The following is a 72,089-nucleotide window of genomic DNA, read 5'->3' as shown; positions in this document are numbered from 1 at the left end:
AGGACTAGTAACTTGCAGAAATGAAAGCTGAGATTCTCATGCAATCTCCCAATGACAGCAACCGAGGCTTGAAAAAAACAAGTCTCATCTCAAGAGTTAGCAACACCGCGTAGTGATTGCTGGGCTGGGGCTTGGCTAACTGGTCACTTAACATAGGGTTAAAATACAATGTAGACGCACAAGCCCAGGGTTCTCCAAGCTTCTTGAGTCTCACTAACCCTAGGCTTCCATTGCAGTGTAGACATAATGTTACATGCACACTTCAGGGTCTGACCCTCTTTGTAAAGGGTCTGCCTGTCAGAAAAAAGCACTGACAATCATGCCAAATGGAGGCTCAGAGTGGGCCCTGACTGAGTGCTTTGGAGAATTCCTTCTTACAATCACTGGTGCTTTCTATATAGGACTGGATGTGAGGGGGATCTAGGATTTGGCCCTGAGTATACCAAACAGTGGAGATCCAACTTGATAATGCATATGTTCTTATGACGTAAAACAATGTGCAAACCCATTTTAATAGTTTGTATGGAGAAATGTTTTGCTAAAACGTAGCCATTTTTCTCTTTCTGCTTTGCTTTCTACACAGAGATGAACTCCAGGCAATGAAATGTGTTTGAACTTCACAGCTCTTCTATCCAATACAGTGCTGTTTTTATCACATGTGCTCGATATTGCAGATTTCTACTGCATTCCTGGAAAAATACGGATGACCTTTGATGTCCAAACGAAGAGCCTCAAATTCCCAAGGATGTTATGCAAACACTGCGTGCTCTGGTGGACAGAAGGTGTGTCTGCTTTGTATTTCAAAGGTAACACACTCAAACCCCATCGGAATTGAATTTTTATTGAAAATTCTTCATATCAAAGAGCCGTTAGCCAAAACGCTAAGCTGTCTTCACTTCAATATATCTAATTGCTCTAATTTGCATGTTGATCAGATCAAACGCGTGAGATCCTCACAACGCTCTTTGAAATTGAAAATGCAGTTTTTGGAGAGGCTCTCTTGAAAAAGGTGCCTTGGATGAACTCTAAAAGGCACTCACTAAAATTTACCTCCCCTGCAAAATGCTGGGTGCCCTCTGCAAGATGTCTGGCACCATCCAGGCTTGGTACCTTAAAAGATCAGGCCCTAAAGTTATCAATGTTCAAGGGAAAGGTTATAGAGAGAGGAGGTCTTGAAGGAGGACTGGCATTTCTGCATATGGAAATTCACACAGAAATGCTCAGTTCTGCAGTCTCAGGGAAACCCACGTGCAGATGTTCTATGGGGTCTGCTTAGTGCAGTTTTTAACAACCCAATCTATCTTTTATTGCTAGAGATGTGATAATGGCAAGAATACATTCATGCATGCCTGGCTTTCATGCCCTGTAATAGAAAATGTCTAGTCCTCAGTGGCTGTTTATATTCAGTTATGGATGAAACTGTTACAAGGACTCCTGGTAGGTTTCTGCTACGTGACCAAGTAATTCATATTCTGAGGAGTTAGGTGAACTGATTAACCCCATTCAGAAGGCAGCGAGACAGGTGGTTACCACATGCTGGGGAAGAAATAGTGCTCAGCTCCTCAAAAGGTGTGTAGGGGCTTGACTTCCATTGATGTCAACAGGAGTGCGGTGCCTAAATACCGTTGAGGATTTGGGCCAGTGTTCTTATAGCCCAGGCATGGTTATGGGAATTGGGGAGGTCAGACTGATGGCTAGAACCAAACTGATCACATATATCAAAGTGAGCGAGACACAGTCTGTTTCTTTGTTTTTCTTATTTTACGGAAGCCATAAAAAGCACTGGTGGGAAAACAGCCAACGTCTCCCGTCAAAAAATGTCATCAATATTTTGAAAAATTGAAAAATTTTGACCCACTCAAACTAAAAATGTGGTTATCCTTTGGTTGTGTTTGATTGTACAGAACAGCTGATGTCTGAAAGGTGGTGTAAAGTCGTGGAGCTCTGTTGACTTTACTGGAGCTGTGTTAATTCATATCAGCAGAAAGCAGGGCCCCTGGTGTTCGCCAGAGATGGCTGTGACGCTGGCAGACCAGGAGCCATTCCAGACAGGAGGATTTTCAATAATAGGGAAACAGAAAAAATTCTCCACATATTTCTTGTCTCAGCAGCAAATGGATCAAGCAGCTTGGACCCAATTATCACTGGGTGAAATTTTTCATCCATTTTTGTTGTGGAATGGTGGCATGTGCATGAGCAACTAGACTTCTTCTTCAGCCCTTGTAGCTTGTGGTTGTTGTCAGTGTTATGTGATCACAAAGCATGCCATGAAGACAAAACGCAGCTACCCCTCTGCCTCCATCCAGTCCGTTTGAAGGGGGGATTTTTCCATTCAACAGCTGGAGTGCAGAATTCAGCATCATGCCAACATCTCAGCTGTCCCGACTGCAGCTCCAGATGTCTCATCAACTGTCGTGGACACTGGCATCTTCTTTAATCTCAGCGGCTCAGCTGCCAACCTTTCAGGTGGGTATTTCTCAGATATATGGCAAGATTATGGCACTCTACCTGCAGCAGCACCACAGTCTGTGTGGTGTGCTTGTGTGGAATCGAACCTGGGATCTTGGGAGCTAAATGCACGAGCCTCTACTGCATGAGCTAAAAGCCACGTGAGTCTTAGCTCTGGCTGTAGCAGACTCATTAATCCCTAAGTGGTCTTGGTGCCACTAGAGGGGACAGACACCACACCCAGGAGGTGTGTGGGTTACACTTCCAGGGCTATATACCTGCTTCTCTATCTTGCAGTAATTTTTCTGTTTGTGCAGAAATACGTCTCCAAGGCCCTGTAAAACAATTGTTCTTCACTTTAAGCCTTGAGCAATCCCAGTGACTTCCATCTGGCTGCTCATGTACTGATTGTGAAGCATTTGCGGAGGTGTGCTGAATGCAGGATCAAACCCTAATTGTCCAAAGTGAACCTTTCTTTGATTATGTTCCAATCAGTGCAGGTGATTGCACAGACCCTGCAGGCTACTTGCGATCCTATTTGCACCCGCAGGCTTTTTCTAGGCTGGGGAGAGAGCTAGAGCATTAATTTGCAGAGGTCCAGGAGATCTGAGTTTTTAGGCACTGAGCATTGACGACTTCAGTCAGAAGCAATGGGAGCCCAGGGTGCAAATCAGGCTAGTTATTCTTGTCTTTCTTTGTGGTTTGTTTTCATAATAACGATACATGCACCCAGGGCACTGGATGGCTGCATTATTTTTGTAAATAACAATACCCCCCTCCCCGGTGTCTATCAAGGATGGGGTTAATAAAAGTCCTTGCACTCTGTGAAGGAGGATGATTGGCTTAGCAGATGCGTCTTGGAGGGGTGTTAATGAGCTGCATTGGCAGAAGGCACTGGATTCTATGAAGGGTGGGAGCAGGGGGAGGGCTATAAAACACCAGAGGTGGCAGTGGGTGGGGGCTCTTTAGGTTTCTGCAATGGTTGATTGCTTTGGGATGACAGGGAGAGTTCTATGGCCTCTATATTTGGGCCTTATACAGGCAGGAAGTCGCATGCTGGGTTAGGGGCCTGAGTTTCTTTAGTCTATCACTGGCATGGCACATAGGCATGCAGGTGTCTGCTCAGCCCTGGGTGCATTTGAGCTTTAACATCCCTCCTGGCTTTACACAAAGGGGCACTTCCAGGGTTAAAATTACTTCATGTTTGTCGGAGTTCAAGCTGTTCCTTGGATCCGACTGCGGCTCTAAGATGCATCCGGCTTGAATTGAATTGCATTGATTTGAACTTGGCTGTGGTGGGAACGCTGAGCTCATCTTCAGTAATTAAAAAACAGAAAGTTAAGCTGAAATGTGCTAGGGTTATGATAGATCTGCTGGGTGCATGTGAGAGACGCTTCTCGCTGCTGCAGGTATCTCTAGGTGGTCCAAGCCAGTGCTGGTGGAGAGTTAGTTCATATTAGCCTTTACTGCTGAAATAAGGGCCATTTTGTAAGAGAAGAGCAGTTTTTCAGCAGCCACACATGGTACACTGATCTGAACTAAAATGCTGTTTTCCTATGTTTTTTACCCCTCTATGACTTATAAGCCTGTTGAGAATCCATTAGACACAGAGCTAAGAAGATAAAAACAGCGAAGGACATGAAATCTTTCCCCACTGCATATAAATGCATCAAGAATCACAGCTCCATTCAGCTAGCTTCACTTAAAGCAGAACTGCCTACTCCGGCTTGAGCCAAGGGAAAAGTAACACTTCACTGCTCCTTTTTATGGCTTCCATGTGTGGTGGTGCTTTGGCCTTTTATTCATTTCGTGCTAATGGAACAAAAGAGACCATGGAAGCGGCTCTGATGTCTTTCCTAGGTGGATGTGCATCTGGTGCGGTCACCAGCTACAGAAATAGCTAGTCAGCAAAAACAACGAGGAGTCCTTGTGGCACCTTAGAGACTGACACATTTATTTGGGCATAAGCTTTTGTGGGCTAAAACCCACTTCATCAGCTGCGGAGTGAAAAATACAATAGGCAGGGATATATATTAGAGCACATGAAAAGATGGGAGTTGCCTTACCAAGTGTGTGTGTGGGGGGGGTCACTGCTAACGAGGCCAATTCAATCAAGGTGGATGTGGGCTATTCCCAGCAGTTGACAAGAAGGGGTGAATATCAACAGAGGGAAAATTGCTGGGAATAGGCCACATCCACCTTGATTGAATTGGCTTCGTTAGCACTGACCCTCCGCCCCCCACACTTGGTAAGGTAACTCCCATCTTTTCATGTGCTCTAATATATATACCCGCTACTGTATTTTCCACTCCATGCATCTGATGAAGTGGGTTATATCCCACAAAAGCCTATGCCCAAATAAATGTGTTCGTCTCTAAGGTGCTACAAGGAGACCTCGTTGTTTTTGCTGATACAGACTAACACGGCTATGCCTTTTGAAGCTAGTAGTCAGGCATTTTCAGCCACAAAATATTGCTGGCAGGAATTAAGAGGGCAAAATTTCACCCAGCATTGACTGTTTCACACAATATTTTTCTGAATCTGCTAGGGTTTGAGTAACTAACTGTGAGCAGGAAACAAAGCCACTCATCAAAGCACTATAATGACATTAGTATCTAGGATGTGCAAAGCTGAAGTTACTCTGACAATTTGCTCCACAAATTAGGCAAAATAAATAATGCAATTAAAAGAAAAAAATGGCCACAAACCTCTCTCCTCCTCCTCCCCTCCCATTTCCCCAATATTTTCTTTTGCCCTGAGACAGAAACTAGTGATATAGAAATGCCGGGTTCTGTTTTTAATGAAGTTAGATTACCATCATATCTCTAAGCAGGCATAGGAGATTCTCCAAAGAACAGCTCTGGCAAGTGAGCCAAAAACTCCAGGCCAGGGCTACTGTAAAGTTAGGGCAATGCCAGTGTCGCTGATCAGACTGCAGGAGAAATAGAAAGGATGGAAGTGAAACAGGGTTGCATTATTATCTGTATTGCATTTGCAGTAGAACCCACACGATCGGGGCCTCGTTGCTAGCTGCTGTACACCCACCATGAAAAGCCCGCCTCTGCCCCAGAAGACTGCAATCTATTATAGGATAAGAGGGGAGCAGATGGTAACGGGGAGACAGTTATGATCATTGTATTTAGCAGCAGTCTGGGTAAGTTGTTTTAATGGCAGGAATAGGCTGACCGCTGCCATTTTAGACTAAAATAAAAGGAACTGGGGAAGATGACTAATGTACCTTCCTGTAGGAAAATAGGTGGAATTCAAGGGCTTTCATTCCCCCACTTAGTTCCTCCCTGATGGTTTCATATCTCTGACAACGTAAGAGGCTGCCATGCATCCTTATGGCACTTCTACAGCAAGTGGTGGGGAATGTATCATGCTTTGCTGGTCAAGGAAACGTGAGCCAATCACCAGCGACATTAAGCCCTTCTTGCCGGTGATAGTGCTTTCAAGTGGTTAGAATGGAGGAGGGCGAGCCAGAACTTCTTCTTCCAGCCTGCGTCATGCGCCTTTAACCTCTTTGCACGGGGTCTGTTCAATAGCCCCCATGCAGGGGAGCTGTGAGGCTAACTTTATTAGAACAGGAGTACTTGTGGCACCGTAGAGACTGACAAATTTAACAAAAGCTTATGCTCAAATAAATTTGTTAGTCTCTAAGGTGCCACAAGTCCTCCTGTTCTTTTTGCGGATACAGACTAACACGGCTGCTACTCTGAAAGCTAACTTTATTGTTGACTGCAGAAAACTTCAGAGCCAAAGGTGCAAGAGAGGTGTGGAGTGTGAAGTGTGATGCTGCTGCATGCTGATCTGGATGAGGGGGCAGTTTGTGTGTCCATTAAAGCATGCCCAGTTAATTGGGGGTGGGGGGGGGAAGAGATGTCTGAGCCTCTCAAACACCCTAGCCAGGAAGGTTATCTGGCATAGGTCCATTGACTACAGTGATTCCCATCAGCCGAGAACCGGGCCCCTGTTGTGCAGCAATGATGTGATCAAGGTGGCAGATGGAGTGGCAAAGAATTTTTTTACTGTGAGTGAACCGGGAACATCACCGATCGCTGCCCTCTGCCAGCAGCCGCAGCAGCGGTTTGTAACGGAGAGCACTTAAAAATGACGGGATTTGTTGAATGCCATTAATATTTTATCACCTGAGTTATTGCTGCGTATAAACACTTGCCAACGTGTCCCAGGGAGTTATTTGCTGAGGAAGATGAGGCCAGCTGCTCTTGGAACAACCCTTGACCAAGACAACAGGGCCCCTTGTCAGCTTGCCTGGGTATGGAGTTATCGCTGATTTCTTTAGGAAGCTCCACCCTGAACTAGGGTCTATGAACCACTTAAGTCCCACCGAAGCCAGTTGGAAAAAAGCTTAAGTGGGCTTAAACAATGCACAGGTCTTGTGCTGGGTCTGTGCAAAGGGGTCCGTTGCACTCACAAACAACAGAACTTTCTATTTAAGGACCTGATGCTGCAAACATCTAACCTAATATCTATAGCAGGATTGGGTCCTTGTTTTAATGTTAATCTGTGAACAAAACTATGGCGATAGATCTAGAAACTTCCCCCAAAACAGCATATTGCCTTCTCCAATCTGCATGTTTTTGCTCTTTTGAAAACTGTCCCTCAAGTCTTGCCTGCCAGGGATCATCACTGTGTGCGACCTGCAGCTCTTGTGGTTATTGCTTTGAAAATAGTGTCTCAGCAGCTGGCAGGGGTGAACGAAACACAGCAGGACCGTGCTTCTGGACACCTAAAAACTATAAACTATCTCTGATGCATCCCCTGCCAAGATGCCTTCTTTCTCCCCTTTCGGTATCTCTCTAAATTGTGCACATCCATATGCCCAGAGCCGCTACAACAATCTGCTCTGCATTCTAGGGGGATGGAAATTCACAGAATAGATAAAGATAGAAAATCCGAATTTTGATTCTGTGTCCTGAATTCCTGCATCCTGTCCATTATTAACAATATACTTTATATGTCAAATTATCATCCCTAAAGTATCTCCTCCTGAGATGCTTGGGTACTGCATACCTATAATACTCTATATGGGCCACCATTTACAGCATAATAAACACACATGCGTGATATATATAAATAAAAGAGGATGCCATTGTGACCGAACTGGCAGTGGACATAAGGGATCCATAAGGCTAGCAGGTTATAGGAATCCCCCGGCTCTGGAATTTACATTCTAGTTCACCAAAGACAGTCATGCAAAGTCTCTAATAAAAGCTTGTGTCACACTGGGCAACAGCATCATTGCAAAACACATAGACAGATGTTGTGTAAGGAGTTATGTATAAGCACTTAACTATGTTCTTAAGGTTTGTGTATGGGGGCTGGTCACCAGCAAAGGTGAAAAACAGGTTTTCGCGGGGGGAGGGATAGCTCAGTGGTTTGAGCATAGGCCTGCTAAACCCAGGGTTGTGAGTTCAATCATTGAGGGGGGCACTTAAGGATCAGGGGCAAAATCAGTACTTGGTCCTGCTAGTGAAGGCAGGGGTTGGACTTGATGACCTTTCAGGGTCCCTTCCAGTTCTATGAGATAGGTATATGTCCATATATTTCAGGCAAGAAATCCTTAACTATCAGTCTGTTTACATGTAAATAAAGTCTTGTCTGGTTCACAATGGACCCCACTTGCCAATCTGAACTGAATGCTTATGAAGGATTCCGAAATCTTCAGAGAGAGGAAAATAAGAAGAAGATGTAAACACTGGAAGAGGGGAGAGATGGGTTTGGGCCCCTATCTTGAGGTGTACATCAAAAGTCTGTGTTGCTATATTTAGGGTTTCAAATAGACACCCTAACATCCTTCTGCTAGGAAGTAAATGGACAGTGAGGTTTGCCTCATGAAAAAGGGATCTCAACCAGGCTTGGTTGAAAACACAAGAGAACTTTGGATGGGCTACGCTTCTCTAGATAGAAGGATAACTTGCTAGATAAGGTTAGTCTCTAGAAAGAGTGGTGTGATTTTGTTTGGTATGTAACCCTTTGTTTCCAGTAGTTTAGCTCACTATCACTGGAATGTCTGTTCTCTGATACTAAACTGAATCTGATTTTCACTATAAATATATCTCAGAGCTGTGTTCAGCAAAGCAGAGTGCCAAGGTGTACTGTGACGAGCTGTTCCTTTGGGAGCCACAGGCCTGGAGACTTGGTGAGTCTTCAGCGGATAAAGGGCTGGACACTATGGAGACTGCTCGGAGGGCTCGGGGCATGGGGTGTGCCCATTGCTAACTTGCAGAGAGAAAGCAAGGCCTGTGGTGGCCTGGAGAGGGGGTGCTTGTGTTGCTAGAGGCTGGTAAAGTCGGGGAATTCACACACAGACGAGATTTCCTTGTGCTGAGGGCCGGTGATAGCCAGGTGCCTCACAATCCTGGATGTCACCAGGAAGCATCATAGTCATAAAATACATAATGGACAAACTAAGATAAAAAGAGGGGTGGGGAGAGGGGCTTCAGGCACAGGGTCTGGAAGCATTTAGAACAGGAAACACCTTGGGAGAAGAAACCCACTTAGCTCTTTTGTTTAAGGATTGAAGCAGATGTCCAAGGGGAAGTGAGTTTCAACCCCTCCTAGTCCCTCCAGGAAAAGCGTAATTCCCTAGGAGCTAAGACACCAAGGTGGGACTCCAAGCAAGGATTTTACACTAGGTGATGAGACCTGCTAAGACGGCAGCATTGCATTTGGTATTGACTCGGCACTAGCTCTAGATGGATCCATGCAGAAGTCCTGAAGATGTTAACCGTTGGCCACCACCTTTGCATAAAGTATTTGACTCCCCACACCTTCCCCTATGAACTAGGTCCTTCCTGCACTGCATTGACCATGTAGCCTCTTGATTATACCCATCTCTGGCTGGGGGAGAGAGCTGGGTTTGCCTGGACCAGGCCTTGTCATTCTCATGGGGGTGTTAGGTTTTGACTTCTTTGCTCTTGAATATTCCTCTTCTTCTGGCTTGGCTCAGTGTTCAGTAAAGCTCCTGCTTTTATGATGAGCAAACACTCAGATGATGGAAAATATTGGGCTGGATCCTGAACTGATATAAATCGCTGTCGCTCCCTAGACTTCACTGGCCAAGTGTCCCAACATAATTAAGGCTTTCACTTAAAGAAAGGAAAAATAAGCGGGGCTTTCAAGGGGAAACACCGAAGCAGAGACTACATATGTTCTTTGTTTCATTCTTTGCCATGTGGATGGAGTCTGAGTATAACAGTTAAGTGGAAAACTCGCTCACTCGTGCTTTCTGTGAGCCATGGGATTCTTCCTGGATCCCTTAGGGGAATAGTTCTGCAGCTGTTAAACACCTATTTCTACATTCCGGGGTGTGTGTGAGTATGTGCGTGTGTGTGTGCAGTATCAGGGCAAAACAGTTTAGGACAGGAAGAGAAGTAGTCAACCATATCCAATTGAAACCAGGAGGGATTTTAATAATTACTGAGGTCAGAACCCCTTCTTTGGCAAAAAGTGAAGCAGGAGCTTCTATGAGCACAGGAGATCAGGACCTTGGTTTTATATCTCATCTGAAACAATGGCATTTGCAACTATGCTGAAATCTTTCCCTCCATACTAGGTGACTCAGAGGGAATAGGTACAAATACCTCTTCCTGCAGCACTTAGGAGCCCCATGGTTGTCTCCTGTCCATGTACTGAATTAAATAAATCCCCATGGAAGGATCAAGCCTATAATGTTTATTTAATAGCTATTTATTTCCCACTGCTTGGTTCCACAGCACTGGGATCAACAAATCCAGCAAATACTGAGTCACCCAAAATAAGTGAGTGGGTAAAATCACATTCAGCCCAGGCCATGCTAGGGTGTGTTGAATTAACAAGATTAACTAATCAGCTGTGCTCTCAACTGTACCCTGAAGATCATCAAGTGCAGGCACTGGGCAATGGGAAGAGTCTACAGCAGGGGTAGGCAACCTATGGCACGCGTGCCGAAAGCAGCACACGAGCTGATTTTCAGTGGCACTCACACTGCCCGGGTCCTGGCCACTGGTCCGGGGGGCTCTGCATTTTAATTTAATTTTAAATGAACCTTCTTAAAAACCTTATTTACTTTACATACAACAATAGTTGAGTTATATATTATAATCTTATAGAAAAAGACCTTCTAAAAACGTTAAAATGTATGACTGGCACGTGGCACCTTACATTAGAGTGAATAAATGAAGACTCGGCACCCCACTTCTGAAAGGTTGCAGACCCCTGGTCTACAGAGAACATTCTGCTGCTTGTCATGAAGGTCAATGCAGCAAAAAACAAACCAAACCCATGGCAGTGAGCATCAGAGCCCGTCGACCGACTCAGGTTCATGGTGCTCATGCTACAGGGCTCAAAACAGTCATGTATATATTCTAGCTTGACTGGAGCTCAAGCTCTGAGACCCTCCCCCCTCGCTGGTTTCAGAGCCTATATTCCAACCTAAGCTGAAATATCTACATGGCTATTTTTGGCCTTGTAGTGTAAGTCCTGCGAGCTCAAGTCAGTTGAGCCAGGCTCGGAGACTCACCGCCTCAGTGTGTGTCTTTGGTGTGTAGTCACACGCAAAGAGTTCTAGGAGCGATAACGCGTTCACAGACGTTAACTGCATGGATGGGGCATGAAGAGCTCTAATTTTCCAAAAGGCAGGTGTGCATGGAAAAGCAGACGTGCAGTTGTGCACACTCATTTGTGCGTGCAGTTACTGCAGCTACGTACACAGACCAGGGGTTTGTAAGTACTCACGGCCAGTTTGCTGTAGCATACAGACCAGCTGCAAACACCAGAGTAATTATAAAATCGAATATCATTTATATATATGCTCTAGGCTGACTATAAGTTATTGAGCTTAATGCAAGAATCACTGAAATTCTTTGGCCTGTGTTAATGCAGCCGTTCAGACTAGATAGTTGTAATAGACTCTTCTGGCCTCTACAATCTATGATACTTCGGCTAATCAGGCCCAAAGTGTGTCTTTTCCATGCAGGAAAAGGGAATGTGATTTCGTGCTCAGACAAAGGGACTGGTAGATGTGTGATGGGTTCTGTTCCTGGCTCATTCACTCTGTGACCTTGGATCAGTCATTTTAGCTCTTGCTTCTTCAGTTCCTCACCTTTATAAAGACAGATAATACCTACCTCACAGAGCACGGCTGGGCTGAATGAATGTTTGTAAAGTGCTTTGAGATCCCTGGGGAAAGGCCCTGAGAGAAGGGCAAGAGATGATTGCTGTTACATTGTTTGTATGAGCCAAATCTTATACAGCAATACAATAAAGCCCTCTGCAATGGAGACTCAAATAACAAGGCCCATTTCTCACTACGCTTCACCTCCGGCATGCCAAAAGCTAAAAGCAATTGGAAATTGCCTTCTTAAATTCATACATTTCCCCTGAATTTAGCCTAAGTGGGAGCCAAATGCCACTGAAGCTAAGCCCTGTTAAAAACAGACAGACAAACAAACAAACACTTTGGCAGAAATACATTTTAGGGCAATTATCTTTTTAGTAGGCAGCTTCTATTGTAGCACAGTCTGCCAGTATCCAGGCAGAGGAATTTGCAGAGGGAAGGGGACTGGGCTGAGTAGAATACAGACCATTAGGGAGGGGACAGGGTTTTCCTTCATGGGAGCTGCTTTTTTAAAACTACCTGCTGGATTTGGTGCAGCCTGGTCCATTCGAGAGTATCCTCCTCCCGTCCCATCTATGCTTTCCCCAAGTGTGAACTGAGGATGGGGGTTGGGCTAGTGGCAGGGAAATCCCCAGAACAGCCACCCCCTTTGCCTCCAACACTTCATTCTGGGTGCTGGGGATTTTTCAGCTATGACGGAAAACATGACACATGGAGTAAACTTGCTCCTGTCTCAGGGCATGAGCCAATTTCTACTATTGAGAGATAGGAGGAAACTTCCCCTGGGAGAAAGTTATCACATCCCTGCCCATTGGAAGGTGTCTTTCAGCATCCTCTGAAGCAACTGGTATCAGCCCCTGTCAGAGACAGGACTCCGCATTTGCTTGGGTTGTGGTCTGGTCTAGGCTAGCATGTTCTGTGTTCTAAGTATAGTGCCTGAGTCTTGCATGGTTCTCTGTCTCCCCTCATCGACCGTTCAGGATTCCATCTACTGCTTTGGACTAGGGCTTATTGAAGTCAATGGCCAAACTTCCACTGAGTTCACTGGAGCAAGACCACGTCCTTAGCTTGTAATGAGAGATGGGCTTGACCCAGCCCCCTCCCCCTTCTGTCTGAACATTAGTGAGCTTCAGCTCTGGATCTGACGTTGTGCAGTGTAGGCCCATCTGTAAAGCCACTGAGACATTTTGGGAGAAGGCGCATGACTAATAGTGAGACAGGCCTCATGCCAAACGGATTGATGACTGTATAGTTGGGAGTAGAGGCTGTGGTATACCTATCTCAGAACTGGAAGGGACCCTGAAAGGTCATTGAGTCCAGCCCCCTGCCTTCAGTAGCAGGACCAAGTACTGATTTTTGCCTCAGATCCCTAAGTGGCCCCCTCAAGGATTGAACTCACACCCCTGGGTTTAGCAGGCCAATGCTCAAACCACTGAGTATCCCCCGTGGCTATAGCAAGAGACACTTAGAACCAGCGGCGGCTCCAGGCACCAGCGCATGCCTGGGGCGGCAAGCTGCAGGGGGCGCCTTGCCGGTCCCTGCGAGGGTGGCAGTCAGGCAGCCTTCGGCGGCGCGCCTGCGGGAGGTCCGCCGGTCCCGCGGATTTGGCAGCAATTCGGCGGCGCGTTTGCCGAAGGCAGCCTGCCTGCCATGCTTGGGGCGGCAAAAAAGCTAGAGCCGCCCCTGCTTAGAACTGTCCCTGCTGGTGGGCTCATTTCCCATAAGCTAAGCTGGGGATGAGGCTGGCTTGAAGTAAGTTTTGTGTCTTGACGTTGTTGTAACAATTCGCTCTCCACCCTGCCACATGCTGCTGGCTGCTGCCATGATGTCATTTACTCCAGCACAGTTCTGTCTCAGCAGCTCCCAGTGGGCGCAGGGTCTCCGGGGCTGTGTATAAGCCAATTAGGAGTCCTTCATAGAAAGTAGTTCCCCTGTCAAGCTCTCTGGGGAATCATTTCACCGTGTCGGCATTTCTGTGAAGGGCTGGAATGAGGTTGTTCTTGAAATGCTGCAAGGCATTTCTGCCGGAGTTGTACATTTGGGCCCACTGGCTGATGGAACAACCCTGAAGCCTGGACAGGCTCAGTGTGGGTACATGTGTAACCTGCAGCCTGTGTCACAGCTGAGACTGGACCCTGGACATACATGATGTACAGGTGGGGCCTCTGGCGGGCAGGTGAGTGACTAAAACTTCTGGCCATGCCCCAAAAAGAGATGCAAAGTTTAGAAGTCACTTTTGGATCCCTGATGTCTCTTCCTTGGGTTTTTCAATATGAAGGCAGAAGGCCTGCTCAGTGGAGACCCCTCGGGCTTGATCCAAAGCTTAACGAAGTCAAGGGGATTCTTTCCATGGACCCTGGATCAGGAACTATGTCAATACAGTAACTATTATTATTTATTATTGGTCAAGATCAGGCACTAGGCTTGATATTGTATGAGACACAGGAGATGGCACCAAGGAGCTGACAATATGGGTGGAGGAAATCAGGGAAGAGCCAGAATAATGGATGATGTTTGTCTTAATTTGTAGATTGCAATGGGGGCTGAGGTGGGGGACTGCTATGCTCAGGACTAATGCAGCCAGCAGATGATCTAGTGGACTGGGGGTGAGATGGGGGAAGGGACGACATTTGAAATGGCTGTCAGATGCAGCTTGTGCAAAGAAACCCAGCTGGCAGGAGGACAATGCAGTCTCTAGAGCCAATGTCTGTCCTCATATCTGGGCATGCAATTTCCCTAGAAACTGAGAGTTGTGTGTATGTAGAAGCAGGATGTGCCCAAGAGGGTTAGAGTAATTGCTAGAGCTGAGTTGAGTTTCAGATGACAAGTTCAGACTTGGGTGGAATTTGGCAAGGATGGATCTGAATGATGAGCACTCATGAATACAAAAGAAAAAATTCGAACCCATTCGTCTTTTCATTTCATTTCCATTGCATTTCCCTTGAAAGCCACCTATTTATAGCACTCAGAACACAGTTGCATAGATGGTGTGTTGGTCATGCCTAGGGTGACCAGATAGCAACTGTGAAAAAACAGGACAGGAGGTGGGGGGTAACAGGCGCCTATATAAGAAAAAATCCCCCCAAATGGGACTGTCCCTATAAAAAATGGGACATCTGGTCACCCTAGTCATGCCTCATCTCCAGTTCGTGTATGTATCATTTTTTGCTGAGAGACTGGTATGAAAGTGAAAGTAGGACTATTTTTTTTATAAACAGTTTTGGTTTTAGCTGAGGAAAAGATTTGTAGCTGAGTAGCATATGTGCCAATAAAATACCCTGGGATGGGCATTGTAACATGATTTATCTTAGGTCTGTGGAATCTTTCTTCAGACTCTTCCCAGCGGGGAAAAGTTAATTGGGTTTAAAACACTGTCACTGAGAAACATTCTACATTTGCACAGTCTCTGTACAAGTCACCTTCTCTTCAGGTGGGAAACTGCCCTCCGAGAAGGAAAAATGTGCTACTAATTCACTTTCAAAGCCCGAAGAGCCATCGACTGTATTGGGTGGCTAAGATTTCCAGAACATGGTTAAAAACAATGAGAATCAGATATAGCTATATAATGAAAAAGGTCTGTAAATGAGGTTTAGGAAGCCAATTTATTTTTACAAGAGAATCTTCCTTTGGAATATTTTATATTCAATACGGACAAAGGTTCCACAGGATGTGACGTTTGCATTTCTATCTGTAGTTACATTTGTGCCGAGCAGTTAATGGCCATAAGTTTGAAAACTGACCTTTCAGAGTGTAATATATACCGAGCAAGTACAGGGGATAAAAAGTCACAGATGGTGTTAGAGCAGCAGCAGTGTCAGCAATCTTGTCTGTCCAGTAAAAGATATGGGCCTTTTCAAATCATAGGTATTTGTTCTTCTTCCTGATCACATATTCCTTCTTATACGTATTTCCATACACAGAAAGCAAAAGTTTCAGTCTAAAATGACTTTTTATTTCAGACTGAAGAATAAAAAAACACTAAGAAGAACAGAAGTCTGGTCTCCAGGCGAGAGCACAGTGTGTGCATCTCCTTTTTTACACGCTTTTGTTCTCCTCTGAGAACAAAATGGTAGCTCAGTTCTGTGTTCAGGTAGGGCACAGAGAAACTTAAGAGGCCATGTTTCTAGCTACACAGTCCTCTTTCACAGGCATTTTCTCAATGTCATTTTAGCCACGCTGGCTTTGCATCCAATCAGAGACTCTCCTACCCTATCTCTATTGGTGGCCTGTCCTGAACTGTAGAATGTATATGTCTTGATAGTCTCAGAAATTTCTCTTGGTTTAAGGTTTTGCGATCAACCAATATGGTTGTTTTTTGTGGGTGCTTAAATTGTTACTGATTTTTTTATAAAAAAGAGAAACAATGAAAAGTAGAAAAAAGCGAATGACTTGCAGCGTGTATATGTTTCTAAATACTGCACACTTCGCGGGATCGCCAATAGAATGATGCAGTTAGGCGATTTTACAGTTCGTCAAAATGCAATACCAGACAATACAATAGGCAGTACTACATAGACATACAATTTTAGGGTGGGGATTACAGTAATCAAATAGGAATAGATTACATAAATGGGAGAAGAAGGGGAGGAAGAGTCCAGGAAGGGGAGGAAAAAGGAGATGGAATTATGTGGAATGGAGTCTAGCATTCTTTGAGCCATCTTAAAGATTTTTATCCAACGCCACCTAGAAATGGGCCAAATTTCTCTGGGGGCATATAATTGTTCGGCTACTAACTGAGACAAGTCTGAATACCATTGCTCTGCTCTGGGCATAAGCCTCCCCTTCCATTGTATTGTATAGTGTAATTTCTACCTGTGTCTTCTTGGATAGTGTCACAATAGCATGTTCTCAGACAGGGTGCCAGAACCTATTGGAAGGGGACATTGGCTGTGAGGCTCCGTTCCAAAGCCCAGTAGAGTCCATGGAAAGATCGCCATTGACCTCAGTGGGATTTAGATCAGGCTCTCAAACGTCTTCCATCTTCCAGCGGGCATTTCAATCCAGCCTTATTTCTTCCCTGCAGTTGCACTGCACTGAGCCGTGGGTGCTGTCCAAGGTACTGAGTGTGTTTGAGAGGCTGGGAGGCTGGCTGGGACCGCCTCACTTCCCATTTCATTATTTAAGTATAGGAAGTGATTATTTATTACCTGAAACATAATTATCATGATGTGAACAGATGTTTTATTGTAAAAAATTGACTAAAACAAATGAAACAAACAAACAAAAAATACCACACTGAGGCTTATTCTCCATTGATGTGAGCAGAATTTCACTGGTGTACAGGAGAGTAGTGCTTATTATGGGAAACCTCCTTTAGCTCTTGGGCACATAGATACAGAGAACCTGCTACTACATCTGCGTGGCTCTCCCACTCATCCAAATAGCTTCACTGGCTGATGCCCTGGGGTTGGTCGGAGCCATGAGTCTGACATCACTTCCTGTCTACTCCTGGGGAATAGGGCCAAGAATACCCTATACGACAACTGCTTTTATTCTTGTATTTGCTGCAAAGAGCTGGCCTATGATGGTGAATCAAAAATCAGGCACCAGCATTGCAGTGAATCAATGAGTCAACCAGTTCTTCTGGCCTACTAGTGTGTTATGTCTCCTTTTTCACGAGATCTATTGAAACCATTAATAGGGATGTAACCAATAGGGTTATTGAGACATGATTCTAAAACCAGTAAAATTTGGTAGAGAACGTGATCTTTTGTGTAGCTTGTGTTTGAACCCTGCCAGGTGTATCATTCTCTGTTACATTCTGTAGGGTGGCTTAAGAATCCTACAGATAATTTTTTATTCATTTCTATAAGACTTTCCCATAAAGTATGAAGAGATCCTTTTAGCTATACCACTGGGATTCCTCAACTCAGGCTACATTATTTCCCAGGAGAGAGGTTAATTGTCCTTAAAGTCAAATGACATAATAGTGGAATTTGTCAATCTGCTCCTCCTCTTCCTGCTCCAAAGGGCTGTATTAGAGATCTGTTCATTTCCTTCTTGTTCTTTGCAGCATTAAAGTCTCCCATAAAATTTCTGTGATTGCGTTCTCCCATGTGTCAGTGGTCTGTCCGGAATTTATTTCCTTATTTAGACAGCTAGTCGCCATGGCCCATAAATCTGAGTGATCCTAAATGGAGGGAAGAGAAGATAAATTCTAGAAGCGTAGCTATTTTATTGTGGTGCATTTGGGGGAGGGATCACCCCAACTGCCCGGGACTGCTGGGGAAATGAGGCATTAATCATTTTCTATGGCCATACTAGTGAGTATTCTACCCAAATGAGCTGCAAATTTAGATATTGCTTTAAAGTCCTGGGGGAAACAATAATCCTGGTATTAGAAGAGAGAAGCCATCCATTGGCATGCAACTGCTTCTAATTCATTTAATTACTTCTGCTGCTTTCTCCTTGACGATGAAGATGAGGGGAGGAAATATCATTTGATCACCTTACCACCTGATAGAAAGAGTAACTGAAAACGCTGAGCCTAGAGGTATTTTCCTGTAAGGTCCCATCTTTACAAAGCAAATTCAGCTCCATGAAAATTGTATGAGCTCTGCATTCCAAGGGTGACACGCGACCTTTCACTACACCAAGAAACACAGATATATTGATTGTTTGTGCAATCATCCCCAGACTTCTATTCCTGTCATCTCTTAGGATATTAACTGCCCTGGTTTCTTCTCCCCCTTATCAGCAAAGGAAAAACAGCAACAAAAAATTAAGTTGGCAAAACTCCAGTGGAATGAGATTTTCCTCATTAACAACAGGCAGGGAATGAATTCTCCTCGCTTACTGTTCTGCCCGCACATCACAATACAAAAGAGACAGGTGAGCAGGAGTCAGAGGTTTGAATATATGCATATATTCTCCACGCTAGGTCATCTGCATCGATTAAAATGAGCATTAGCCTCTATGCAGATGCATATCTAAGTCATATGTATCTGATTGGAAGCTAGAACAGGGGCAAGAGCTCGCCCAGATACAGACAACTCCGGGATATAGGATTTTCTCTGATATTGTGGGAATTGGTCCAAACTGATGTGTGTTTAGGGGGGACCATAGAAACCCTCCATTGCCCTCTTTGAGCCTGATCTGGGATATCATCGGGATGTGCCAGGGGATTTGACAGAGGAGAAAAAGCGATATTAATACAGATCAGTTAAAATGTATTCCATGCTGAATGTCACCTACAACATGGGAGGTGTTATTCATATTGAATATTTCTGGGCTTTAACTCCATTTCCAGCTGAAATTTACCGTTCCCCTGCAAGCGAGCTGAGGCATCCAGGGGCAGTGTCTAAATATTGAAGGAATTGTAATGAAATTATGAAAGCCTTTAGCCATAGTAAGAAGTAATTGTATTGGCTTTGAATGCACTGAAGTTAAATTTTGAGAACTGTGTTTTCATTTTCCTAAAAGGGCTACGTAACACAATGCTTTGCTTGCTCAATGCCGTCTGCTGTAACTAAATGACATATAATACACAGCCAAGGAAATTTATAAGGACATTTTTCAGTGGAGTGACTTTTTTTCTTCATTATCCCTCATATTCCTGTCTCTGACTGCAGGCAAGTCATTCATCAGCTGGAAATTCTTGAATCTTTAATGCTGCCATAAGAGGTCCCAAGACATGGGTTGCTGAGAGGGGCATACGTTTCTTGAGTTCTCACTGTCATGAAAGGTGAAAATTGTAAACTCCACTTTGTAAATAGCTGTGGAGTCCTCACATGGAAATATGCTATGGATTGGAGGATCTGGGGAAATCTCAATGCTTTTATTCCTCAACACATTAAAAATATAATTGAGACGTTTTGGCCTAATTATTCCACAAAATGCATGCACAATTGTTCATGCACTCTTGCAACAATTGCAGGCAAAAATGAACAGCCCAGTGGAAGGGATTCTTAGCAGCCATTTACAAACCCATTCTGTATTAATATTATTATAAACTGTATTATGATAGTGCTATTATGCTAGCCATTGTACAGGCACATAGAGACCATCCCTGCCCTAAAGAGGTTATAGACTTGGGCCCTCAGAATATCTGGGCTTTTGTGAACATATCCCCTCAAGCAACACTAGTGTTTTCGGTTTCTTCCCCACCTCCAAGTGGAGAAAGGAAGAGAAAGTAAACACAGTATCCAAAGAACAGGTTCAACATGGACAAGGCTTTCTGGGTGTAATTCTATGGCCTGTGTTGTGAAGCAGGTCAGATTAGATGATCACAATGGTTCCTTCTAGCCTTAACATCTACAGGGTGCTGGAACAATTTTTAAAGTGGGGGTACTGAGAGTGATTGAACCAAACTGTAAACTCTGTATATGATGGAAACCACTTCAAGCCAGGGGGTGCAGCAGCGCCCCCAGCACCCCTAGTTCCAGCACTTATGGACATCTATAAATCTATAAATACTTTAATGAACAGAGAGGTACATGAAGGTGAATACTCACCATTGCTCCAAAGAGTGACACTTCTCTGCCATAAGGAGACAGATGCTGAGAGGAGATGCACGCCAGAGAGGGACAAAACAAGGAAAAGGAAGAAGCAGATGAATTATGGGATCTCTCATAAGGCCACCACCATAGGATACTTCTGGCACTTCTGATCTACACAAGAGGGGTGAAATCCTGGCTCCACTGAAGTCAGTGAGAGTTTTGCCATTAACTTCAATGGGGTCAAGGTTTCACCCCACATCTCTGTTCTAGTCTTCCCCTGATCTGGATGTATAGCACCTCCTGTTGGGCAACAAGAGTTCCACCTGCAAAATATGGAGTGGGTATAAGATCAGAGCAGTGCAAAGATGCAAGAGGAAGACTTTGTCCATAGCTCAGATATCTCCTAGGAGAATTTGGAAGATAATGAAATTATTGTTAAATGGTTGTAAGGCTTGAATTTCAGCAGGATTTGGGTATTAAAGCCCACCCTAAGCCTCTGCAAAGAGAGGTGTCCTGTGAGCCAACGAACAAACTAAATTGCTTTAATACTTGATTCAGTTCTTTGAAAACATTCAACTCAATAGCTTTTCGTGCCTGACCGGGAAAGAGTAAGATGAAGTTGTCACAATGGCACCTGGAAACCCAAGTGTATTCCCATTAATACAACAGTGTAAATCTACATCTCTCCTTGGCAGGTCTGTACTGCTTCTGTCAAGGGCCTGAAAAATAATTTAGCATCCAAGCTGGCTTAGTCCTGGCCTGGATTCTCCTGAGGCAGAGCTAGGAAGGAAAGGAAGCTGAAGTAGGTCTGCGCAGAATAGAGGGAAAAAACTGCATTCAAATTGTGATAAAGTGTGGAAAGGGAAGGCCAGGAGGATATTTTATGTCTTGTATCCCACAAAGACACCTTATTATCATAATCCTCCTTCACTCTGCCAGGCAAGGCTTTCTCAGATCTCACTTCCCAGGTTGAATTTGGAAATGATTAAGTTGAAAGCAAAGTGAGGTTGATTAGGAAGAAAATTGAGCATTCTCAAGAATTTGTAACTAAATTAACTTGGAGTCTTTTATTTTTTTCTTGCCCAAGAACTTTTCCTTTCTCTCTGCAGCATGTGCTAGCTTCTTCAGTTCTCTTTCGTTCCCCAGAAATAGGAATTTGTTCTTTTTCAATGTGATTTTCCTTGTAAATTTCTGGCAGCTTTTGATATGTTTATTCATACTGATCCTACTGTTTCAAAACAAAGATGGTCAGAGCTGGGAAGGAAATGGTTTTCTTGTTCTGTGAACATTTTTGAGATTTCAGACATTTTCCCTGTCCAAATTGGGCCAGAGTCAACATATCAAATATTTTTATGGAAAAAAAATCGGTTCAGATCAATTGAAATGTTTCATTTCAATCATCCTGAAACATTTTGATTTTGACCATTTAAAACAAAGTGCAATGATTAGTTTGTTTCTAAATGAAACGTCATTTTGAACCTGAAACCCAACATTTTTCATTTAGAAAATGGTGAAACTGGATGTTTTGAAACTTTTTTCCAAATATATTTGAGTCAAGAAATTTGTCAAAACCGACCCTTTCCCACAAAAAGTTTAGGTTTTGACAAATTGGCATTTTTCAATTTAAAAAATGTTTCATCGATAAACTCCTGACCAGTTCTACTGGATGAGGCTGGGTATGGGTTTGGATTTGGAAGAGACAAGACACTAGGAATAATTTCCAACTTTGGAGTATCCTCGACTACCCTCAAGCCAGCCTCCAGCTTTGTACCCTTTGCAACTGAGTGCATCTAAAGAAGCACGCAAGCACCTCTTTTGAGTGAGCAAAACACACCTTTGACCTTGCCCATTTGTTCCTGGTTTGATCATTCCTATCCCTGGCCTCATCAGCATGCTGCTATGTGTCTTCATGATTAGTCAATATCGGTCTATCTAATCTGATACTTGGCTGCCGTACTATGCTCTTGTTGGCTCATATCCACTTTGGTTTGGTTTAAAATATGAGAAAATGAAATGGAATTTTCAGGGTAATGCATTTTTTAAACCTAGGGCTGGAGCCTAGCCTTCAATACAACCACTTTGTGTCAATCCAATTGAGCGAAAAGTCCAGGAAGCTACCGTAAAGAGGCAGAAGAGGATTCCTCCAGCATGGGAATTGAACCCACAAAAACCAAGGCCAGTTTGAGGTCCTCTTAAAAATCAAGACCATTTGGTACAAAACGGAATGCACTCACATATTGCAGGGACTGAGTGCTGGGCCGCAAACTTGACTGCTTACGTCTGAAATGCCTGCAAAATTGCTCCTCTCCTCCCCATGATATGGCAACATTGTACAGAAGATTTAGGTCATCCTAGGACTGGACCTGAAGGAATTGCAGCTAAGCCCCAAAAACCTTTTAGGATAAGAATCAGACCTTGCGGGGTGGTCATTCCCCCTTTCCCACTACCCAGGCCTACCCCTTAACTCCCGGCTGGTTGATTCTCTGGTAATCTATATCCCTTTATTTCTCCATCCGCTCTCACAGTGTCTCTGTTTTAAATGCACATCACATAAGGCTCTGACGTGCTGCCTCAAAAAAAAGAAAAGCTAATTTTGTTGGCTGCATGGAAGCATAACGGGTGACTAAGGAGGAGGGCAGGAAGGCTTCTGATGCTGTTGACCTTCTTCTTGCTGACTTTCCAGTTAAAATACAAATATATTCTCAATTCTTAAGATTGGGACTAAAGGAGGGTCAGACCAGTAGATAAAAGTATGAAAGGGACTCATGCTCATGAAGTGAAATTCAAGAGGATCACAGAAAGACACAAACAAAACCCACAAGCCTGTAAACATTCATTATGAAAACACTCATATATTCTTCCTCTGTTCATTTGATTCCTTTTCATTTCTGGCCTGAGACAAGCAATTGAAAGGACTAGATGCTTGATTTCTCTCAGTTTATGGCTGAGTTGTTGCAGCAATCAGATACCAACATGCAAGTGTGGGCCAACAGATATTTTCATAAATCGATTTCTTTTTGCAAATCTCTTCCAAAATAATCTTTGCTGTGCTGATTGTGGGTGAACAGTATGTTGCAAATATTAGTAATCCATGCTGCGTTGGTTAGTTGTGTTGCCTGCCCTAAAGGGCTCGAGGGGACAACAATGGTCCGTCGCCCGGTGTGCTTGGCACCAATAAAGACACCGAGGGGAGAAAGCAAGCCAAGTTTATTTCAGAGCTCTGAAATGGCACTAGGAGACCAGCATGTCTCAAATCCAGTGCAACAAATACAAACAACTTTTACCTTTTATACTCCAAACTGTTTACATACATCTCTTTGTTTGGCTGTTCCCCCTTACCCCTCCCTTCCAGACAACCGTTACAATAAGCTCTACATAAGCTTGTGAGAGAACTTTCTCAATCTTTGCGACCTTGAGTTAGACGCCTGCAAACTAACTACCCCGCTTCTTATCTCTATTATTTCTGCTAGTGTGAGTGAAACTGCAGCCATCTGCTAAAAACGCTGACATTACATTTCTGCTTCAACCTACTTCAGAGCATGTAAACAGTTAGCATAGAAGTAGGTGAGAGTTCCCAAGATGGAGTTTGGGGGTTCAGATAGGCCCAGAACAAAAGAGCTTCATCGGCACTTGTGGCCTTCCACTCTCCCGAGTTACCTGGTAGCTATGCCTATTGGACCCCAACAGTTGCATAAGTCTCATGCTGCTGTTTCAGATCCCTGCTGACAGTATGGGTTGTAAATTTTACCATCAAACTTTGCTCTGGCAAAGAGTCAAACATTCAACCTGAATATTCGCTGTCTGTGAGCATTCCCAGTATTAAAACTTGGGCACTTGAAAGATAATGGAAAGTCAGCCCCCCCAAATTGTTGCAAAAATGACCCAATCAGAATGTACTTTAGAATTTTAACAAATATTTCCAAACAATCTCTCCCTACTGTGTTCACAGCCGTGCCCACTACTATCTACTCTACAAAGCAATTTGCAAAAATCAAAATCCCTACCCTGCACATGCAAGTGTTTATATTACAGTAGCACCTAACGGTCCCAAATGAGGCCAAGGCTCCCTTGTGCTAAGGGCTGTCCATACACACAAGGGATGTCTACACATTGAGCTGGGGGGCATAATTCCCAGCTCACGGAGACATACTTGTGCTAGCTCTGATCAAATTAGCATGCTAAATATAGCTGCAGCAGCACAAGATGCTAGGCACGTACACAGGACAGCTAACCCTTGGTGCCATCTTCACCACCATGGCGACCCTCTATTTTAAGCATGCTAGGTCAGAGCTAGCGTGGGTACATCGCCTTGAGCTGGGTATCACACCCCCAGCTCAAAATGTAAACATATCCTGCATGAGAGACGGCCCCTGCCTCGATAAGCTTACCCTATAAAGAAACTACAGAGACAAAGAGCAGGTGGGGAAACAGAAGGGTAGAGAGGATAGAAATCATAGAATATGAGGGTTAGAAGGGACCTCAAGAGGTCATCTAGTCTAACCCCTTGCTCAAAGCAGGACCCATCCCCAGACAGATTTTTGCCTGAGTTCCCTAAATGGCCCCCTCAAGGATTAAACTCACAACCCTGGGTTTAGCAGGCCAATGCGCAAACCAATTGTCCAAACTCATGCAGAGCTGGGATTATAACCCAGGTCTTTATCCTCATTCAGTGCCCTATCCCCTGGCCCATGCTGCCTAGCCAACTAGTTGCTAGTGCTGCAGGGTAACTCTCATTGAAGGCAAAACTGGTGACCTGTCAGTGCAGCGAGTGAGTCTCATCTAGTAGGTGAACTAGAAAATATTTATTGGTAAGAGCTGCTCAGGGAAGGCTGGGGTGGGGAAGTTCATTTTGGAATTCACGTCATCTTCTTGCCCGCGCAGTCGGAAAAGAATCGTGCAGCTTCCCACCTAGCTACAGAAATCACTGGTGCCTCCTCGGAATCCCAGGTCTCTTTCCACAAGACACTGAACGCGTTGCCACAGGCACATAGTAAAAAGCAGTAAATCGCTCCTCTGCTTGATGCTGAGGCATTGAGGGAAGTAGGTATGTCTCTGTCCTCAAACCCTGGGGATGAAATGGTGCAATTCTTAGTGCTGTGTGCTTCCTCTGGGATTTTACATCCAGGAGCTGGGCTGAGTTAGAATCAGGCCAATTACTGAGAGAGGAATGAAGAACCGAGGAAAAACTCAGCTCTTACTCAGTGCCTCGGCCATGACGGGTGCAGGTTTTGGTGTGCGGTGCGTGTTTATTTGGAGTATTCACATGTGCAACACTTACAATGATGGGCAGCTGGAAAAGATGCAGTCATTGCTTCGGGGTCAGTCAGGAACTGTAATGTTTCCCTTTGTTCCTCCATGGCAGCAGAGGTGAGAACACACACTGTTCTCAGAGCACGTGTGGGCAAATGTGATCGTTCCCTCACAGATGAAGCTGTCACAACATGTATGCCCAGTTTGGGGAGAGAGACTGTGAGCTTCATTTGCTGCTCCTGCATTGGAGAATCGAGACAGAAGGACATTAATGTGATGCACGGATGCAGATTTCTTTATTAGTGGAAACCTTTAGGTGTTAATATTGTCTGTGAAAAGAAACCTTGTGGCACCGGCTGTGGCATATCCACTTAAAATATATCCCAGAAAGCAGTGCACACATTACAGGAATTTCCTGTGAACCAGAACCCAAGTGAATCCGGAAGCACAGAATGCCTTTGGTGATTGCCTGACAAAACTACAGTTGTTTGAAAGACTGAGTTTCTAATGAGCAACAGAGTAACAAAGGCCTCTTCAACGGATCCTATGTACAGACCCCAAATATATCTCCCATAAGAGCTAAGATCCTCTCTACAAATTCTTCCACAAGAATGAACCCTGAAAAAAAGATACTTGCGTTAGGATCTCAGGTCACTAGCACTATATAAGGTGAATTCATCCTCCCCAAACAATAGCCCATAATGAGGCTTGTCGGCAGCCTAGTTAGCGTTTGGCCCATCCAGCTCTCTTAGTCAGGAGAAGGGCAGTTCTCATTGGCCACTGGTTTCTATGCTGCTTCCTGGGAACATTCCCTGCCCTGAAATTTGGGCTGGCTGTGAGGTGCCACTCCTTCCTTGATATAAAGGGTGACAATCCTGTGAGCCACTGGCTCTTTGCCACTGCAGTATCAGAAGATTCTGCTAGATGTCACAAAATTCCCTAATGGTACAGAGACATTCACAACACTGACCTGGCTGGATTGGATTGAACTGAGAGGAAGGTGATGTCAAACTGTCTGAGAAATCACCAGAGAATTCCTTCTAGTGCACACCCCATCTCCTGAGGGTGGGACAAATAGGCAGAAATCCATCTGAGGACCATTGACTTAGAAATTGAAGTAGGTGGGAAATAGATTCCCCTTCCCCCTCCAAAACTTTTGAGACATCAAAGAAATATTCCTGTCCTGAACCGGGATGAAAAGTCAAAATCTCAAACATTTTCATAAATCAAAAGAAAAGTTGGTTGGGGTCAATCAAAAAGTTTTGTTTCCATTTTGGCCATTTTGTATCTTTTTTTTTTTTTACTATAATTCGTTTACATTTCTAAACAGAAAGACATTTCAAATCCGAAAATAGGAATTTTTCATTTTTAAAATATGTTTTGACAACTTTGAAACTTTTTTCCCCAAAACATTTTTGAGTTGACACATTGCTTGACCCCCAACCCTTTCTTACATTTTGTGTCCAACAAATTGGCATTTTCCTATGAAAAAAGGTTTTGTTGAAAAATTCCCAGCCGGATGAGCTCCAGGAGGGAAAGTTGCTTTCATGAGAGATGAATCCCTCGCCACAGGTGCTAAGAATGTATCTTTCCTCCTGCTTGTTTGTCGCTGATTTCAGAGCCTGCCATCTGGCTGGACCCATCTTTGTAGCAATAAACAAGATATAATGTGCATTCCATAGCTTATTGCGCTCTCTGCCTTGGTTCTGTCAGGAAATGTCGTCTTCATCTCAGCAGCAGAGATTAAACACTGTCCACCTCCTGTTGTGTCCTCAGCCTGTTAAATTCCCGACATTCCTCTGCCTAGAAAGCTGCATTCAACTCACAACAGGTCACAGCATTTCAGAGCACTGTGAAGCCACTGCTCTTTCCTCCTTCGTATGATGGCTCTCTGAGCTCATGGAACAGAAGAGAAGGGGCCATATTGTACTAATGCAGTCCAAGGTGAACTTTCACATCATTGTCCTGGAGAAAGAGGGAGGAGGTGCAGAAGAACAATTTGTGATATATCCAAATGGATGCAAGTGGAGGCGGGGCGGGATACAGGAAGGTCTTGTGGCTAAGGCAAGGGGTCAGTCCCCATCTCCGCCACACACTTCCTGTGTGATCTTGAGCGAATGGCCTTAACCTTTGGTGTGACTAGCATTGTACTTTCTCTGCCTCATGGGGGGTTGTGAGAATAAATTCATTAGTGATTTTGAGGTGATCAGATGCTCTGGTGACTGTGAGGCTGGGTAAATAACTAGATAGATGGAATGTCTACAGTCAGTTAACATAAAGTGATGTGATGATATGGAGATAAGTGCCAGGTATATACCTAGACGAATAGAATTCAGACTGGGGTATTTTCAGTGTGCTGAGTTTGCCAGAGAGCACCATTAATCACTGAACATTACTGTGGGCATGGATTTACTATAAGCAACATCTCTGTGGCAAACTGTTTCTTCCCCCATCAGCAACATGAAATGGATATTAGCATAACACTGGTAGATTATGGCTAATGATATCCCACTCAGGCTGTTTTTGAGTTAAACATCACTCCTCCTGGCAGTTGTGAGAGAAATGGCACATTTGGGAAGACAGCCCTTATATAAACATTAAATGTTTATGGGCTTCATCTTGATGAGTGTAAAGTAACTTTTCTCTATCAAGATGAAGAGGTCAGAAGATAAGTTCTTTGACCTAGAGCCCAGTTCCAGAAAGATCCTTAGATTAGCAGAGAAGAAACTGGGCATGATGGATGGCTCATGTTTGAATTTATTTTTGGTTTTGTTGATGGATGACCATTGGGTGTCTTAAAAAAGAGATATTTCTATAGGATTCTTGTTGAACTTTCCATGAACTAGTGACACACTGCCCTCTCAAGTCCTTTTCATCCAGAGACCTTTTCATCCTTTTCATGCTGCATTCCTCAAAAGCAGCCTCACATGGAAGCTTCATTTACATCAAAAATCAGCAGAGGGATGGGAAGTCCACAGGAAGGGAAGAACTGTATGAGGTCTCTTGAAACAAGTTCATTGAACTTTGGAAGATATAAGCAAGGACAGAAGCCATCTTTGGCATCCAGCACTTGGTGACACAAGGGACCAGAACTCTTGCAAGCTGAGAAAGATGGGTCCTTCAACCAAGGGGGCTGAAGTCTCTGGGAATGGGAGACTGGTAAGGAAACTATCTTGAACAAAGACTATAGCTTATTAACTTAGGTCTTAGCCATTAGCAAGGGTATTTTTACTTTTGTTTGCTTGTAATCCTTTCAAACTTCATTCCTTCTACTTGGTATCACCTTAACTATGTCCTTTTGTTCATAAAATTGCTTTTTTTAATAATAAACCAACTGAGTGCTGTGCTTGAAGGGAAGGGTGTATTTACCCCAGTTAAGTTAATAAGCTGTGATGTGCTTTTGTCTCTTTAAAGGAGCAAATGAACCTTATCATTTCCCTGAGTGTTCCAGGAGAGGGCTGGACATTTGTTTTGGGGAAAACTTAGGACAGGGCTTGTGTTGAGGTCCTCTTGTCAGGTGTAAGCAGAGTGTGCCCTGGGGGGAGGGAGGGAAACAAACAGGCTGCTGCAAACAGAGCTGCTTAACCCACACACAGTGCAAGTCTATACACTGGCTGGGAGCATCAAGACAATAGAAACACAGCAGCAGAGCCTTTGAAGCATTTAGAGTTACAGGGCAGGCAGTGACACAACCCCTTATTGGTCTGGATTGCACCCCAGAACGTGACAGTGATATACCTGGATAATCCTGGCAAGTTACCTGCATCCACATGCTGCAGAGGAAGGCAAAGAACCCCCCAAAATCACCGCCAATTTGGTCTGAGGAAAAAATCCTTCCCAATCCCACATATGGCAACCAGTTAAGCCCTGAGAGTGTGAGCAAGAACCAGCCAGCCAAGCACCTGCGAGAGAGAGAGACTGCTTGGTGCCACCTCAGAGCCCTGGCCCGCCCCATCCAACATTCCATCTCCAGCCCCCTTTGGAAGTGCGACTCACGAGGGATTATTCCTTGCATTGATCTTTTAGCAGAAGGGATAGAAAAGCCAAATGAAAAGTGCATTATGGGAGTTATTAGCCCTTTTGTGCTCCATCTAATTGTTGCTCCCGAATTACTGGAATCTGTGTTCATATATAAAACTAAGGATAGCTAATGTAATGTCAGAGGAGCCCCCTGTAATTACAGGCCAGTAAGCCTAACTTTAGTGCTGGGCAAACTGGTTGAAACTATAGGAAAGAACAAAGTTGTCAGATACATGGATGAACATAATTTGTTGGGGAAAAATCAACATGGTTTTTGTAAAGGGAAATCATGCCTCACCATTCTACTAGAATTCTTTGAGGGGTCAACAAGCATGTAGACAAGAGGGATCCAGTGGATATAGTGTATTTAGATTTTCAGAAAGCCTTTGACAAGGTCCCTCACCAAAGGCTCTTAAGCAAAGTAAGCTGTCATGGGATAAGAGGGAAAGTTCTCTCATGGATTGGTAACTGGTAAAAAAAAGATAAGAAACAAAGGGTAGGTATAAATGGTCAGTTTTCAGAATGGAGAGAGATAAATAGTGATGTCCCCCAGGGGTCTGTATTGGGCCCAGTCCTACTCAACATATTCATAAATGATCTGGAAAAAGGGGTAAACAGTGAGGTGGCAAAATTTGCAGATGATACAAAAATACTCAAGATGGTTAAGTCCCAGGCAGACTGTGAAGATCTACAAAAGGATCTCTCAAAACTGGGTGACTGAGCAACAAAATGGCAGATGAAATTCAATATTGATAAATGCAAAGGAATGCACATTGGAAAACATAATCCCAACTATATATATAAAATGATGGGGTTTAAATTAGCTGTTACCATTCAAAAAAGAGATCTTGAAGTCATTGTGGATAGTTCTCTGAAAACATCGACTCAATGTGAAGCGGCAGTCAAAAAAGCGAATAGAATGGTAGGAATCATTAAGAAAGGGGTAGATAATAAGACAGAAAATATCATATTGCCTCTATATAAATCCATGGTGCGCCCACATCTTGAATACGGCATGCAGATGTGGTCGCCTCATTTCAAAAAAGATATATTGGAATTGGAAAAGATTCAGAAAAGGGCAACAAAAATGGTTAGGAGTATGGAATGGCTGCCATATGAGAAGAGATTAGTAAGTCTGGGACTTTTCAGCTTGGAAAAGAGACAACTAAAGAGGGATATGATAGAGGTCTATAAAATCACGACCAATGTGGAGAACGTAAATATGGAAGTGTTATTTACTCCTTCTCATAACACAAGAACTAGGGGTCACCAAATGAAATTAATAGGCAGCATATTTAAAATAAACAAAAGGAAGTATTTTTTCACACAACCTGTGGGACTCCTTGTTAGAGGATGTTGTGAAGGCCAAGACTATAACAGGGTTAAAAAAAGAACTAGATAAATTGATGGAGGATAAATCCATCAATGGCTATTAGCCAAGATGGGCAGGAATAGTGTCCCTAGCCTCTGTTTGCCAGAAGCTGGGAATGAGCGTCAGGGGATGGATCACTTGATAATTACCTGTTCTGTTCATTCCCTCTGGAGCACCTGGCATTGGCCACTGTTGGAAGACCAGATACTGGGCTAGATGGACCTTTGGTCTGACCCAGTATGGCTGTTCTTATGTTCTTAAAATAAATAAAAGTAACCAAAGGAAAAAGCCATTAGGGTTGTTTACAGGCGGCTGCCAGAAATGCCCTCATTTTTCTGATATATTAAAAAGATAGAACTTTATTGGTGGTGCTTTATCACACTCCTTCCCTGCAGTGTCTTTCCCTCTCTGGAGTTATTAAGCAATGTAAAAGGCCAGTGTACAGGGCGTTTGCTTTGCTTTTTTCCACACTTTTCTTTTTCTTTTTTTTTTTATCATGATCTCCTGGGAACAAATCACTGAAAATGCTATTGAAAGTCACTGACGGCAGAGCCTGGGCAAACTCTCTGATAAGAGAGCCACTGCTGATTGCTTGGGGAAGGGAATGATAAGCGCCAGGCCAGGATTATTTATATATAGCGAGAACCACCAAAGTTGTAGAATAAGATCTTAAAGTGACCAAAACAAGCAGGCAGCTCACATGCCTTTGTTCAGAACATGATTGCTCCAGGGGATGGAGTTCTGAGAAGGTGAACTGGAGCTTCAAGACACCCAAACCAACTGCACTGATTTGCACCAGTTGTGGATCTGGGGCACAAAGTGTCTCCTCCATTGCTTGGATTCTTGACCTTCAATGGGAAAATCTTCAGGAGTCTTTCCCCCCAAAACACAGCACTAGTGATTTGTTCTGTGTTTACTAGTAACGGTACCGTACTCCGGTGTGGGGTGAGACTGCATAGCCAGCCTCCACAGCCACTTAGTTGGCCAATTGTGGCTTTGGGATTATGCCTGGCGAGTGCATGCCACCTGTGGCGATATTATACAGCTAAATCACACCATGCCAGTCTCATAGCTTACCCGCAGGTTGGTTACAGACCAGATTTTATGTCTCCACCCACCCACAATGGGAACTTATGAGTATTTTCCTGTGTGCACAGCCATGCAGCTACCCTTTGCAGGATACACCATTGCACCTTATGCCTTTGCTTAGCATTCTGTCCCCACTGAAGGGGAAAACGTCATGGTCCATGAGCACCACAAAGGCACAAGTTATACACTGAAAAGAAATGGACTCTTGACAATGCGCAGAAAGGTGGAGGCTATCCCTGGAGCCATGTGTCCCTGACCTGTGAGTCATACTTCTGCATCCTACCCTGCTATAATTTCCCCTGGAGATTTAGAGCGGTTATACTGTCTGTAGCATTGTCCTACAGATTTCTGCAGCCATATAAACACTGCCTTATTACGTGTTACAGCACTACAGCGTCTTGTTACCAGTGACCACATGTTTTGTAATAATACTCAAAGGCTTTGTTGGCCGTTGGCTGATCTCTTTGTTTGTGTATCAAAAAACTGCTGTTTGTTTTCGTTTATGGACGTTATTGTTCATACACTTGAATAGAAAGATGCAGCTGACATGAGCTCATATATTATACATGCCTGTAACTGACTGTCTTCAATTTCATAGTACAAAAATCAGAAGGGATAATATCATGTATAAGACTCCTGCTTAGATATGCTGGTGATAAGCTCAATAGAAATGCCCACATAAAATAATGAATTACCACTCTATTTTAAAACTGATTTATAAAGTGGGCTTTACGAAATGAAGAATCTGACTGGCTGATCAAAGTGGCAAATTTCTGACTCTGCAGTCGTATACTATCCCATGCAACCACATGGCTCGAGATTCATTAGCCAAACACTATAAAAGTGCAAACAATATATTGCAAAAAGCAAGCTAGAAACCCAGTTAGACTCAATTTGGTGAAGCCTCATGTTGTTTTCTCTCTTGCTGTAAATTGTTCTGCGGGGCAGTGTAGGAAAGGCACTATATCAAAATAAATTGAAGCAAATAGATAACGGCTCTTCTTGGGGTAATTGAAATTACTTGACATTTGACTTTATGACTCACAATACCCCTGAGGCATGTTTAGCATTCACTATACCTGCTCAAAGTGCTACGCTTTGCTGATTACTGAATACTAAACAGTGTTCAGATTATTAATAGATATTGCAATTTAAATGTCTTTAGTTTCTGCCTATATATTTTATGGTGCTATGAAACTTCATAGATATAGTATGTTTCATATGTAGGGTTTCCTGGACCTTCCTTTTAATCAGTTGGTACTAGCTAGTTGCAGAGACAGAATACTGGACTAGATAGATTACGGTTCTGATCCAGGCTGGCAGTTCCAATATGCACATCTGGGTAGATGATGCCTGTATGTATAGGTATCTATGCTGTTTGGCGTGGATGATATGTAGACTTGATGGAATCTGATTATTTTTTTTTGTATAATTTTGACATAATATTGATGTTAATTTTTAAGCCTTTTTTCTAATTTTTATCAATTTAAATTTTCACTGTTGCACAAAATTAAGAGGTTTAAACTTTCTTTCCTGTTTTTATTGATTTACATTTTCACAGTTGAAGGAAATTAAGGGGTGGACAGACAGTGAAGGGGGTTGTCGGACACAATAATTATTTAATGACTGTAAACATTGAGATTCAAAACATTAAAGCTTTATCACCATTAAACCACAAACAGTCAGAGTCACATGTCAAGATATTCAAAGTAAATATACTTAAATCAAACTCGAACAAGTTCTCAACTAGCATTTTTCTCATTTTGCCTCTCTGTACATTTTTATTACATCGATGGGAAAAATCTTTTCTTCGGTTTGTGTGTGTATGGTGAAATTTATGTTTACCAACATTTACTGATAAAACTCTAATCCTTTGAAGCCTAATGATATGTAAAATAACCCTGTATATGAAGACTCTTGGAATTCCAGGGTGATTTAAGACTCAACTCTGAATTTCTTGGTTCCTTAGTGCCATTTGAAGTTATACTTTTATCTTTGAATAGAACATTTAGTATTCTAACATCTTTAATTTCTACCCTGATAGCTATTCTGCATATATGAAGCTGTGCATTATTTAGAGATAAAGGGGAAATTTTAAGATATTAGAATTATATCACATACATTTTGTACATTAGTGATAAGAATTATTACCAGCTGAGAAACTTAGTACTGAACAAAAGCTACAAACTAATTAAGCCATGATTAATATTCAAGTGTTTCAGTCATTACAGCACCAGCTCTTGTGATATAGATTTGTTTTAGGAAAATTGAATAAACAAAATGAATCTGGTCTGGAGAAAGATGTTGAAAAAACCACTGATATGTGCAAAGACTAAAGGATGGAGCTAAATGCTGAGAATTCTTGGTTTATGGACCTTACTACATAGAAATCAACTGCAGGGGGGCATTGTTTAGTAATTAACATAAAGCCAGGAATGATTCAAGAGCTGGGCTTAAATTGTCATAGAGTATTTCCTGGAGCCCCATCTCCCGCAACATGCTATAAAAATCCAATGGGGTTTGAAAATATTTACCTTAGCTCCACTCTGGACAGCTTTGGCTGAATTTAACAGACCTGGGTTCTATTCCATCTCTGTCAGCTGACCTGCTGAGCGATCTTGGGCATGTCACTTTGTAAAATCTGTAAAATGGGGTTAATGACAGTGACCTACCTCTGGTCTTGTGAAACCTAATTAACTAATGTTTATACAGCAGTTTGAAGCCTTTGGATGAAAGATTCTGTTGTAGTGCCAAGGATTATTAATTTAAATGAAAACCAAGGCTTTACAAATACAGCTTGTTAGGATCAGTGGTGCATTTCACCCTACTTCTAACCAGGCCTTTCATAAAATTGAATCTAGCCCTTATGCATCTTAAACATGATCAGGTTGTTCTGCATAATAGGGCTGTTATGCTTTGCCTGGCATAACCTCCCCATTCAATAGATGGGAACACAATGCAGCTTTATTTTCTGTAGCATCATGCACACAAAGGGGTCCCAAAACACTTTTCAGCATCAAATGACATAGCTAGAGAATTAAACTAGAGCAGCAGGAGGGAGAGATATAGATCAGAGATGTTTTCAGAGGAGATTTGAATAGAGCTGAAGAAGTGATGAGGCAAATGGCTGTTTGAGACGAATGCTGCCTTGGGGCTCAATCCTGCAAGGTGCTGAGTGCCTAGAGCCCCTATTGAAATGAACGGAAGCTGAGAGTGTTCAGACCTTCACAGGATCAAGCCGCAAGTGAGGTTGTAAATGTCAATGATGCAGATCTGCAGCATCTCTGTTTAATTGGCCGATCTATAAAGATCCATTAAACCTATGGAAAAGCAGGCTAGGTTTAAATGAGAATGATGTCATGTCATTGTAGTCCCATAGGTAATGCCACCTTCCTGCTGGGTATTACAAAGCTTTTTGCTTTCATAAAATAATAAACCACCTCCTCCCAAGTGAATTTTGTGCAGGCAAAGTGTTAGTCCCATTTGAAGCTGGGATAAGTAGCACGGTGGAAAGGAGAGATCTCAGCAGGGTAGGGGTGGATTTCGAGACAGTTTTGTCTCTGGCTTGGAAGGCAACACACAGTCAGTGACATGTCACTCGGAATCTTGTCTACACTCTCTGAACGTCCGTGGCAGGTTATTTTTAACTACGCAGGAAAGCAGCAGCGATTTGTTATTCCCAAGAGAGAGTACATAGATCCCCGAGGGAATTAATTAACTGAAATGTCCTTTGTTACTGTAGGCATTGCTGGTGGAGCCCTTTTTGGGAGCGCTGCTTCTGGCTGCAGATCGAGGACACATGGCTTTAGTTGAGTGAAAGGGGCTGGAAAGGAAGCGATCTGGAAGCAGTTTGCTACCAAATGAAATGTGACTCCCTTTGTCACTTCTCTTTAGTTCACTCACCACAGGGCAAATGATTAGGGCTGTCACTGGGGTCTCTTCTGCTGATTCCTGGGGTGTGGACGGGTCTTGCTGAAAGAGGCCTTTCCTGTCCGAAGCTCTGACAGGCAGTTTTGTGGACGCTGTCGGTCCATCCTTTTCTGCTTTTCTTAACCCTGGTTTCCCATTGTCTCTTTTTTTTCTCTGCTCATTTGTTTCTCCGTTTCCTTCATTTGTCTATCCTCCCTCATGTCTTTCCAACCTTCCCTCATTGTCTCTTCCTCACCCTGCTGTCTCTCCCCTCTTTTATCGCTCTCTTCCTCCTGCTTTCAGTTTCCTTCTGGCACCTGCTTCCAGGGCCGACGAGAGGGGGGGGAAGCCGGTATAAATTACCGGGGCCTGGTGGTCCGGAAGGGGGCCCGGCTTCCCTGGTTTCCCCCCCTCGTTGGCCCTGTTTAGCCGGTCTGCCCTTGCTGGGGGGCCCGAAAAAATTCCGGACCCGGCTTCCCTGGTTTCCCCCCCCCCGTCGGCCCTGTTTAGCCGGTCTGCCCTTGCTGGGCGGCCCGAAAAAATTCCGGGTCCGGCTTCCCCCCCCCTCTCGTCGGCCCTGTTTAGCCAGTCCACCCTTGCTGGGGGGCCCGAAACATTTTTTTCACGGGGGCCGGAACCCGTTCTCGGTGGCCCTGCCTGCTTCCACCCTACTGTGTCCTGCTGGAGCAGCTTGCCCGGATGCAGGAACTCTGGGAACGGGGTAGTCTGGCTCAGCAGATGGCTTCTCATTGATTTCACAAAAAGCGCTGAGTGCCAGCACATGGGAGGCCAAGAAAGCAGCCAAGTGATCTTTGGATGCAGGACAGTGCCTCGCTAGGAGAACTGGGTGACCTCATGTCTTCATTTGGCTGCACTAATAACCACTGCACAGGTGCACTCGCCACAGCGGCGAATCATTTTGAAATGTTGGCCAAGGACAGATCCAAGCTAGAGGTCAAAACAGACCCAAAATAACAAATCTACAGAAAGAGGCAAATCTGTAGCAAATGCATCATTTACTACAGCAGGATGTTCTTCTGATGAGCCTTGTTGAGTGGAAAAGTTGGACTTTCCCTAGTTGGGAATTATTCCTCTATATGAAATATTCAGGTCTTCCTGTATATGGAAACCCATAACTCAATCCCTGGGGGTGTTACTTTCATGTCATTTACTCTTGGGAGACGGACTTAAGGCAGAGGGCCTGCTTCTCCTCTCCCACGGATACATAAAGCAGATCTCCTGTAAAGTCCATAGAGATGCACTGATGCAAACACAGCATCAGAGGAGAAAAAGGCTCAGAGTGGCAGTGCTGTGCCCTCCACCTCCGCAAGTTTGGATATTTGGAAATTCGTGCGTATCGGGGCATTTGATACTGTGCTTTAAGACAAACTTCCTGGGACGTGGCTTTGACTTTTACGCCCATTCAATGTCTTTGTTGTTACTTATTTAAAAGAAAGTGAAACCAGTGGTTTCTTTATAGCATTCACAAATACATCCCGGCGCTCCACCCTCTTAACATGAGGGAAGTGGGCGGGAGAACTTGCTGACTTCTGAGGTTGAAGAGTGAGCCGTAGCCCGCTCCCAGTTCCGCTAAATCCAGAGCAACTGCCTTGATGGCATAGGAGCGAATCCAGATTGACCTTGGTGTAGAAGAGATCAGCAACTAGCCTAGTAGCTGCAACTGGCTTTCCTATTCTTTTATCTACCTGTAGGGCTACTAGTGCCCCAGTGCTTTTGGACATGCGCTCCTCCTCCTTCCTCCGTTCCCCTCTGGTGGGTAGCTCAGTTCCTCCGCTCTGCTCATCCCTTCTCCTCCCCTTACAGGTAACTGAGTCTCTTGGCTTCACTCCTGCTCCGGCCAGATGGCTGTCGTGCCTTTGCCTGGCACACCAGTGCTCCAGCACCTGATTTCACTCAACCCACCCTTCGCCTCCTTGGTTGTCCTCATCCAGAGGGCAGGGAACCTGAGACTTGCTAAGACGGCTCTTGTACTGGGGCTGGACTTCTGGGGCAATAGAATTTCTCTTGCCAGGCAGTTTTGCAATGTTCTTAGATGACTGATTGTAATATCTTCCATTGTGGGAAATGAGGGGAAAATACCATCCTTCCCTTCCGCCCACATCCTAAATGGAAGATGTGGGACAGGAAGGGTCCTGCCCCTCCTCCCCCCAAAATATGTTATGCCTTAGAACGGTTTACTTACATTGGGAAGGGACAATCTTTTTGTTCTGTGTTTGTACAGCACCTACCACAATGGAGTCCTGGTGCATGCAATAAGATAACACCCAGTCGAGATCTCTGCTGCTTCCTTCGAAGGGCTACAGCATCCAACACTTTGGAAATTAAAATGGCTGCATCTTCCAGGATTTGCAGGCTTTTGTTTCTTTGGTTCTCAATGTTAAAAAAGAGAGAGAAATTAGAAAAGAGAATGGGAAAATGCCCCTCTAAGGGCCCTTCGGTCTTCCAAGTGACAGCATTGCTTCCGAGTTGTTTCCTATAAGTCTTAAACTGTAAAGTAGGAGGCCTGCCTGATTCTTACACAGACAGAAACAAAACACATGTTCACACCCACAGAAAACTTCTGATTTAGGCTCCTCAAACTGAAAGAGGTGCAAGAGAGCGTGGATTGCTCAAGTTTAATTTGGAATTAGTTTCTGAAGCTCGAGTACAGAATTTAGCAGAGGAGATTGGACAACAAAGCCAGCGACATGGCTTTGTGAAGTAAAATGCTGGTTCCGTGTGCCTGCCCTGTCTTCTCCTTTGACAGCTTATAGAGAAGCTCCAAAGCCAGTGTTCCCTGAAGAGGGTCATTTCTCTTAGCACCCGGTCCTATCACTGGGGGCTCAATCTCTTATATGGACAGAGAGAGAGGAAGAAGCAAAGCAGAGATCTTGAAGCTTTTGATCATGGTAACTGTGGGCTGCGTGTGTCAGAATGTTTTAGACAATGCAAGGTATAAGGCTGAGCACACTGGGAGCCAGCAGACTTCAGTTCTGTTCTTTTCTCCTCTGCTGTGTGTACGTAGGCAAGTCCCTGCTATGCTCTGTGCCTCAGTTTCCCCACCTGTAAAATATAGATCTATTTCTCTACCTCGTAAGGATGCTGTGAAGCTAAACTCTTTGATGCTTATAAAGCACCAAGATACCATCGTGAGGAGCACCAAAGAAATGCAGGTAGATAAATACTCAAATGCCAGCACCCTTCTCTTAGCCACTAGATAACATTTCCTGATTTATTCCCCTTCGGGTGCAGATTCTCAGCTCCACGCTAATAAGGCTGATACGCATGCACACACACTCACAACCAAATATACCTCACGTTCACACTCAGCTGAATGCATTTTGAATCCAGAGCAATCCTCCTCCTCACTGCCTTGTCCTCTGGTCACAAAGACAAACATTTCAATGATGGCCCAGGGCGATGCAAAGAACACAGCCCTCAATTATTTAAAGTTGAATGCAAAGATCATGCAAGCTTCGTGCTTATTTAAGGGCACTCTTGCATATTCCATTCAGGATCTTTGCATCGTATTGCAAGATTCATGCACTTTGGCCGGGATGGGTACCCTACACATACAGCATGTTGACAAGTACATTGCAAATCACATCTCAGTAATACAGCCAGGTCTTGGTAGCAATTACTGTTAGACCTGGTCAAAATTTGGAGAGTTTTTCATGAAGAAATGTTTTAAATTGATGAACCAAACTTCATTTTGTTTAAAAACTTTCACTTTTTTGGGGGGGCTTTTTGAGGAAAAAAAAATAGAAGCAAAATTTTTGTTTTGTTTTGAATTTGTTTGTCTCTCCTTTCCTTTACTTTTTTTTTACCTTCTCTGGCATTATTCCACTTGAAAAAGGGAAAATAAGTTTAAAAAAAGATTAAAAAGTGTGAGAGTCCCACTTTTACAGTGTTAAAAAGTGCCAGAAAGTATGTTCCTCCTTCCCACTTTCTTCCACTTTTTAATTTTCTTCCAATTTTTTCCACTGGGGAAAAAAGAAAATAAGGGAGAGAGAGTTGTAGTGGGAAAAAAGAGAGAAAATATAAAAACCATAGCGAAACTAAGAATTTCCCCACAATTTTGAAATGAAAAACACTGATTTTTTTCAAGAAAATTCATTTCAATTTTTTTTTAAAAGTTGTCCAAAAAACATTTGTGAATGAAAACCTTCATTTTTAGACACAACCAAAACAGAAAGTTGTTGCATCCCAAACTAGTCCTACTTGCTATCTCTATACAAGTGAACAAGCTCCTTTGTTGGAGATAAGTCAGAAGGATAAGGGAACAGAACCTATGTTTCCCAGGCAGGGATCTCAATGGATCTCAAGATGTGTGCTAATTTCTGTCTGAAGGAAATCATATATATATTATCTATTATCCCCACAGCAAGTAGCCTCCAGAAGTGGTTAGCATTCCTTGTCTGAGAAATCACTATTGACTAAGAACCATCACGAAATTGTCAGGTACAGTGAAAAGCAAGTACAAAGCCATACAAAGGAGCCTAAAATAAAAAGGCAAAATGACGGCAAATTGGTTTTATTCCTTCTGGATAGGAGAGTTAACTAGTGAAGAAAATTGAGTCATCAATAATGCTGCTGGAAGTACAGTGGTTAGGACCAACACAGTAACAGAGAGGTCTCTATTTCCATTGTGACAATAAGAAATCTGTAAATTACAAGGTATGAAAAATGCCTCTCATATACACAATAAAGAGATAAGTAGATGAACCTCCCCGCCCCAGTCTCTTCCCTTTAAGAATTTCTACTAAAACAAGAGTTTTGCTGCTGAAATTGAAATGGACACTTAAACATTTTCCAAACAGAGATATTTTATCTACCATTATTACATGTAACACCAAACCTCAATATCAGTGAGAGAAATTAGAGAGAAAAATATTCTCTGTTTTTTCCATTTTCTTCACTTTAGTAGCACTTTGTGTGAAGTTAGTTTCATTGTTTCCTGTCGAATCAGTTAGTCAGTTGCAGCTGTTCGTTGTGTGGGTCTTTCACATACAAAAAATGAGAGGAGAAAGACATTTTAAAAACAGGAGGATATGGTAGAAAATCCATGAAAAGTTGACACAGGGACCAAGAAGCAGGCGTTGCACCTTTGAACTTACTTTGTAGCTATTGTTTTAAATTGACTAGATTTCAAAAAGCTCATTTCAGGTTAAAGAAAGTTTTTTTTTTTATCATCATGAACATAATAATCAGAAACATTATCTCCTCAGTGCCAGTAAAAGTTGCTCTTGTTTAATTCAGAGAACACGTATATTACACTGACCATGAACATTTCCCTGCACTCCACAATGAATATACTTGACCTGGAGAGAGAGGAACATCTTTAAATAGGAGAGGCTAACACAGGGTGAGATTTTTCAAAGGCTTGAGCCCTCCAATTGCATGCGTACAATTTTTGCAAGCAATTGCAATACATGCATTTGCAACTCCCTACTCCCTTTTGAAAATCTGGTCTTCAGTCTCCATGCACATTCCATTCTTAACCTCTCTACAGGGACTAACCCCATGGAAGAGAACTACAGAGGTCATCTGTCCATTAGAAAATGATCTGATGCCATCAGCTCATGTCACGGGGAATATTGAACCAAGTAACCTAAGAGAGGGAAGATTGAGCCAGACTGTGATCAGGACACAGTGCAACACTTGACTCTTTTGGGTCAATTTGTTCTCGCAATAGCTGAAATCAAGAAGAAATCAATTAAAAAATCCAGTCTACCTATCACTGGGCCATATCCTCACCTGGGCAATATCAGCATGGTCCCACTCACTTCAGTGGAGCTACATTGTTTCTCTGTAGCTGCAGCTCTGTCCTACCAAATGTAAATGGCTCAACCTAGGAGTGGTGAAGAGAAGAATCTGCTATGATTGGTTCATTGTGTATTATTTTTATTACTGTTAGGCGCTCTGGCGATGGGTGCCCTGACTATCCCTACCCTGAATGGATGGCTGATGGATAAAGAACAGATTGATGTCCTGTGTAACACAGACCACAGGACTTTCTTGTATTATAGCCTGGTTGAACTTTTAGAAAACCATCCGATTTTGATGTTAAAATTGCCAGTGATGGAGAATCCATCTCAACCCTTGGGAAATTGTTCTAATATTTAATTAATGAGGAAATGCCTCATTTCCAGTCTGAATGTATCTCACTTCAGGTTCGACACTGGCTCTTGCCATACTTTTCTCTGCTCGACTGAAGAGCCCATTATCAAAATTTTTGTTCCTCGTGTAGGTATTTACAGATTGTGACCAAGTCGCTTCTTGCCCGTCTCTGTGTTAAGCTAAGTGGGTTGAGCTCCTTGAGTCTATCACCAAACAGCATGTTCTCCTGTCCTTCTATTATTCTCATGACTCTCTCCAATTTATCAACATCCCTCTTCAAGTGTGGACATCAGAATTGGACACAGTATTCCAGTGATGATCGCGCCAGTGTCAAATACACAGGTAATATAGCCTTCCTTCTTGAGATTCCTCCATTTATACATCCAAGGATTGAATTAGTGAAGAGGCATCCTGTCTAGATTATGGGTGAGGGTATCAGCTGTGCCTTGGGTAACTTGGCTCTCTGCCTGGCCGTGTTCCCAGCTACTATCTCTCAGAATTGTCACTATTAGCATCCAATATCTTCAGGAGCAACTGTTCAATACTGAAAATCCATGTGTGTGACATCAAAGCACAGTGGTTCAGGAGTCTAATTTTACCCAGCTGATCTTACAGGGGAGAGGAAAGAGGTGTATGTGTGGGTGTGAATGCAGCCAAGACTACCTTCATCTCTATTATTTCTTTCATGGAAATTGACAACCTGCTTGTTCAAATTCACTAAGCCCTAGAGCTGTGCTCCGGCTCCTTGCTACTGACAGAATGTCAGAAACGCTCCTGCCAATAAACAAAACCCTGTTCTGCTTGGCATATTAAAGAATAAACTGTGGAGAGCAACACATTTTAAACAGGGAATGAGGGGGTCGCTGGTACTGCAGCGCAGTTTATCATTTAAAACGAGGGACTGGCTAGACGCACCAGCATGATGAAGCACGTTCAGTTGCTTCTATTAAAAGTTTGCCAAGCACTTAGGTGATTGATGAGTTTAACACAAATATAATTATCCCACAAGAATAATCACTTCTGGGAAGCTCTGACTGGAATTTCGCTGAAGTCAGATTCAGGGGAGACAGGAGCATAAAGATGATGGAAAGCCCTTCAGTTTAGTATAAATAACATCCACAAATGAAGATTGTTTAATACTAATTTTTGGCTGGCTGAAGGAATCCTGATTTATTCTGAGAGCTTGTGGCCCATGAAGAGCCTTTGACAGAGAGACCCAGCCAGAGCCCCCTGATTTGAACAGCCCAATGCTTTAGGGTGTTTGGATCTGGAACCCTGGATCAGAATCCATTTCCCAGGTTTTGGATTCAGCTGAATCGAAATCACGAGAAAGGGCCAATTCACAGTTCCAAGGTTCAGGACAGTGTCAGGGCTTCTGGGATATGGACAGGGCCGGCTCCAAGTTTTTTGCTGCCCCAAGCAAAAAATTTTTCCCATGCCTCCCCCAACCCCCCCTCCCAACTCCGCCCCTTCCCCACCCCATTCCAACCCCTTCCCCAAATCCCCAGCCCTGCCTCCTCCCCCAGGCGTGCCGCATTTCCCCTCCTACCCCTCCCTCCCAGGCTTGCCGCAAAACAGCTGATTCACGCGGCAAGCCTGGGAGGGAGGGGGGAGAAGTGGAGCGGCGGCATGCTCGGGGGAGCAGGCAGCAGTGGAGCAGAGATGAGCTTGGGGGGGGGGAACGGTTCCTCTGCCCCCCCCCCCAGATTACTTCCTGCGGCCCTCCCCATGCCCCCCCAACGCCGCAGCTCACCTCCGCTCAGGGCCAGCTCCCGGCTTTTTGCGGCCCAAGGAGCTGGAGGCCACCCCTTGGAAAGTGCCCTCCCAAGCACATGCTTGGAGCGCTGGTGTCTAGAGCCGGCCCTGGATATGTAGTTTAGGTGGATGGCGCTAGCACCAGTGAGTGGACTTTGTGACACCCCACTACTTAGTGTGTGTGTTTGTGGGGGGTCAGGCCAGCCAGGAACCCTCAGCTGAACTGGAAGGCAGCCAGGGAGGATTAAGGCAGAGATACTCTAGGTACAGTCCCAAACCTCAACTCCCGGAGACATGGGATAACATCCTAATCTCATCTAAAAAAAAAAAAAAGAAAAAAAAAAGAAAGAAGAATACGTTTCTAGCCTTCATGGCTGTGAAGAAAAGCCTGGAAAGGTGACCATCATATAACCAATTCAGTAGCCTCTGCCTGAGTCAGCAGAGGGCCTGAAACAATAGCTCGGAGAGATGTGAACTGCCCTGTGCATCTTAATGGGGAATTAACTTCAAGACCCACTGCTCTTGGCTCTTGCCAATACCTCTCCAGCAGAGGCCTCGATGCGACAGGAGAAAAAGGAGGATGCAGAGGGCCTGAATCATCCCCCCAAATAAAGACAATCTGGTAGTGGAGCTCTAGTACTGGAGGGCCCCTCTCCTGCTACCCTGGCCTCTCTGAGGACCAAAAAGAGAAGCAATGCTGCTTCTGAGAGGAAGGAGGCCCCCATGTTTCTGTTTCTGCCTTTCTTGAGTGGGACTGGGCTAGAGTTATGGTGTGCCAAGGGTCCTGGATCGCCTTAACTGGGCGTTAAAGGCAGCAGCGTGAGCTGGCACTTCCCCTCTCACATTAGACAGCATGGGTAGGAGAGGGGCCCGCCAATACTGTGTTTGTCTCTACTTGGGTGGCTGGGTCAGGCCCACGCATTACTACTGATGCAAAATGAACAACGAGTGCGCCAGTGCCCTGCCAGTTTGGTTCAGAGGCCTGATCTCAATTTGGACCCAGACTGGTGGCTCCACCCCAGATTTAAACCTGAGGAGGCTGTGGATTCGACATGGCTAGGTCATCCCTGCCTTGAAACAAGATTGCTGGGAGCAGTCGGGAAGCGCCCAGCAGCGATGCGCGTGAGACATGCCGAGATAGATACTGGGAGACAGTGTGCGTGACAGCAGGGTTGTAATAGAGAACACACACTCACACGGAATGTAGAATGAGTTTTCTAGAGGAATTTGCACCACAAAGTATGGGACCAGGTGTCGATGTGCATCCTTGCTGTCAGGACACTTGAGTATTCCTTGTTTCGTTTGCATCGATAATAATGCATTTCACTGCAGTGCATGCAATAAAGACTGCATTAAACAGGCCTCTCTGCATCGCCTCAGATCTGCTGAGCTGCCCAACCATAGAGGAAGTTAATGCTAGTCACAGGGGCCCACAAAGGCTAGCCACCCCTTTGCACTGGGCAATGCCTTCTAAACCCAAGAACCTAGAACCCTCTTCAGTAAACAAAGCTCCCCCTTTTTGGAATGCACACCCCTTGGCTGCCTAACTTAGCAACCTGGGGCCAATATACAGGACTTGATTCTTGTGTTTAGCTTTTGATTCAATGTTCTTTTTTTATGCTCCATGACCATAACCGAAGGATCCATCTATCACAATAAGTGCTCACAAATGGAATAAATAAATAAAAATATCCCCCCATATTGACAATCGCTCAGTGTCCTGCTTGTAAAATGGAATGGTGTGGAAATGAGATCATCCCCCCACTATTCAACCTACACATTATGGATACTATTGTAAGCAGCCCCTCCCTCCTGTGATTACCCTCCCTATCACCTTCACATAACTATAACTGAAATGCTGGGGCACTCGCCAGGGTAGCTCACCCCTAAGAGGCAGCACTGTCTTTCTGGAAGGGATGTGACACACACCTGGTTTTCAGAAAAGTGCATGTGCATTGGTGCTCCCACAAATGTACATGCTGGTAGTGCCGTGATTACACACGTGACCGATCTGTGTCTCAGTTTCCCCCTCTGGGAAAAGTGGGTAACACTTCCTTGCCTCCCAAAGGTGTTACGAGGTTTAATTTTAATGTTTGTTAAATGTCATGAACATGTGTAGTGCAATATCTGTCCTAGGGAATAGTAGTAGTTTTACCTCACAGCAAATCAAAAGATGGAATGTTTTCATTTATCGGAATCTACGTATATAACTGAGTTCTACCTACATAGATTCAGAGAGTCTTTTTTTTTAAAGTCAGAAGAGGCCATTATGAGAGTCTGATCTCCTGCATAGCGCAGGCCAGAGAATTTCACCCAGTAGGTTCCTGCATCGAACCCAGTAACTTTTGGTTGAACTAGAACATATCTTTTAGCAAGACACCCAGTCTTGATTTAATGATTTCAGGTGTTGGAGAATCTACCACATCCCCTAGTAATTTGTTCCAATGGTAAATTACTCCAACACATCTTATTTCCAGTTTGAATTTATCTACCTTCAACCTCCAATCATGGGTTCTTGATATGCCTTTTTATTATACACAAGATACCCTTTCCTTACCTTCCTTCTTCTGTGTCAGTTGATCTATTTACTACAAAATAGTAACATCTAGAATATTACAAAATGAATGTGCTTTTTATGTTTATCAGGCCTGTTTCTTTAGACTGATGAAAAGTCTTGGTTTGCACAGCAGAGACAAAACTATAAAGTGCCTGGAAGTTGAACCTAGAAAAATTCAGACCGGAAAGAGGGCGTACATTTTTAACACTGAGGGTAATTAACCACTGGAACAACTTACCATGAGTCATGGCGGATTCTCCCTCACTGGCAATTTCTAAATCAAGACTGGATGTTTTTCGAAAACCTCTGCTCTAGGAATTATTTTGCTATGCAGGATGTCAGACTAGATGATCACAATAGTCCCTTCTGGCCTTGGAATCTGTGAATCTATTCATGTCTCAAGCACGTGTTCCTCTTGATGTGAAGGCTGGATAAGTCTGAGGTTGTCTAGCCCTTCATGATACAGCTTTGGTTACTGCAATGAGAAAGAATAAAAGGTTTGCTTTTAGCAGTTGCCTTGCAATTAAAAATGAGCAAACTCTAATTGATTCAATACAAGTCAACAAAGCCTTTACTGTATCTATTTGCATAATGCAGAGACCTGTCAGGATTGATAAAGACAATGCTCAGTTATAGTGATTTCACAATTCATGTTATTGTTCTGATAATTATGGGCCAGATTCTGAGACCCTTCTTTGACAATGACTAGTATCTTACTGCCTGAGTGGTGCTTTTAAAATCAATGGAGCTGCTCAAGGACTAAGTACTTTTCAGTTTAAGGGGATATGACTCTGGCCATATGATGGTGTCAGGGATCGACAGCTGGTTGCTCCCTCAAAGGGAATGAAAAATTAAGAAATGAGACACCAATGGTTTGCCCCACACCAGGAACAAAAATGCTCCCCACACTGCTTCCTTCTCATTTGAAGCAGCATGAGAAGAAAGGAGTTGGTCTTAGCCCTCAGGAGTAGAGGTAAAAATCTTGACATCGATGGGGCCAGCAGGATTTCCTCCTAGGCGTTTAAATGTAATACGATTTGGGGCCATCGGAGATGCTGGCCCGAAACTCAACAGACATGTAATTGACAAGGCTCATTTGGATCTCAAAGGTTTCATGATTAATACTGATCTAAACAAGAGGATCGAAAACCTCAGACATTTTGTTAGCATGGACTAGAACTGGCTTTACCTTGTCACCTTGCAGGAGGAAACTGCTCTTGTAAAACACTTGCTCAGAGCGAGATGAAGGTTATTCCATGAATAATGTAATCAGTGAATTTTGTTGTTTGGTGAATACAGTATCGCTAGCCCCAAGTTTTAAAAATGTATGAATGAGGCCCCCCAAAATCATGAGATTGGCTTAAAATGATTAGACTTTTTTTAAAAGAATACATTTTTGGTTCTTTTGTTTGCCTTCTGGGTTTTGAACTTCTAGGGGCACTTGGGTAACATTTTCAATTTTTCTCTGCAACCACCTAGGTTAGAAACTTATTTTTGTTTTTATGAAAATTGAGATTCTCGTGTAATCACATGACTCCAGCAGCAAGGGCTTTACAAATGCTAAACATGAGACTGCAATGAAATCGGGAGAGCTGGCAACGCTCTGAATAAATTATTCATGAAATAATCCTTTGTATTGTTCAACCAGCTGCTTGAACATTCTGAACAAAGAACTTATTCATCAGAGAATGGCAAAACTTGGCAAATAAATTACTCATCAAGTACCTTCTTTCATTATTTGATCAGCTCTACAGGTCAGCCCTCATGTTCCTGAAGTCATTAGTCTGGTGCGTTCTGGGAGACCTCAGTACAACTGGGGATAGGGGAAGGTAGTAACTTTGGGGACTAGCTGAATAAATAAATGAAGCATACACATTTGCTGAAATTGCCATGTGGCTTCATAAGGAAAGGAAACAAATTGTTTAAGCAGGTAAAAGAAATTAAAGTAACTGGCGATAATGGGATGTAATGAAAAAAAAGAACAACATAGATTAAATACTAGAAAATTCTTGCAAACGGAGAGATTTTAGACTGTGGAACGGTTACCTCAGGGAACCTCACCCTCACTTGAGACATTTAAAATTAGTTTGAATAAGTGATGTGTAAGTGATTAGGCATGCAAATTTCTGTGCCCGAATTGAGAGAACTTTAAAATTCAGAGGCCTAAAATCAGAGGGGAGCAAAACAAGCGGATAGCCTATTTCATCCATTATGCATCATGCTGGTACATAAAACACAAAGGAAGCCTTCCAGTTTCAACCACCTATGTCAGGTGTTTATGTAAATGGGGCTGCAACAACTCATATCCTCTGTGGACTGGCACAGACTGGGACCCGTAACAACACAGTCACGAGTGGTTTACATACTTCCTCTGCTCAAAGGAAGCTTGTCCCGAGCATCTGAGATCCGTTGCCCTTCAAATCCCAGATGAATCCCCAATTATGTGATAGCCGCTGTCTTGGCTGATGTACCGTGAATGAACCAGGGCCATTCAGAGATAAAAAGCAGGAGCGGCTGTGGCTTGAGCCAGAATTAAGGTCAGGTATCTGGGACTGTAATAGTTCATATCTTCTGTGGATCAGCACAGAGAGGGACCTGTAACACACGCTCACTGGTGAGTTGCACTTGCAAAGTCAAGGATGCTTCTCACAAAGGAGCTCTGTTTTCCCTAGGTTTGAATGATATTTTGAAAAGAAGCTTTTGTCTGAAGCATGCGTCTTTGCGCTGGGCCAAATGGGTGGACTTGAATGATCGGTTCGCTCTGATAATTGAGAGATTTTTCTTAAAATCATAGTCATCAAAAATCTTTTGTAATTTGCTTTTAACACTCAAGCAGTACTTGTCTGGTGCTTGTTTGGCTATGTGCTTTCCCTAAATGCTTTGTGTTATTAGTATATACTTCAGCTACTTGTTGGTGTTCGATTCCACTAGGCAAAAGAAAGGCAGGTTTGCCAAAAAGGGATACAAATACATTTCTGGATTTATTAGACCTCAAAAATGGTCCCACAGTTCCACCTGTCAGGACTTCCTGGAGTCTTTCCCTCTTTGATGTGCCCATGCAGTCCAGTGCTAGCCGTCCTTGGGAGCATCAAAGGCAAAGGGAACCAAAGTGCGAGCTGTATGCTAACATTGCTCTTCAGGGCCTTATCCACACTTCGAATTATTTCCCACAGTTGCTAGCAAGAGCACAACTGGCGTTAGTGGCATTGGGAGCCCCAGTGTAGATGGTCCCCAGCTGTCGCAGCCATTTTTAACACCATATCAATTAGAGAAGTTACGCTAGATGGCATGGCTGCCACGGGCAGAGGGGAATCCAGTTGTTCATGTTGTAGTAATATGCCTGAGGGCCAAACAAGGATCAGGGCCCCAGTGTGATACAGTCCTGTACAAACATGTAGGAAAAAAGATAGTCCCAATCCCTCTCCCAGAGGATTTACAGTCATGCTTATGAGACGCTGTGAAAGGTGCATGAAAATTGCAAACCGGCTGGAGAGGAAGAGGAGGAGGTGACAGTAAAACAAGCCTATTTTGTATGATAACAGTCGTCTCAGCTCCCTACGTGCCCAGCCATTGCCAGCTGGCTGTGCTGTGTAGGCACCAAGGCTGGTATTTTCACAACTGGAAGTCCCAGTCCCATTTACTGGGCATCCAAATGCCTTAAGTGGTTTTCCAAGCCTCAGTCCAAGGCAGAGGAGAGAATTGGAGAAGGATAAATCATAGAAATGTAGGGCTGGAAGGGACCTCAAGAAGTCATCAAGTCCAGCCCCCTTGCACTGAGGCAGGACTAAGTAGGATAAAGTAGCAGTTTAACAGATTTTTGGGGCAAAGGGTGAATTTTTCCCCATGGGTTTGATTACAAGGTCTGGGTTTTAAATCAGAATCCCTTTATATGTAAAATTGATGTACATAGATGTATATGTACATTGTTATGTAATATGTATTTATCACTCACTATACAATCCTGGTATTGTTATGTACCTTTTATTGGTAACCTGAAAATATCTATCTATCTATCTATCTATCTATCTATCTATCTATCTATCTATCTATCTATCTATCTTTTTTACTTGACTTTTGTTTAAAATTGATTGTACAGAATAATCTGCAACAGCTCAGTTTTCAATCAATTCAAACCGGCCTGCTACTAAATTTATTACCAATACACTTTTTAATCTTACAAAAGGAGAATATATATGAAGCTGAAGCTGATGGCTTTATTTATTAATATTGCAGAGACTTTAGCAGAGAAAGTCAATGGAGGGGAAATCATCAAACTCCAAAGGGAATTTTAAAATGTAATAAAGATGGAGCCAAAGGGAAACAATGTCATTTCTTCTGATTTTTATTTTTTTGGGCCACGCGGACAATGTTAAAATTGTAGGGCATCCTAGTGTCATTGTACTCTGCCAATCCTTTTCTCCATAGCAGTTCCACTACACATGTGTGGAAGCAGTTCATGGACTTTCCTACTGTAACATTATCCGATCAAAGCAACAGTTGGGAGCCTTCCTTTGTGAATCTCCGCGGCTTGATAATGAAAATAGACATAGCCCTGACCCTGGTAGAAATGCAATAGCCCCATCTTTCTATTTGCAAAAGACTACCGTCTCCCCACCAGGTTGAGAGCAGGGAACTGTCTAACAATTCCACTCAGTCCTAATTCTGCACCATTGCTGAAACTACCGCACGAGGCTAGGATCCCAGACCACGTTTCCTTCTTTAATGATGGAGATTTTGTCTGCTCATTCTGAGAGTTAAGGGAGTTTTGCTTCATGTTCATTTTTTCCTCTCCGTCTGACCCTCCCCTGCTCTCTCTGTATTTTGCCTAGTGCAGCTGTTATTACTCTTTCCTGTGCATTGGCCTAATTGATTCCAGGACCTGTTCAGTTCTCTGCAAGGGAGCGGAGAAGAAATGACAAAGCAACTGTTGCTATCAAATGACCCAGACCTGAAGCAGCCTTTAATTGATTTACCTTTTTGAACCTAATGAAGTCCCTCCAAGCTTGCATTCAGATTATAGGAACTCTTTAGCGATAAAACCAGAAGAATAATGGGTCCAAAGGAGACGGATCCGTTTTGCACTAGCTCACAGAGGCAAGCACACAATTTTACCTGGTATCCCTGGAAAGCGAAGAAATAGGGTGCAGCCGCAGCAACAAAAAATATTTGAGCTTTGGACTAAACCGTGGCACAATTACTCATCTGGCTATATCCCTTGGTTAGGGATCTCGAAGGCACTTCTCAATGTGGCATCACCTAGCTATGGACTGTGCAGTTTGCCAGCTATTGGCTAGACCCTGATTCAACAGCCCATCTATATGCAGCAGAGTGTGCAAGCACCTGCTTAATTTTAAGCCCATGGTCAAATCCCATTCAGGTTCTTTGCTAGGTACGGATGGAATTAAGCATGTGTTTAAACTTTTTGCTGAATTGGGGCCTATGGGCTCAACCCAGCACCCACAGAAATCCATGCTAATATGTCCATTGACTCCAATGATGGCAGCATCAGGACCCCCATCCTTTTGAGGCCCCTCTGCCTCATTTCATAGAGTTTAAGGTCGGAAGGGATCATGAAGTCTGACCTCCTGCAATCACAAGCCATTCAGTTTCACCCGGATACCCTTATATTGAGCCCAATAACGTGCATTAGACTGAACAGTTGCGTGCCACAAATAGAGAACAGGAGAGATCAAGGTACCACCAAGATGCTCTGATGTGCGGTCCCATGAAAGTGGACACGTCTAGCTGCTCTGCAGAGTTCAATGATTCCTTTTGCCTGGCAATCCTTAGCATAAAGCATTTCCCCCTGTAATGACTGGCTTGGGGGAACGGCTGAAACAGCAAATCCAAAGCGGATCCGTATTAGCTTCCATTTGAAACACACTTATTTGGAATTAGTCGGGATTAGTTCCCCAGAACATTTCCTCAGCCCAATTAGTGGTGAAACAAACCACTCTCTGAGCAGCGTTATAAAACATAGGGGTTTGATGGTATCAGGAGCAGGGCCATTTTTGATAAGGAGCTGCAGAAACCTAGTGATAGTAACATGTGAAGGCTCTTGTAAGCCTTTCATTATCCCTGGCAAAGAAAAAGGGACCGGTCTCTCAAAGACTCGAAACCCTCCCTTTGCTTCTCTCTCTCTGTTGCTTGTATTATTTAATTTCACCTTCACTCAACATGCTGAAAGAAAATGAAATCTCCTCTGTGTTAGCATCAGTCTCTCTTTAGATAAATATGTGTCTGCCAAAATCAGTGCATTACATTCCGGGGTGCTTTTCCTTTCCAAATGGGCAGCTTTTGTGTGTCATCATTCACTCTGCTGTAATAGACGGAAAGCACTCAGAAGTACTGCCTGAGCATTCTTCGGCGCCAGATCCTGTAGTTCTAAACAAAGCCAGTGGGAGTATTGATGGAAAAAGGACTTCAGGCACTGGCCCCTAACTGGGAAGGCATGACCAGAGCTGCCTCTTCATTCATTAGTGGATAATGAGGCTTTGTTTCGGTAGGCCTGAAAAAGATATTTACCCAAGGAAACACGTCTGGAATCTTTTGTATTGCGTGCTGATCGAAGTTTTAGTGAACATACCGTGTTTTCACTGCCAGTGGGTTACTCTTGGGTATAGCTCAGACAGGGACCCTAGTGAGATGGCAGATCTATTTACCTTCCATAACAATATGCTGTCCATAAAGTAATCTGTTGCCAGTGGCTTAGAATTCTGCCTAGTCTTGTTTAGCTACTGATGGCGTCAAAGCATGCAGCAATTGTAACTGATTCACATTTTACATCCCTAGTGCCTGGTATGCATATCGTGTTGCAGTACATTCAGGAGACTGGTCCCTAAAGTGTCCCCTCTTTCTAAGGAACTTACCATACGACCCTATTTTTAACACGAAGGAACAACGTGATGGGCTGTCAGTGGTTGGACCCAGACAGCAGGGACATCACTGTTCTCGTGACCACCACTAACTTGGTGCTGTCAGTAAAGCCAGGTAGGTCTGATTAGCTGGGCTGTGAAAGGGTTTGTGTCCCTTTCTAGGGGGAAAGAGGAACTAAGGGGAGAGACAATAGGTCTTGCGGGGGAAACCCTTAGAAATCTCAAGATCTCCTTTACATTCAATTATTCTTAAACGGAGACTAAGAAAACGCCGGGATGGGATAAGTTTTTGCCCACACCACTAGTTTGTGTGTGTGCCGTGTTGAGGGTGGGGTTGGGACTCTGGCTGTTCATATTTGGTACCAGCAGTGGGATTTCCAGATACCCCTCTGCCCAAAGAGGGAAAATGGAAGGAATCTCAAAATGGCTGGTGGAATAGCAGCCATGTACTAAAACTGGGCAGTTTTTCAGTTCACCGCCTGGTATGACTATATTATATTTAAGGGCATCGTTCTCTCAGAGTTACACTGTGGATCTCACAATGCAGATGCTTAAGAAAAAATTCTCCATGATTATTAATCGACAGCCTTGGCCACTACTGTTTGGCTGTCTGTACAGAGTTAGCTTTCAGATCCTTTAAAATCTTTGCTGAGAAGGTTGGGTTGCGTATGTGTTTGAGACCCCCTCTGCTTTTATCTGTTACTTTAAACTATGTTTTCATTTTCTTTTGAGACTTCTCTTCATCTGAGCTGCCTGTAATTATCTGGCCAACGATAACCACAAGCAAGCTTGGGAAAATCAGGGCCCAGGTGATAAAAACTCCATATATTCATTTGTCTTAAATTAGCAAAACAAGAAAAAAGAAATGTCCGTAGGAAAAAGGATCTTGTTTTCCACTTGGAAGTTTTCTATTCAAACATAATTTCTAACACACACAAAAAACGTGGCTTGAGATTGGCATGCAGGTGTGGGAGCCCAGGGAGCACCAACTACTATCAGAAATTTTGTAAAATTACCTAAATGTAATAGAAAAAAGTAAACCTGGACATTAGGGTAACTTGATGTTCTTCCATGTCACTGCCAATAAGCCCCAATCCTGAACTGGAGAGATCAACCCTCAGGGCCAGCGGGAAATTCCTCCTCTACAAACTAATCCATTTAAACCTTGGCCTCTGCACTGAGATTATCAACCAAGGAGTCTGAGCATAGTGAACACATCTGCCCACTGGGAACGGCACTACAACCAACCAACTCCTTTCAGATAAACAACTCTGCAGCTGTTGGATAATAACTTTTAGTGAAAACTCAACAGGGCTGGAATTAAAGCAGCAACCTAGAGGTGAAAATCTCCATATCTCATTGATAGTTCCCTGAGCTAGCCAGCCTTCCCTGATGTGATTCTTGTGTCACTGGTTTCGAGGTGTGGGTAAGGTGACTATTTCCCAGTCTCTTTGGATGACTGAATTTCCTTTGGATTGTTTATTATAGAAATAAGTTTTCTCCCTGGAATTGTGATGGGTCAGATTCCTATGAAGCGTATCGAGTTAACCTAAATACAAACATGACAGAACCAGATGTACTGTGCATGGCCACCCGTATACACAAAGGCCAGAGAAGGGCTGGATTTTGGCATTTTCCTTAACAGGGAGGCAGGAGTCTTATCTCACAGCATTGCCAAAGTTGCTGCTGGTTCCATATTTCAGCAATGCTAGCGCTGCCGCCGTAGGACCTACTTCTCAGCAGAAAAGCTCAAGGGGCCTGTGGGCAGAAGGGTCTGAGCTTCCCAGCTGTCCAAACATAGTGATCCATGGGATGAATAAAAGCCAGTGAGCAGCAGCTTGCAGGGAGACGTGTTTAGAATGACAAGGTGTTTGTTTGTTTTGCTTCTCATCTCATCTAGCCATTTGCTGACCGTGACCTCGAGGATGGCATTTGTGTATTCAAAGAAACATATCATCAGACATGCCTAGGCAATTCCGTCCTACCCGGTCCAGCAGTGCTGTGTGGATTGATAGGCCACGCACGCACCTATTGACTGGAACGGAACACTATCAGTTCCCATTTGGTGGCTTATTCCAGATTGCATGTGTTTTGCAAGGGGGTCATTTCCTCCCCCCCTTAATCCTTTTTTTGATGTTTGTGTTTGAGAAAGAAAAACCAAACAAAACACAAAATCTTCTTAGAGGTCCCTTTGATTTTATTTGATAGTGGGGTTTGCAAAAGCAAAACCAATCTGAGTCCCCGATTAAAGATCTGGCTCAAAACCAGTTCCGCACAGATAACTCTCATCAAAGGACCATTCCCTAGCTGGGAGCTGCTCAGCTGACAGAGATGAATGTTGACTGAGTCTTTGCATTCCTTGCAGTATCTCCCAGGAGATCAGAGAGCCTCAAACTCTTCAAGGAAAACATAGGGGGGCTACTGTGATTCACACCAGCAGAGGATCTGGCGCATTAACTTTCCCTATGTTTATATTGCTATACTCTTGCTAAACGGATTTGTAAATATGTTTTAATACTCATTTAAAATAACACAACATCATGCTGCATGTGACACACAGAAGAGTTATTTTGTAAAGCCAGAGTCTCTCAGGTAGGGTGACCAGATGTCCCGATTTTATAGGGACAGTCCCGATTTTTGGGACTTTTTCTTATATAGGCTCCTATTACCCTCCACCTCCTGCCCCCATTTTTCACACTTGCTGTCTGGTCACCTTACTCTCAGGAATAGAGCTGAAGGAATAATTCATTTTCCAGTTTGGGTGCCGAACCAAAAAATCCAGGAAAAAAATCAGTTCAGTTTGAACCAAAACTGAATTTTTTCAATTTTTCTTGCCGAAATGAACCCAATGAAAAATGTTTGCTTGGGGTCAAAAGACACATTTTGTTCGATTCAAACAATTTTTTTTCTGTTTTTAGTGTTGTTTTAGGTGAGTGTTGGGTGTTTTTTAACCTTTTGTTTGTTTGTTTTCAATTCACTACATTTCTAAATGAAATGCTGCTTTAAAATGCAGAGTCCGAAAATTGTTTTTTGAAATGACTGAAATGAACCATTTCAACTTTTTTTCCAATATTTTCCCCATTTATTTTTTTTGGCTGAAACTATTCACCAAATTCAACTTGAATTTGAGAATAGTTTTGGCGCCCTGAAAAATGTTGGTGAATTAACTATTTGCCTAAAGATTTTCACTCAGCTCTACTGAGGAGTCGCTACTAACTGTCTCGTGCCCTGAAGGTATGATCAACCAATAAGGATTTGTTGTAATGATAAGCAATGCATTTATTGGATGAGAGTGTTGTCACTTGGCTATCGCTGGCTGAGTCACTCCTTCTGCAGCCTGGGGAAAGGTGGGTGGTCTGCTCCTAGAGAAAGTTCCTGTGACAGATATGATGAACACAGGTATATCTTTGTGACTATTGTATCAACATTGTAAATGTTATCTGCATTTTTCTGAGATGGACCTTGGAACCTGAAAACATCAAAGATGATTATATTGAGATGTGCCAGATGATGTGGGCCCTTAGAACATTCGGAGATCTTTGTATCATTATGTGTTACATGTATTTTGTGCTCCTGGGTGTTGGGTGAGTTTTCTGTGGTATCTGGAATCACTAAAAATTATTAATGCAAAGTCCCACTGCTGGTTATGCAGATACCTGGCCTTTGACTCAGCATGGATGACTGGAAGGCCCTCATTTTGATCTATCAAATGGACAAGAATCTTTGGCCAACCCTGCTGAAGAGTTTGAAGGACAGGATCCTGCCAGATTCTCCAAAGGAAAGATGTGGTACCTCTGGTAAGCTTAAGTGTGCATTTAGATCTTTGATTGTTTTATATGATGTTTTCTCTGTAATGCTTTTGTTCTAAAATACATTTACTGTGCTCTATGTAAGGCTGCCTGGTCTCTGGTAAACCACAGTCTTAGTCCCTGTGAGAGACTGGAACTGCAGGCTCTTAGCTAAGGTCAGACCTGCTGGGCTAATCACAGTGAATGACAGGGGGCTGCAGCCAAAACCTGGTTGGGGGGAGAGGGACTGCCAAGAGAGTATGGTAGGCCTGTGACCTAAGGGGTCATCCTTTGAGCAGACCACGGAGTGGGTCGGAGATTCAGTTACCCCAATACTGTTGACAGCCTCCTCCTTTCTTGTTGAGCTGATGACATCCTAGTTGAATGTTTGTGCCACGGGCAATTCAAAAATTCCTTTTCCCCGGACCCAATGTCAGATCTTGTACTTGGCATAGGAGCTCAGAGAGTCATAGAGTTTAAGGCCAGAAGGGACCACCAAAATATCTAGTTGAGACTCTTGTACATCACAGGTCACTGACACACCCAACACCCCATGCTAAACCCAGCAACTGAAATTAGACCAAAATGCTACCGCCCATAGGAAACCAAACTATTATGTGCCACAGGCAGAGAATAGGAGGAACTGAGGTGCCCCACTGCCCGAGGTCCCTGAAATGATAGGGAGTTAATTATGTGAGGTGTATCCAGCTGATCCCAGCAAGTGACCCTCACTCTGTGCTACAGAGGAAATTCAATGTTGCAATAACAATAAAAATCCTTTTCTATTATCTAGGACCTTGTACAACTGTCAGTGAAACCTCACAATACCCCCGAGGAGCAGGGAAGTATTTCCTATCTGGATATTACAGACTGGGAAAGCCAGCTGCAGAGCGGGTAAGTGACCTTCCCCAGGTCACTGATTCAATGGCAGAGTCGGGCGTAGAACACAAGGCTTAAACCATCTCTCCGTGTACAGGTGCACAAGCAGGCAATTTCTGGGGAATTCATTTTAATTAACTTCCCAAGTTAAACACAATTGCAGTGTAGCTTGACAATAACGCTCTCCATTTATCGTCTCTCAATAGGCACATGCAAGAAATTCAATAAAGAGTTTTTAGCCATGGCCCTGAAATACTAGAGAGCGGAGGGAGGCTTTTACGGCTATCCCTCCATCAGCTTGGAACGTCAAGAGGCTTTTAATGGACTGAGCACTACTTTTTAAAGGGACTTTAAGAATAAAAGAAGAGCTTTTATTGGAATAGACTGTGATTGCCGCGCTGACTTTCTCCGGTCCGCTTGCAGAGTAAAAGATCCAACATGGGGCTTTAATTTTTATGCAACCCCATCCTTTAGGCGAACAGCAGTAACCAAAATGGCAGAGTGCTCTTCAGCTGCTGGCAGTTGTGCCCTGGATCTGAGTGCCAGCGGTGCCGTGAATGCTGATGTATGGAAACTGGAGGAAAACATATAACCCCCCGGCAGAAGAAAATATTCCCACCCCCCACACAGAGCGACATTGCATAGGGGCCAGGGAAACACACCGGGGTGTTCTACGGCACCTGGCTGGAAACACATTCCATGGGAAACAAAACGAGAGAAGAGCCCTCAACCGACCCAGATCATAGGGTTGGTGGTGGATCCATTAATAGTCAGCCAGGAGGTTCTGGGACGGTTAGCTGGACCATTACAGTGAGTTGCCTATAAGATTTTCTTCTCATGATGCCAACAAACACATCAAAAGCAGAACAGTTGACTTGGGGTTTAAGACTTGGAGGATCGGTCCCTCAATGGCCATTAGCCAAGAGAGTCAGGGATGCAACCCAGGCTCTGACTACCCCATAATCTCTGACTGCCAGAAGCTGGCAGTTGTCAGTTTGGCATTTACCCTGTTCTGGTCATTCCCTGTAAACATCTGACACTGGCCACTGTCAGAGACAGGGTACTGGGCTAGACGGACCATTGCTCTGATCCAGTTTGGCTGTTCTTATCTTATGATATGGCTCAAAACTGCAGGCAGCAGGGGCCTGATCAGTGAAAAGACTCTCCTGGACTGGAATGGGAGTTGGATTGCGCTGCGCATAAAGAGCTTTGCCAGAGTGGCCCAGAGTGGCCTTGTCTAGACTCGGATTTAGGGGGTGACGCTAACGAAAGCTAGCACATTCCGAAAGGTGAGTGCGGACAAGGCACACTGCCTTTAACGTGTGCTGCACTGAGTGGGAGCCGAGCCTCCTTACAAGGCATTAACTCATGCACAAGCCTTGCACAAACGAAGGTGTCTGCATTCCAGTGGATGTTATATGGGGACATATCCACTGTGCCGTGTACTGGAAAGCATGAAAGGAACATGCATCTGGTGTCTGTATGTACAGTCCTTTCATCCTACTGCTGCTTACCCCAAACTCCTCCTTACTCAAATTGGGGGTTCCAATTCCCACCGATTGCCTTGTCCTCTCCCCCCACCACCGATCGTCCCCAACAAAGATCTTCCCCATTTATCTGTGTTAGAAGTTCCTGAAACTTTTCACGCAAACAGGGTTGAACAGTATCACAAATGCAATATTTATAAGCATGCCTAAAAATGTGCAGTGTGCATAATGGGTCAGGATTGATCTACTATGTTAGCTCAGGAAACACCTACTGCAGAGAGAGACAAAAACAACAAGAACGAAAAGTCACACTGCACTCAGATAAAACAGGTCAGGAGGATCCCAAAGGACTGCCTGGGGAAAACAATCCTCTCCAGAAATTAAAAAGTCTTTCAGCTGAAATATTAGTAGCTCTCCCTGAGACAGTGGCACATTACCTTCAGAGGATGAAATGCACCCAGCAGGCTAGCTGAATATTAAGCCCAAAGCCAAACGAATACATGTTTTAATGAGTAACCTTGAGACAGGCGAACCGATCTTGCTGAAATATAGGACTTTAGAAGAGAGCACAGAAATATGTGAGTTACTACTGCTTGAGATTCAATTACTCATAAAGGAGCCAAATCTGAAGTTAACGAGGGGGAAAAAAGTCAGGGTGGCAGATTTTAAACCTGTAACACCCTTGGGGATGCAGGGTGGTTAGCACAAGGAGTCAGGGCTCTGGCTTTTTGCTGGTTGAGTCCTAGGTTCAAAGATGACTCATGGCCACACGTAAAAGTCATCCTGGTCATCTCCATCTCTCTTTGAGTGCATTAAAAGTGCACTGCATAATTCAGGAACTGGTGTTCTCTTCGGTGGAGAGGGCTGGGACTGGGATACAAGGTGGTGCCAGATCAGGGCTGAAAGGCTAAGGCTGAGTGGTTTGTTGAGCTTCAGCACACCTGCTGGGCTCTACCTTGGTCTAGGGACGTGCTGTGGAATGGGTCCCTCACGTCCACGGGTGCTAAGGCCACCACAATTGGTGTCTCAAACTAGTATGCTGTGTAACATGCTTGTACAGCGTGTCTTGTCTCTCTCTAGTTACTGATCCATGGAGGATAATAGCCTACTACTTCTAGCACCGAATGGAGTTACTTTTTTATATCGAGTGATAGAAGTGTTGAAGGTCCTTGGTTCACGCCGAGGCATTGGGAGCCAGCATACCGATGCAGGGGTGTAGCGGGGCGGTCACACGCTCCTGCCTTGAAGGGCTTGAAGCAGCGAGCCTCAGCTGATTGGGGAAACAGCCACAGCTGGGGCCACGCCCCTATCAGACCATAGCTGGCCTTATAAAGCTCTCGCTCTTGAGGGAGAAGGGCCTGGCTGCCTAGAAGCTGAGGAAGGTACCTAGAGTGGCGCAGGGCTGGGGAGCTCCAGCCTGGAGAACCCCCAGGCTGCAGGCCTTGATAAAGGCCAGGACAGGTACTGGGGGTAGCGTGGGGTAGACAAAGGCAGCCGGTCCAAACCCCCCTTTGCCAGTGATGAATAGTGTGTACTCTGCAGTCTGCTCCAGTGGGTGGGGGCTAGATGGTGACTGGCAGTAGCCATATACTGAGGTGAGGTGGGATAGGGGGTTCACTGGGGAAGGGAGACCCAGATCTGTGGGGGTACTGCCAGGGGGCAGCCTCAACGTAAAGGGGCACTGGGGTCCAGGAGGGACACAGGGCCTGCGGTAAGTGGGACTCCCGCCTGCAGAGGGCGCTCCAAAGGCTGGAAAAGCTAATTCCCAGGACGACAGCAGGAGGCGCCGTGCCGGTGAGTCGCCACATCGCTACAAGGGGTCTGGTTTAAAATGCATTTCTTTGCAAGGCAAGCAGAGAGAACACCAGGGAACTCAATCAGAGTTGGCTGGAGTTCTAGGCTCTGCAGGGACGTCTCCTCTTGCACAGGCATTAGCACTTGTAGCACCCCCGTGCAGCCCTTCTAGGCTCTGATGCCCTGTGGCAGTGGCACAAGTGTAGCAGTGACCTCCCAAAGCCCCTCAGCACAGCACGGCTAATTCTATCAATGCAGCAAACACTGTCTGGAGCTCATTTGGCAGGTGTGCTGCATGGCTCGTAAAACACTAGCGCGCTCAGCTCCTGAAAGGGCATGTGGCACATGTCTAATATGCGCCTTTCGTTAATCGCCGCGTCTGTAACGTTCCTCAGCCATTCTTGTAATGTTTGCAGAATTGTTATGGAATTATGGACGACCTTTCAAACATGGCTTTGTAAATACTTTCCCCCAGGCCTTTGCAGTAGGTTAAATGCATCCAGTCAAGAAGCAATGCAAAGAGGCAGAGATAGGATCAGTATTTTACTGCACCCAGTGTAGAATCGAAGCGGTGGGAAATGGGGGCTGTGGGGATGTGGGATTTGGCCTTGAGGGAGGGGAGAAATCATGATGCTGAGCCCCTCGTCAGAGAGATGGGAGCCTGCTGGGAGAAAAAAACCCGATCTTGGGTTGCAGGAGGACAAACCCACTGAATGCAGGGAGGGGAGAGGTTGGAACTCACTGCTGTGCATGTTTATTACAGTGCTATTAATACTCATTTTATAGAAGAGTGTGTTTTATTGCTGGCTTCTGGAGCAGCAATAAACATTTCCAGCAATACCGAATTGTATTGCTTGCTCTCAAGAGCTCTCCACTGCACAGCGCAGCCCTGTGTTCCAGTTGGAGAGTGGACAGCTGCTCTGCCTTGCTTTTCAGAAACGGAGCGGAAAAGCGCTCCAGCTGTCTCCTCCTGGCTTAGCGGAGTTTGGAGAGTCCTCCAAATGTTTGGTTCTGTTCCACTTCTCCTTGTTAGGTTTGGGCGGCTGCAGAGAGGAGCAGCTTTCCAGCAGGGAAATAACAATCCTCTTGTTGAGGTGAACAAGCTCACTCCTCCCCTCCCACCTAAATGTAAAGTGATTTTTTGAGAGCAGATTGTAGACGACTGCCTTCCTGCGGAGAAGCTCTTCTCTTTCGCTGACTCCCACCAAGGCGTTCAACTGTTTTCAACCTTGGGATTATGCCATTGGGCTTTCAATTCCACAGTTTATGCAGCCAGGTTACCCAGTGCAGTGGGACAGCCGTCTGACGCTCAGCCCGTCCCTTTGCAATGGCTCAGTTCAATATTAGCTCTGGTTTCTCGCCACAAAATCCCACTGCAAAATGCCATTGAAACCGGTATGGCTACTTAGTAGTAGCAGTAGTTAATATTAGTAGTAGTATTTATTTCTATTACCCTCCTGCCCAGGAGGCCCAGTCCTGGAGCAGGACCCCAGCGTGCTAGGCACTGTGTAAACACAGAACAAAAAGAAGGCCCAGAACCCAAAGAGCATCGGAGCTGTGATTGCAGCTTAGGCAGGCCACCCGCTCGAGCTTTAATCCAGCTAACACAGCTAAACACGGCCGTGAAGATGTGGCAGTACATACTCGGGCGGGCTCCAGGCGGGCTTGTACAGCTCACGCCAGCGTCCATGCTACTGCGTCTTCAGTCTCCTTTGCTCATCTCTGGTTTTAGATGGAAAAGGTGAAGATCACATGATTTTCATATGCCAAGCAATTACACTGAGCCATTGCACGGCCGCAGGGTTCCGGGTCAATGAACAGGGTCTGTCACTAGTTTTGTGTGATTTCATTACAAACGTTTCACTTTATACGTTGGTCAGATCCTACCCGGCTATGGTAGGGTTGAGAGGCCTCTGTCATTAAATCAAAGCTCAGTAGCTCCTCCCCCAGGGAACAGCTGGGAATCCGTGAATTTCCACGGAATGTAAGTCAGGGCAAAGACTGGCTCTTTTTCACTCTATTCTCCACTGAATAGCTGAGAATAGCTGATGGGCAGAGAGTCGCACCTTCGAAATGGAGCCCTTTCTCTGTGCTTAAACACTCCCTCCTTTGAAATTCAGTTCTCTCCTTCTAAGGATCTTGGAACACACTTTCAAAATGGTGTTGAACCTCACACAGCCCTTGACTTGTGCAAGTTGCCCCAGCCCTATCTCTCTCCCTTATCCTGCTCCAGCCAAGTTCTCAGTGCATCTTTTGTGGCATCCTCACATATCGAAAGTTTCCAGGCTCGAAGGGTGATTTTTTTGGAGGGGGAAGGGGGGAAAGGAAGGACTGGAAAATGGAGTCTCTAATGGAAATCCTATGGAATCTGAAAGATGGTATTTGCTGCCATACATTTAGGATGAGTCTCAGTTTTGTGGTTACTTCAATGTATCCCTGTCTTGCAGGGGGTAATTAACTTGAATTCCTGCAGAAAGATGCACCTATGGAGGCCAGTAGCACATTTAGCTGAGGTAATGTGCTCCAAGTACTTGCCAAATGACCTGACCTACTCATTTATTTACTCCCATTTTACAGATGGGGCAAGTGAGCCACACAATGGTTAAGTGGCTAACCCATGGCTATGTCAGACAATTAGAAAGAGAACCCAGGAGTCCTGGATTCCATTCTCCTGCTTTAATCGCTACATAACACTGCCTTGGTGTGAAACTTGAATGAAAGCACACGTAACCATGTGAAATGTCATGCTTTCCCTATAGTAAATTCTGCCACTGCTGGCTTGTCTTTGGCAAATTTTTTTGCGCTGCTGTAATTTCATTACATATCCAGGTAACCTAGCAACTGCAAGTGCAGACAACGTAGCAATGCGGAATCTGAAAAACATATACAATGGTACAGTGTTTTGGTAATGATCAGCTGGATGGCTTTTGTCTTTCAGCAAAGGCATAGAATGTATTTTGCTACATAAAGAAGGCTTTTCTTGCAGTGGGTATTTGGGTTAATTGGTGCTTAATTGTAGCAAAGCTGACCCAGAAGAATCAGAATCTGATCTCTGAAGATTCAGATATTGGCATATACCTGACCGCTCAGTGTTTAGTGAGGGCAAGTGCTTAACATGATGCCGAAAATGGGACCCTGCTTTATGAAGGTTTCCTTCTCCTTTTAGGGAATTAAGTTGTTTTGGCGAGTTCCTGAGGGCTACAGTTTAAACGTTGCCTCTAAAAATGAACTTGCTCCATCACACCTTTACACTGAGTGGTTTTAATCTGAGAGTAGTTCCTCTGAAATCAGATTGACACTGAATTCCATGGGACTGCTCAAGTAGTAACACAGTACGCACTGTGAGTAGGAGTGGCTGAATCTGGCCCGTTGGTATTTACCCCTCAATTTTTGTGCTCAGAAGTCATTGACGGGTGCAAATCTGAGTAAAGATCCTGCCTCTCAGAGCACAAAGACAGCAATGGGTCTGACTTGGGAACGCTATGTAGTTCACTTCCGTGATGCCACTCAGCTGTGGACCTTAGCAAAGACAAGACCGAGCTTCACATATAGTGAACACACTCATCTCTCTTCTAAAGATCTGACTGACCTAGGGGTATCCCCATTTTAGGAATAAGGCATCATTGGAATAGATAAGAACTGTATAACACAGCTGATCTTTTAAGGGTGCCCGCTTTAATGGAGGTTCAAATACAGGGGTAGCTTTCTTGAAACAATCTATGTAACAGAGGAGTTTCACTTTTAAAAAAATCAGAATCAATGACCTTGTAATGCATATCGATTCGAATGTCTGGAGGAAAACACAGACAATAGGAGAAAAGAACAGCATTCACATTGGAAATGACAGATACCCATCATAAAATATCAACATCTGATTTGTAGACAAATATCAATGAACAAATTAAGATCTATTCTCTAGAGACGTGTATGCCGGGAAAGTGTATAAAGTGGTGTTTTCACATGAAAAAGTAGATTGGAGTAAAGGCTGTATATTTCAGTGTGATTTGAATGGATTGGCTGTGTGCATTGCGGTTAGTTATCTGTTAGAAGTGCAAGGGAGATTTTATGGCAAAGAGAGAGGTAGGGTACTGTAGCAAGATGTTTGGACAGTAAGGTGTGTGAGTGAAGGCTGGCTTATCTGCTGCTTTCTCTGATGTTAAGTGATGATGTCAAGGAGATTTACACTTGAACAACCTTAACTTTACACGGGATTTTGTTTGAGGAGTAGATTGGCCCGGACTGCATACTTTTGCCCTCCTCTTTTCACCTCAGGGGCTGGGATTTAAACCGAAATCCTGGAGATGCAGAAATAACTCTAGCAGCAAAGAAATATAAAAATCTATTTGTAGCCCTGTGATCCCCTTGCATGTCTTGCGTTACAAGTAGAGAAGACCATCCAAGTAATTTACTGTGCAGTCTCTCAAGAGCAAGCTGACCCCTGTAAATTGCTGAAAGCACACATCTTTTGAAAGACAGCTCAACTTTCTCTAGATTGGGGCATTTACTTTGTTATCCTACCTCCACCTGTGATTCTGCCAGAAGTTAGTAAGAGACTGAACGTTAGTCTTCAATATACTCAACACAGCCACTTACTGCGCTATGTATAACAACAACCTGAGCACGTCCCCAGTGACATCAGCTGAGAGGTGCATCAGCAGAGAATCCAGCGCCCCTTTGTGGGTGTCATTAACAGAACAGAGCAATGATGCTGCAAGGGCTAATTTAGAAACACACACACACACACACACACACACACTATGTTAAAAGAACATTATTAGGGTTGCAAGATCAAGCACTCAAAAGTTAGGAAATGTCAGAATTAAGGTTGCTTATGGAAAAAAATAGTATACGATCATGGAAATAGAGACCGTATCATAATGTATATGCACCAGGGGACTGAATTAAGGTTGCACAGCCAGGATTGGTTATTTTTGGGTCCTATAGAACCTCTCCATTCATAAATAAAAGATGGCGCAGAGGAAAGCCTCCCTTGAGACACTAGCTACAACAGGCATTCTTTAAAGTGACCATTCATTATTTAGGCCTGGCTGAAGCCCAGACTCCATGAGAACTTTCTACTCCACTGCAATAAAGATGCTGAGATTTTGCATGATGGCACCTTCATTTAATTCAATGAGGAAAATAGCAGAGCGTATGGTTGCTTGGATTAGATATTACAGCCCGTCTCTCCTCATCATTCATGTTGGCATAAGCATTCATAAACCACTGTTATGTTTTCTCTGTCAAGCTATCCCAGCCATGCATCTATCAGTTTCATCAGTGATATTAATCTATTTAGTCCTAATAAATCATCTGGATCTACCAGAATGTTCCTCCCATAGACTGGCCACTCATACACAGAGCGTGCTTTTCTACTGTGACTTGAGTGATGAAAATATGCATAATCTATACATCTTTCAAAACCCATTCTTCAGCATCCTTTTTTCACACCATGATTGATAGGAAGAGGCCAGGAGAACACCACTGTCTGGCTTTGTAAGTGTTGCAGTTAGCTGAGCAAAAGGAACAGCTCCGAAAGCACCAACCGTCCATCAGAGAAACCTTCCTGTTTTCTCACTCTTCCGTGCATTATTCTAGCCTTGCAGAAGGTTCACTGGAGATTAGCTGGGACTGAAGAGCTGGCTCGACAGTAAGAACAAAGCCATACAATAGTTGTCACCATGTAGGTTTTTTTTTTATTAACATTCTGGTATCTTGCGCTCTTTCGTTTGTATGTTTTCTGTGAGGAGGGCCTAAGGGAAAAGGAGATGAACTCCATGTTTTCTGCACCAGCATCACCTGCTGGGCTTAATGGGACTGGCAAACTGGGTAGTGATTTCAGGATGTGTTATGCAGGAGACAGGTAGAAATTATACACAATCCATTTCTCAGAATGTGGGATTTTTAATGGGCTGCCGATATACTATTTGGTAATGGCTCCTCTTCCGGTAGGCCTGATTGACATAATCGGAAAAATTAAGGCCAGGGAAGGCAGGCATAATGGCAAGATTTACTTAATCATTTAAAAATAGCAAATGTACTCCAAGCATTGTGATGAAGATGAGATAAAACCTTCCCTAGGCGAATCTTTAAGCCTCATTGTCTGTGTTTATGTCTGGTACATCCTTTCACACCAGGCAATTCTGGAGTGTAAGGTATGTAGAAGTAACTTCAGGCACTTTGTGAAATCCAGTCTACCGATTCCTCACAATCAAAGTCTGAAGATGAATGAAAACTAGTTGAGGGCTCATTTTCCATGTAATATTACAGAGGAGGAATCTCAGGAAGAGATAAAATGCAGCTTTTGGTATTCCATTTGTGTAATGTAAAATGAGAGGTGGGTTTATACCAGAATCTTAAACACAACTCCCTTTAAAATTTAGGGGGGAGGTACTGAGTCAAACTTCCAGAACTATAACTGCCCCCAAGTTTGGTTCCAAGTTAGGTATCAAAAGGGGCTACCCCCCTCCTCCAGTCCTCATGGAGTCAAATTCTCATACGAATAGTTGAGCCCATGAGATTTTGGCCTGACCTGTCAGAAAACGTACACAAACAGATGATCTGAAGAGATTTCCACAGTTCGGCTAGTTTTTTATTACATCCTCTGCCATAAAATTTTGGAGCTGTTGAATCTGAATCTTAGCACTGATTCAGCAACAAACCAGAATCCTGGCCTACACCTTCCTCCATGGGATAGCAAAAGCTAGACCGGCCACAGTAACAGAACTTTCCCCTGTGAAGAAACTTTGCAAAGACACAGATTGAATTTGTAGTATTACGAACACATGTATGAATTAGCCGCCTTTTCTGAAAACTTCTCAGCTAAGCTCATCTTTCATATGTTGTATTGTCACTTTCTGCTCTGGCCCAAGTCTCTGATGTAAATATCTCCCAGCCTCATTTTGTGTTGTGTTTCTAATTCTGGATATATAACTCTACAATGTATTGGAATTTGAATATCTATCTTTATATCTAGAGACACATGGTCAGGTGTAAATTTTTACTCCAAAGGATGAAGGAATAGAATCGATTGGATAGAATAGATTAGATTGGGGAAGGCAGTGACACCTTCACACTGGGCACCCTTGGAGAAATGCCAAAGATTGACTGCATGAAGGTAGCTCCAGATGGTCCCATAGGTTCTGAGACATACACTAGCAGGACAGTCGGAGAACGTTGAACTGGCTACTTCCTGGTCTGTACCTGGTCTATGGATTAGTAGTAGTAGTATTTTGGTAATGGTTGCGGGCTTCAGTTAGGGATCAGGACCCTACTGTGCCTAGGTGCTTTACACATATAATAAGAAAGAGCTTCCAAAGTAAAGGGCACTTATCTCCCCCAGCATTAAATTTTCTATGGACATATATGAGATAATCTTGTTACTGCGTAATTGGAAGAATACAGTTTCACTCCAAAAGGTGAAGTGGCTGGGAGAGGCTGTGCAATGGATGGAGAATGAACTAGACTGGCAGAGAAAATGGACAGTTTTCTCTTGTATTTATAGTACATTCTAACTGTGAATTTTCTGGATACTTTTTATATCTCACCCTGGATTTCTTTCTTCTTCTTTGTTTTTCCCAATTAATTTCTGTTGCTGCCAGCAGGAGATGAACTGAAAAGGGTTTTCTATCCCGCTCTTATAAGAACACTTTTCATCTCCAATGTGGTTTGCAAAACCAGCTTGCGAAGTCACATAACACCATGATTATCCCTGTTTTACTTGTGGAGAAACTGAGGCAGGGAGGTTAATGACCTGTCTAAAGCCACAGGCCAGAGTCCATACTTCAATCAGGATTAGAATGCCAGAGATCCTGGCTATCAGGGTAGTGCTCCGTCCACTAGACCATGTCCCTTTTGCTCATTGAGTGGCTAGGAAACAATTTTTGAAGCTACCCCCACCCAGTAGAAATCAGCTGAGTTTTCATAGTCGAAGTGGAATCCTTTGTGCAGCCTAAGGAACAATGCACCATATTTAAATAGAAATATTCCCATTGTCTTTTTCTTTTAAGCATCAGATTAATGTTTTGCCATGTACCTGTCATTTTAATTATCTGCTCACATCTCAGCTGTTGTCTTAATGTCTTTCTATGCAGTGCCTGACGGGGATACCAACTTGCTGCTGCTGGAGATGAAGCTGGTGGAGAGAATAACAAGGAGGTGAAGGGATATTGCCACAACAATATCGTGGCAACGGCAGAGGAATGGGCCAACTCCCCTACACACCAGCTAGGCAGATTGATGGAGAAGCAGCTAAGAAAATGGATGAAAACTGCTATGCTCAGGGGAAAATAAATTATGAGAGTGTTGAGCAGCCAATGGTTTTGACTTTATGTATGTTTGATTCGATTTCCCGCACACACACATTTTAAACCAGTGGACTATGGGGAGTGAAAAGGAATTGGCCATCTTCCCCACTTTTAATTCATGGAACAATATGAAACGTGTGCAATGACTTTTGAAAGCCAGTGAAATGTGCCAGGTTTTCATTTCACAAACGTCTGCCAGTCTCATGTAGTCATGAGTGTTTAGACTGCTCAGCAGCATGGCACCTGGGCATCTTCGTGGTATCAGAAGGCGAGTTTTGGAAAGGTTGGCTGACGTTCGTGAATCTTCTGAGTGAACGTGGGAGAGTTTCCAGAGGAAATTTGGCCCCTTTTTCATGGACAGAACACACCATGTAAAATTTCTTGTAAGGATTTGATGCAAAACTAGACGAAATTCAGCCAGTCAGACTGTCTGTGTAGACATCCCCAGGGTCTCACTTTGAGGGTTTGGGGTCATTCAAACTTCATGGGCCAGCTTTTCAGCTGCATCCTGTATGGACTGGGCTCCACTGGAGAGTGGGTGCTCCTCCCACTCCTGGGGCCAATCTATGCTGACCTTGTCCCTGGCATACTTTAGAGCAGCCTCGGGACTGCTTTAAACTACACTAGCTATGGCCCCAAGAGGACCTCTGGACCTCAGCAGTGCTCAGGTTATGCCTCCTTTCCCCAAGCCCATGCCCATTATCCTGGTGGTTGGAATGGGGAGTGGTATAGAAATGGACAAGATGACCACTGATGATCCAAGGTGGCGGGGGGGGAGGGGAAGCTATAAGAAATAAGACGGGAATGAGTAATCTTGTACCCTCCATGGCCTACTAACCAGGTGATGGAGGTAGACCTGTCACACCAGCTTGGGACCAGGTTCTGTCACTCTAGATAAAGAGGATCTGGGTACTAAGTCCCCTTCCACCTTCTCATTCTGCTCTCACTTGTGCTGGCTGGACACAAGTACAGCTCTGCGGACACCAACAGGGTTACTCTTGATTCACACCGATTGGCTCAGAATCAGGCCCTGGAAGTAAATATGTTTCCCCTCTCACCCAGCGTGCAAAGTTTGCAGGGCCTTTTTGGATCTCGGCAGGAAAAGCCTGGCATAAATGTTAGCCCTTATTTGTGTAGCCAGCAGTTTGGGTCTGTGTTACTAGCCTGCGATATCCTCAGAGGGGCTACAGCTGACGCAGACTCAGAAGGGGATTGATGAATAAGCAGAAGATACTAATAAAAAACGATCTCCATGGGCAATTTGTGTCCCTACAATGCCAGCTCATAAGCTGGAGATTAACGGGGAAGGAGACAGAGCTGCTGCTGGGGCTGGAATGAGACTCATATTGCAGAGAGAGGATTAGGTGCCACCGGTAGCTGTGAGGGGAGAGAGAAGGAGATGCATTGCCCACTAGTTGCCATCTCAGCTCCTGTCCTTTGCCTGTCACTCCTGTTGCTCCCACTACAGCAGGAACCAATATATCTGCACTTGCTCATTCAGAGTGGGGGAGAGGATATCAAAGCTGGGGGTGTCAGAAGGAAAAGCCCCTGCCAGAAACTCCCTCTCTTTCATATGCAGGCTGCTTCTGCTCAAGTGAATCTGCTGAACCCCCCTCTGGCAGTGTCCCCTGGGAAGAGCGGTGTGGGACAAGGCCGATGCTGTTAGAAGAGTAGGATGCGCTTTTGACTCCGTCACCATGGAAGCATCTTTGCCCTGCTCCTCCTCCTGTTGCTCTGACGGAAGGATCAACCCCTGCCCCTCCTGCTGGTGCAGAGATTGCATCACCTGCTGCAGCCACCTCTGCCGTTTCTGTCTTTGTTCTCTCCCCTGCTGGTGTTGTGATCTGAGGATCTGACTTTGTCTCTCTGCTACCGTATGATTGCAAGGATCTATCCCCCGCCCCTCCTGCTGCCGCCGTGTGATTGCAGCACCCCTGCCTGTCCCTCTGTTAATCTGCCGGGGGACATCTCTGTGCATGTATCTAATCAATAAAGATTCATTCCCTTGCTGCATGGTCTCCCTCAAATAAACGACTCAGAAGCTGACCGGGAACCTTTCCGAGCCTCTGCGTTGTTCTGCAGCGCCACCCGTTCGCTGCCATTAAAGGGCTAATGTGCTACGAAGCCTGCTTCCTCAGTGCGTCTCATCTCCTTCGAAATTTCCTCCTTTATCATACCCAGCCTCTTCTCACTTGCAGCTGCTGTTCTCGTCCATCCCCATCAAGCACCAGGCAGTGTCTCCAGGATTATCTCCGTGCCAGGAACATGACCAGGGCTAAGAGCCAGATTTTCAAAGGTGTTTGGGGCCAGGTCCGCGAAGGTCTTTAGGCACCTAACTTCCACTGATTGAAATGCCTAAAGACCTTTGTGGATCTGGGCCTAAGTGCCTAAAGATGCAGCTGAGACCTAATCGAATTTTCAAAAATGCCGAGGTGCCTAACTCCCTTTGGTTTCACTGGGAGATAGGTGCCTGTCTGCAGCGTTAGGTGCCTAAATACCTAAAAAAAAAAAAGGCTCTAATTGACTTACCGTGAAATAAGTAGGTTTCTTTTAAAAGGGCCGACTTATTCCACGGTTGAGCGGCTGGAGCAGTGACTTTCATGCCCTGCCTCATTTTCCTGGGCAGCTGTTTTGGCCTGTTGTTCGTTTACAGCTGATCCCAGCCCTTGGGCCAAATTCCACTCCTCCTGGGTGGCTCAGCATAAATCCCACGGAAGTCAGTGGAGTGACAATGGAGTCCCGGAGAGCAGGCCTGGCCCCCATCCCTCTCACTGGCCGTTGCAGCAAGATCTGGGGCGCAAAGGATTTGATTGATTGATTTATTTGCACAAGGTGTTTGCAAAGCTCCATCTCCAAGGAATTGGAGCCAGACCCTGACTCG

The 72,089-nt window shown here is 44.2% G+C and overlaps 1 long non-coding RNA gene across 1 annotated transcript; it reads left to right on the top strand.

Annotated features, from left to right (window-relative positions):
- Positions 1-28,161: 28,161 nt before the first annotated feature.
- Positions 28,162-71,633, top strand: LOC122174511 (uncharacterized). The gene is made up of 4 exons (XR_006176457.2): positions 28,162-28,416; positions 56,607-56,751; positions 57,536-57,636; positions 68,996-71,633. It is a non-coding gene; the product is annotated as an uncharacterized LOC122174511 (long non-coding RNA).
- The last annotated feature ends 456 nt before the right edge of the window (positions 71,634-72,089 follow it).

Source organism: Chrysemys picta, chromosome 13, assembly GCF_011386835.1.
Source record: "Chrysemys picta bellii isolate R12L10 chromosome 13, ASM1138683v2, whole genome shotgun sequence".
Taxonomy (NCBI): domain Eukaryota; kingdom Metazoa; phylum Chordata; order Testudines; family Emydidae; genus Chrysemys; species Chrysemys picta.
This window is presented reverse-complemented; position numbering and strand designations above follow the sequence as displayed.